This window comes from Spermophilus citellus, assembly GCF_964194105.1.
Source record: "Spermophilus citellus genome assembly, chromosome: 14".
Lineage (NCBI taxonomy): Eukaryota > Metazoa > Chordata > Mammalia > Rodentia > Sciuridae > Spermophilus > Spermophilus citellus.
The window spans coordinates 45,829,974-45,889,576 of NC_138194.1; the positions used below are offsets into that span (position 1 = coordinate 45,829,974).

Genomic DNA, 59,603 nt, shown 5'->3' on the forward strand with positions numbered 1-59,603 from the left:
TCTAGAACTTTTTCATTTTGCAAACCTGAAACCCTATGCCCATTGGACAACTTCCCGTGTCCCATCTCCCCTTCCTCCCAGAAGGTTTTCCTTTTTTATTTTATTTTATTTTATTTATTTATTTATTTATTTATTTATTTATTTATTTATGGTACTAGGGATTGAACCCAGGTATGCTCAATGCCTGAGCTACATCCCTGGCCCTTTTATTTATTAATTTATTTTTAAATTTTGGGGCAGGCCTTGAACTTGCAATCCTCCTGCCTCAGTCTCCTGAGTAGCTGGGATTACAGATGTGCAGCATCATATCCAGCTGGGTTTTTGCATTTTTATATATGGAAAAATATCACCGTTTTATAGCAAAAGTTTTTTTACCAACATATCATTATTTTCCTCTGATGTGTGCAGATCTCTAAGCCACAACTCTGTGTAGGGTTAGGCTACTAACCCTGAACTACTCCCTATAAAGGATTTCTTCAGCAAAGCATTTAAAAGGAATAGCCGGGTCTGGGACTGTAGCTCAATGGTAGAGCACCTGCCTGGCACGTGGGAGGCACTGGATTCAATCCTCAGCACCACATATAAATAAATAAATAAATAAATAAATAAATAAATAGTGACCATCTACAACTAAAAACAAATTAATTAATAAAAATAAATAAGAAGGAATAGCTGCTTTCCCCTCCACCCTTTTTTTTTTTTTTTTTTTTTTTTTTGGATACCAGGGATTGTATCCAAGGGCATTTAATCACTGAGCCACATCCCCAGCCCTTTTTATTTATTTATTTTTTTCATTTTGAGACAGGATATCCCTAAGTAGCTGAGGTTGGCTTTGAACCTGTGATCCTCCTGCCTCCTGAGTCACTGGGATTACAGGAGTACCCAGCAGGAATAGCTGCTTTCATAAAACAGAGTGAGTTTTGAAATAAAACATGACACACAAAAAATATTGACGTTTTATTACTGGAATTCAAAATATTCTCTTGCAGGCTGGGTGGAAGTCAGGGGTAAAACAATTTATCTAGCATGCTCAGAGTCCCGGCTTGGATTCCCAATACCGTACTATAGGGAACCTAACCGAATCGAACCGAACCAATTCCTGGTAGCTCTAATTTGTTGTAGGTGAGTGCGCATGCTCAAGACTGGTGAGGACACACGTAGAGCTCAGAACTACAGCTGGTGTCCCCTGTAGGGTGTCATCTAGCGGGTTCTGTACATGTGATTGAACCTGCTATTGAGCAGAAATAGTTTGCATGAAAAATTTCAGTTCGGATCTATATGTCCATGAGCCATCAAAAATTGTTGAACGAAAAAAAAAATTGTTGAACGAAGAGGTTGTGGGGGCAGAGCGCAGTGGCGCCCGCCTGTAATCTCAGGGGTTGGTGGGGACGGGACTGAGGTAGGAAGATTTCGAGTTCGAAGCCAGCCTCAGCAAAAGCGAGGCGCCAGGCAACTCAGTGAGACCCTGTCTCTAAATAAAATACAAAATAGGGTTGGGGATGTGGCTCAGAGATGAAGTGCCTCTGAGTTCAATGCCCAGGGTGAGGGTGGAGAGGTGGGGGAGGGTGGAGGTTGTGCCATAGAACAACAATGCAGATGGAAAAAGTGCATCTGTTGAAGTTTAAAAAGAGCTCAACAGGTGGTTTCTTTGCTATTGCCTGGCAAGTGTCTTAAGTGTGTTGTTTTTAAAGCTCTGGATGCTTTAAATTTGCATCAAGTGTTCAAAAAGAGTGCATTAAAGTCATTTCCCTCTCTCCCCTTGCAGGAAGTGCTTAAATCAATCTCTCTCTCTCTCTCTCTCTCTCTCTCTCTCTCTGTCTCACACACACACACACACACACACACAGTCACACACGCACATAGAAAGAGGAAACGGTTGGATAGGAACTCAGAAATCATGTGACTGATGACTAAGTTAAATTTTTCCTATTTACTGGAAGGAAGAGTCTGATGATTTGTTACCGATTTTTTTTTCATTTTTAAAGTTTTGGAGCTATCACATTATGTTATCATTTATGCTCTTTTCTACTATGTTTTCTTCCATACTTACTGAACCTGAGGAGCAACACTGGACCTGCAGCTCCTCTGATGCAACCATTGCTTACACCTACTGTGGTAAGTAAAACAGCAACAACTCGTATTTGTGGACTCAACTCTTTGAGGGAAGTTTTCACAAGAAACTTGCTGCTGTCGGGACACATGAACTGCTGCTGCTGCTACCCAGGGGGAAAGCAACTGCTGCTCACTTCTCTGTATGCATCTTCTTGACCCCTCACAGAGCTTGAGAAATCTCTGAATTCTTGTGCTTGTCCCCCAAGTGATTCTGTTGGTCTCTGTGGTCAGCTGTCTCTACCTTGAGCCCAGTTTCGGTTTCTTCCCAGTTTCCAGGAGGACTGTTTCCTTTTTTTTTTTTTTTTTTTTGCCTCAACCCCAAGAATAACTGGTTCTTCTTCCTGAAAGGTATAACATTCCTAGCTGCTTACTGGAGGTTATTTCTGCTCGAGGCTGTGATTTTAGAGGGCTCTTGGAAATCATCTTCCTGGTCTGTTGGTTTCTAGGTGTGTGATCTTGAGCAAAATAGTTAGCCTCTCTGTGCCGTAGCTTTTATAGTTATAAAAATGAAAGTGATTTTAGAGGCTACTTTCTAAGGATTGCTTTGAGGTAAAGATTTGAAAACAGGGTCACATTAGAAACAATAATATTGACTTTTTAAAGTTAGTTATATCCGTTGCTATTAGCTGGTGTCTCATCCTTTCCCTGCCCACATTTTCTCATTGGCAAGTGGCTAGAATCTGAAGGGCATGACAGCTGTTTTGGTTTGGTACTTTCCACTGAGCTGCTCACCGTGGGTTGACTGCCCTCTTCTACTCACTAGTGATGTCAGGATGGTTGAAAGTAATGTTTCCCAAAACACAAGTTCTTTGAAATTATTTGGGGAAAAAAGGATCTGTGGCTTAATCATCTTAGTGAGACTGACAAATGTATTTTGAGTTCAGAGAAGTTCTGTAATAAAGAAGCCTATTTAAACAAAATATTTTCTAGTTTATTTTTATTTGGGGGAATATGTTTTGGCTGTTCTGAAAAAACACTAATGCTAATGTATAGTCCCTTCTGGGGGATTAGGGTAATAATTGACCCATGTAAGAGTAAGACAGAGCCATGTGTGGTGGTGCACACCCGTTATCCCAGCAACTCGGAGGCTGAAGCAGGAGGATCACAAGTTGCAGGCCAGCCTCGGCAACTTTTCAAGACCCTGTGTCAAAAAAACAAACAAACAAACAAACAAAAAAACCAGACTGGGGATGTGGCTCAGTGGTATAGCACCCCAGTTTCAATCCCTGGTATGGGGTGGAGAAAAAGAAAAAAAGCAAAGAAATAAAATGAAAAATAAAATAAACAGAAGAGTATACTCTCTCTCCCTCTCTTGACCTTTTGCCATGAGATGATATAGCAAGAAGGCCCTTACCAAATGCCAGCACCTTGATGTTGGACTTCCCAGGCTCTAGAACAGTGAGAAATGTAATTTTGTTCTTTATAAATTACCCCGTCTTTGATATTCTGTTATAGTAGTACAATACAGACTAAGACATCTGTAGATGGCTGCTTTTGCTCTATGTCCTTATCTGGCCTTTGCTGTTTGTGAACACATCCTGGTGTCTCTTTGAGTGTCCAAATTTCCTCTTATAAAGACACCAGTCCGATTGGATTGGGGCCACCCTCATGTCCTTATTTTAACTCATTCATCTCTTTAAAGTCTTTATCTCTAGTCTCTATCTCTGTCTCTTTCTGTGACATTGGGAGTTAGGACTTCAACATATGAATGCAGGGGCTGTAACATATAATCCTCCCTGTGAAGCATGTGTGTGTCTTGGCATCTGGTGGGTCCTCCACTCCATGCATGTCAGACTCTTTACCAGCCTTTCAGTTGTACAGTCTATTATTTTAACCAGAACTTCCTCACCTTCCTTCTGTTTCATTAACATTTGAAGTCTGTTAAAGATCCTCTTTGTCTTAAACTGGGTGTGTTGCTGTATACCTGTCATCCCAGCAAGTTGGGAGACTGAGGCAGGAGGATCACAAGTTTGAGGCTAGGCTCCAATTTATTGAGACCCTGTTTCAGAATAAAAAGGGCTGGGGGTGTAGCTCAATGGTAGAGAGCCCCTGAGTTCAGTGCCCAGTACTCCCCACCCCCGTTTCTATTTGCTTTCTGCAGATTGGCTGAGTCAGTTGAATTAAATTCAGTTTAAAGGATCTTCTTCTTCCTCCTCCTCCTCTTTCTCTCTCCTTCTCCTCCTTCTTTTCCCATGTACATAACCATCCTGTTTTCTTTCCTTTTTTATTATTATTTTTATTTGTTCTACTTAGTTGTACATGACAGCAGAATGTATTTCAATTCATCATACACAAATGGAGAGCAACATTTCAATTCTCTGGTTGTACAAGGTGCAGAGATAGACCATTTGTGCAATCAAACATGTATCTAGGGTAAGGATGTCCATCTCATTCCACCATCTTTCCTACCCCCATAACCCCTTCCCACCCTCCCCTTTGCGCTGTCCAAAGTTCCTTCATTATCCGCATGTTCCCCCTGCCCCCCGCCCCCCGGACCCAATCATAGATCAGCAACCATCTTCTTTTCTCTTGGTGTTTTCAAAATTTTCTCTTTAATTTGTGACAATATGATTATTATGTGTCTTGGTGTGAAATATTTTTAGTTCATTTAGTTTGGGGTCTTTTAGACTCCCTGGATTTTTCTTTCCCAGATTTGAGAAGTTTTTAGTCAATAATTCCTCAGGGGAATGGCATCTATGAGCCCAAGCAACTATTGCCTTTTCTCCCAGATAGCTAGACTGCGCCAGACCTGTCGGATCTCAAGGACTAGTGAGACAGATACTAGTTTTAGGGGATCCCCAGAGAAATTGTGGTGCTGGATGTCGGGGTCAAACTCTTTCCCTCCCTAGGCAGAAGCTGAGAACTGGGATTTTCCATCAGCTCATAATGTGCTGAGCAGAGGGGAGGATCAATAGTATCTGCCATTCTAAGCCAGGGCCTTCATTTTCTCCTAAGCAGCTAGACTGTGGCAGACTGATCTATATGAGCTCCAACAATCTAGTCCTCTGGGGAACTTCCTGGAAGAATTGGAGTGCTGGACATGCAAATCAATTTCTTCTCTCCCCTCACTGGGACTAGGGGCTAGGAAGTCTTTTCCATATTGTATAGGGCTACACTGGGGTAAGAAACTCTGAGAGTCTATCCTAAATCTCCTGGATGTTTTTGGTGAGTCTAGTTTTGTGTTCTCCTGGGTGTAGGAGAATTTTAATTAGTTTGTGATTATTTTTATAATTTATTGAATACCAGTATGTAAATATGTTGGAAGTACAACATACTAAGAGTGTTGGTCATTTACCTTTTTTCTTTATTATTATTATTATTTTAGTTGTCAATGTACCTTTATCTTATTTATTTATATGTGATGCTGAGAATCGAACCCAGTGCCTCACACATGCTAGGCAAGTGCTCCATCACTGAGCCACAACCCCAACCCTAGTTTATGACTTTTAACAGATGGAGTTTGTCTATGAATTGTTGTGTTTGTGGTGGTAAATCAAGGGGCTTTCTACTCTATCATGTTGCTGATGTCCCTGTATAATTTTAATGCAAAAGGCATCTTTTGGGGGATGATAGAATATATGTATTTATTAGAAGTGATATATAATAACTTATTGACATTATCCTTTTTTTTCTGTTTAGATGACATTAAATTTCCTATTTTAGTTAGACCTGAACCCTGTATATCATTGAAAGGCACTGAAGGATTTTTGCATATTTTCTACATTCCAAGTAAGTACATTTTTTTTTTGTTTCTGTAGATCAGCTAGTTATTTAGGATATATCAATGATAGCTGGGCTCAGTGGCTCACGCATGTAATCGCAGCAACTCAGGAGGCTGAGACAGGAGGGACTACAAGTTTGGGGCCAGCCTCAGCAACTTAGTGAGACCCTGAGAAACTTATTGAAAACTTGTCTCAAAATAAAAAGGGCAGTCCTTTTCATTTTTTATTTTGGAACAGGGTCCCAAATAAACTTAATAAACACCCTCCCCTCCTCCTAATTTTAGTCCTCTAGCATCCAAGAAATGAATGATAGACAATTATGTTTTAATTTTCCTGAATCTAATTGTTCTATTTGTATATGATAGCCTTGTCTTTGCATTTATTTTTCATTAAATCAGCCCTGGGTTCCAAATATACTTGTATTAATTATATATTGTTATATAGCAAATTATCATAATCTTAGTAGTTTAAAACAGTACACATCTATTATCTCATAATCTCATAGTAGGTCAGTAGTCTGGATATGGCTTACCTGTGCTAGCTTCAGAGTCTCCAACAAGGCTACAGTCTTGGCATTGACCAGGGCTGTGGTCTCTTCTGTGGGCTACCCAGGGAAGGAACCACTTCTAAGCTCATGTGCTTGTTGACAGTATAGTTTCTGAATATTGGCTGTTGGCTATCCCTCAGTTCCTTACCACACAGGTTTTTTCAAATTAGGTTCTGGCTTCATCAAAGCCAGCCAGAGGGACAGTCAGATAACAAAGAGGAAGTGACAGTCTAAAGTAGTGTATTTGTAGAGTGATACTTGTCATCTTTGCTGTATTTTGTTGGTTAGAAGCAAGTCACTAGGCCAGTTCGCACTCATGGGTAGAGGATTACCTAAGGACACAGGGATAAAAATGGATATAGAACTCAGAATGATAGACAATTGTGGTTTTTTTGTTTGAGTACCAGGGATTGAACCCAGGGAGCTCAAACATTGAGCCATGTCCCAGCCCTTTTTAAAAAAATTTTTAAAAATTTTGAAATATTCTTCTTGGTTGGTCTTGCTAAGTTGCTTAGAGCCTCACTATATTGCTGAGACTGGCCTTGAACTTGTGATCCTCCTGCCTCAGCCTCCTGAATTGCTGGGATTACAGACCTGCACCACCACACCTAGCAATAATTGTGTTTTAATTTCTGAGTATTTCAGTTCTCAGTGTTTAATTTCCCTGTAACTAATTGTTTCATTTGTATTTGGATATTCTTGTCTTTGCATTCACTTTTTCACTAAAAAATACTTAGGGATGGGTGGTTTAGGTCAGTGGTAGAGCACTTGCCTGTCATACATGAGTCCATGGGTTTGATCCCTAGCATCAGACACACATACACAACAGGGTCAGGAAAGATACTTAGTAAATACTTGGTATATTTCAAGTATTATGTAGACTGTAAATTTATTGATAGGGCATTCTTTTGATCTTCAAGAATGTCAGAGCAATAGGACATATGGATACGCAGATAACATAACATGATAAGTGAAATGATAGTAGTAAGGCTCTCATTCTAGAGATTTATTGTGGGAAATGCCTGTGAACAATAAAGGGAGAGGAGGCCACAGAAGTCATGAAGAGGATTCAGATTGGAGTTCAGTTCTGATACCTTTGAGAAGTGAAAGGGGCTAGGCTTGCTGTGTGTGTCTGTAGTCCCAGCTACTCAAGAGGGTGAGGCAGGAGCATCTCTTGAGCCCCCAGTTTGAAACTAGCCTGGGCAATATAGTGGGACCCTGTCTCAAAAAAAAAAAAAAAAACCAACACACACACCCCAAAGTATAAACCACAAAAATGAAAAGTGAAAGGGAAGGAAAGAGAATTAGATAGGATGATCATCACAACAAAAATGCATCCTTGAGTTCCTCTCAGCCAGGTCAGTGAGGAGCCCTGGAGCAAAGGCTGCTTACCACCAGAGACCCATGATAGACAGGACTTGCCTGGTTTGAGGGACTTTGTGGTACTTCATTGTTCCAGGAGCATCCTGTAAGAGCTTGGTCTATGGGTGAGTGCTACACTAAGCTCTAGGCTACCTGCCAACTACCCTCCTTCTGATATTTGTTGTTATTTGTATTCTTGATGATTTCTGGTCTAATTGGAGTGAGATGAAATCTCAGTATAGTTTTGATTTGCATTTCCCTGAGAACTAGAGATATTGAACATCTTATACTTGTTGACCATTTGTACTTCTTTAGAAAAGTGTCCATCAATTGCCCATTTATTGAATTATTTGGGTTTTTTTTTTTGGTGTCATGTTGAGTTCTTTTTTTAAAAAAAAATATGTTTTTTAGTTGTAGATGGACACAATATCTTTATTTTATTTATTTATTTTTATGTGATTCTGAGGATCGAACCCAGTGCCTCATGCACGTGAGGCAAGCACTCTACCACTGAGCTACAACCACAGCCCTCTAGTTCTTTATATATTCTACAATGATTCATGACCTTATTAGAAAAACATTTTCAGTGAGGTAGTAGTTACAATAATTGTTTTCCTTAGATAAAAGATTGTACATCTTTTCCATTTGGACTGGTTGAATACTTTGTAAGAGTTCAAGCAAGTGTATCATTTACTGGAATTTTCCACATTAACTGGTAATAGAGAGAACATGAAGAAATTTTAAAGGCCATATATTTAATTTTTAATTAAAAAATTCAAATTTATTCTGCAAGAAATATTTCATCAAAAATACTAAAAAGTTGGCATGAGTTAATTGTCTTCACTTCCTTTCCTTTGAATTTTCTAGCAGAAGAGACTAGAATTGAAAATTTTTTGTCTTTGATAGTTTCTAATATCAAGTTATGAAGGTTTCTCTACTTTTAGACAAGACATACATAGCCCTTACCATGGAACATTCTACTTGACCACAAAGTTGCCCTCTTGGAACTTCTGTTTGCAGAACCTGAGGGCAATAATAACACCCACCTCATGGATAGTTGTGATGATGAAATGAAATAATGTAGGAAAAGCCCAGGGCACATGCTAAGTATGCAAAAAAATGCTGTTCTGTATAGGAGAATTTCTTATTTAAGGGGCTAATGGAATTTTTTCTTTTTAAGGGAGAGATTTAAAACAATTATATTTCAATCTCTATATATCTGTCAACTCCATGAATTTGCCAAAGCGCAAAGAAGTTATTTGCCGAGGAGCCAATGATGAATATTCTTTTTGCAGAGCTCTGAAGGGAGGTAAGCATTCAGCTCATCTTGCTTACGGAATGGAACATAATTCTTTATAAGAATTTTATTGGAGTTCAAATGTTCAAAATAATTTCTGATTATCTTCTGTAGTGTCTGTTGTGATATATATATTTTTTCATCACAGATGTTAGTAATTTGAGTTTTCTCTCTCCTTCTCTTTGTTAGCATGGCTGGGGTTTATTAATTTTACTTATTTTTTCAAATAACCAACTTTTTGTTCTGTCAGTTTTTTCAATTGTTTCTTTTGTTTCAATTTCATTGAATTTCAGCTCTAATTTTAATTATTTCCTGTCTTCTACTGCTTTTGGTGTTGATTTGTTCTTCTTTTTGTAGGCTTTGAGATGCAATGTTAAGTCATTTATTTGTTGACTTTTTCTTCTTTTAAGAAATGAACTCTATGCAATGAACTTTCCTTTTAGTACTGCCTTCATAGTGTTCCAGAGATTTTGATATATTGCATAGTGTTCTCATTTACCTCTAAGAATTTTTTAATCTCTTCTTTTATGTCTTTTGCAATCTATTGTTCATTCGATCACATATTATTTAATCTCCAGGTGTTGGAGTAGTTTTTATTTTTTATTTTATCATTGATTTCTAATTTCATTCCATTATGACTTGATAGAATGCAGGGTGGCATCTCTACTTTTTTGTATTTGCTAAGAGTTGCTTTGTGGCATAGTATATGGTCTATTTTAGAGAAGGATCCATGTGTTGCTGAGAAGAAAGTATATTTGCTTGTTGAAGGATGAAATATTCTATATATGTCAGTTAAGCCTAAGTTATTGATTATATTATTGAGTTCTATAGTTTCTTTGTTCAACTTTTATTTGGAAGAACTCTCCAGTGCTGAAAGAGGTGTGGTAAAGTCACCCAGAATTATTGTGCTGTGGTCTATTTGACTGTTAAACTTGAGAAGAGTTTGATGAATTTAGATGCTCCATTGTTTGGGACATATATATTTATAATTGTTATGCCTTTTTGATGAATGGTTCCCTTGAGCAGTATTAAATGTCCTTTATCTCTTTTGATTAACTTTAGTTTGAAGTCTACTTTATTTGATATGAGAATGGAGATCCCTGCTTGTTTCTGCAGTCCATGTGAGTGGTATGTTTTTTTCCCAACCTTTCACCTTCAGTCTGAGGATGTCTTTTCCTCTGAGATAAACCTCTCGGAGGCAGCATATTGATTGATTTTTTTCAATCCAATCTGAAAGTCTATGTCTTTTGATTGGTGAGTTTAGGCTATTAACATTCAGGGTTATTATTGAGTCATGATTTGTATTCCCAGACTTGACTTGGTTTCTCCTTTGATTAGTTTTTCCTTTAGTGTAATACCTCCCTCTGCTGATTTTCATTGTTGTTTTTCATTTCCTCCTCATGGAATATTTTGCTGAGGATGTTCTGTAGTGCAGGCTTTCTAGCTGTAAATTCTTTTAACTTTTGTTTATCATGGAAGGTTTTTATTTCATCATCAAATGTAAAGCTTAATTATGCTGGATATAAGATTATTGGTTGACATCCATTTTCTTTCAGAGTTTAGTATATATTGTTCCAGGATCTTCTCTTTCAGGGTCTGGGTTGAAAAATCTGCAGATATCCCAATTGGTTTCCCCCTATATGTAATCTGATTCCTTTCTCTCATGACTTTTAAGATTCTCTCCTTATTCTCTGTGTTAGGCATTTTCATTTTAATGTGCCTTGGTGTGGGTCTGTTGTGATTTTGTACATTTGGTATCCTGTAAGCCTCTTATATTTGGTTTTCCAATTCATTTTTTGTGCTTGGAAAATTTTCTGATAGTATTTCATTGAGTAAATTGTTCATTCCTTTGGTTTGGAACTCTATGCCTTCCTCTATCCCAATAACTCTTAAATTTGGTCTTTTTATGTTATCCCATATTTCTTAAATGTTCTGCTCATGGATTCTTACCATCTTCACTGTGTGATCTACATTCTTTTCAAGATTATATATTTTGTCTTCATTGTCTGTCTGAGGTCCTGTCTTCCAAGTGGTCTAATCTGTTGGTGATGCTTTCTGTTGAGCTTTTAATTGGTTTATTGTTTCTTTCATTTCAAGGATTTCTGTTTGTATGTTTTTTTCTGAACCTCTATCTCCCTATTGAAGTAATCTTTTGCTTCCTGTATTTGTTCATGTATCTTGTTATTGAAATTATCTTTTGCTGCCTATATTTGTTCTCTTATATCATCCTTTAATTCACAGAACATTTTAATTATGTACATCCTGAACTCCTTCTCTGTCACTTCTTCTGTTGTGCTGGATATGATTCTGATAATATAGTATCTTCATTTATTTGGGGCACTTTTTTCCCTTGTGTTTTCATGTTGTTCATGAATCTTCGCTTCTAGCACTGCGGCTCGGCATTACCATTTTTACCCTATAGGCCTATAATGCCGCTGCAGGGTTCCAATACTTCTCCTTTAAGGGGAAGAACAATGTTTACAGATCCCAATATGAACAATATACAACCTTAAACCATAGAGTTGCTATTAAGCTGTTTATAGTTTTGTCACAATATATAGAAATGGTGAGTTCAATTATTATCTACAATATAAATAGTAGGTTTGCAAAAGGGTGGACAAAAACAGGGGATGAGGTGTAGGATGAGATGTTGAGGGGGTAGGAGGTGAGAATATAGTTATTAGTTCTTAGGAAGTGTGAAAGAGGAATCTAAACAAGATGGTTAGTAGCAGGAGAAGAGAGAGAATGTGATTTTGGGGAGACAAGTAAGTGGGATGACAATAGAGCACATAAAACAAACATACATAAACATTAAGAAAAATAAAAAATAAAAAATATACAACACAACTGTAATATACTATGCAGACATCCCGTCCTCAGTATCCTAATTCATGCAAAGTAGTTGGTTTCACAAATGTTGGGGATATGAGGGTGGGAGAATAGAGAGGGAGAAAAGAGGGAAAAAAAATCTTGAAGAAACAAGGATTGTTTTGGTTGGAGATCAGTATCTTTCCTGCTTCCTTTCTCATCCAATAGGTGGGGTTGTCTGTTGTTTGCTGATATCTCCACCCTCAGGATGGTGAAGGTTACCCAGGAGGGAGGGTTGGTCTTGGGTGCAGGGCACCTGGAAGTGGGGTGTGGCATCAGCCAGTCCCCAGTGGGAGACTGCACCCCAAGGATATCCTCTGGGGTCCCCTTGTGTGATGTGGGTGCCTGCTCTTATCTCCTTATATTACCTGTAGCCCTCACAGTTTCTGGTTTCTAATTTATTCTCTAAACTGTATCTCACTCACCCTCTCCCTCTTTACTTCCTAATTGGGGACCTTTCTCTACAGAGGTCTTGTGGGTTGCACTCTGGGGGCTGCACATCTCTCTTGGAAAGCTGTTTTGTATTGGGCAGTCACTGTGCTGGTTTAGCAGCTGCCAGGGGGAGGGGGGAATCGAGGACTATTGGTACCTGCCCAGCTGGTGTTCCAAGCTGGAGTTGCCCCAACTAAAGATGGCAATGAAGGTGTCCCAAGATGGAGGCAGCTGCTTTCTGCGATGGAGTGTCTGGTCAGGTGGGGGAGGCTGGCCGGTGGCTTTGGGTGATGTGTTCAGAGATGCAGCTTGTGGCATGCTGCACTGTGGCTGTCGGCTGTCTCCAGACCCAGTGTGAGGCTCTGTGGATGCCAGCGGGACTGTCCTGGGCCTGCCTGGGTTCTGTGGGTGTCCTAAGTATCTTTTTATTATGAAAGACACATTAAAAAAAAAAAAACTATTGCCAGTCCATCTACCACACAGTAACCAATCCAGACATGGTTCAGTCAGCCCAAGGGTTCCAGGTTCCAGAGTGACCCCTTGAAAACCCCAACCACTGGACGCCCCACCCCAAGTCTCAGAGGTGACGTTTCTGCCTGTACTCTGTCATTGCATTGACACGCAGTGTTTTCTGCAAATCAAGAACCTCTGCAGGGTAATCCCGTTTTTAAGAATGAAATGTGCAGCAAAGCCTGTTCTTTACTATTTGACAACAGTCCAGGAGATATAGCACTGTTAGTGTCCTCCTCAGAGCCCTAATGTCACCGGAGAGTCAGTGCCCATCCCATCCTGTCTCTGCTCACCAACTGTTCTCAGGAACCTTACCCGTGCTCCGGCACAGGATATTCCAGGTCAACAGGGTAGGCACATATTTGGGTGTTTTCTTTTTTTCTGATAAAATCCATCCTGTGTTGTCCACCTGCCCCCCAGTCCTCACTTCCTCGGTTTCTACTGCTTATGTCTGCCTGAGGATAGATACCAGGAGGTGGCGGCAGTAACTGTGGCCTTATTAGCTGCTCACTTCCATGCTTTTGCCCAAGTTTCTGGTGCCCCTGTTTCAAAGATGTTGGCCCACTGGCCCCGGCCCTGACTTGACTTGTCACCCTCCCCCACAAGTTGACACATATTTCAGAAGCTGCTCTTCTGGCCAGCTGGGTTGTGATCCTTTGGGCCTATGCCTGCTCTTGGCAGAGCATGGTGGTGGCTCTTTCTCTGCAAGGAGTTGATGACAACCTCTACTCCATAGGTATGTGGGACTCTCGGGTTCTCTTGGAGGCAACAAGGTCTTCAATTGCCAGATACAAATATATACCCCAAAGCCATTCCCTCAGAGCCCCATCTCCTCTAGCCACACCCCACCTGCCTTCAGTTACCACTCAATTAATCCCTATAAGGGGATTAATTCACTGATTGGGTTAAGGCTCTCGTAACCCAATTATTTCTTTTCTAAACCTTCTTGCATTGTCTCACATGTGAGCTTTTGGGGGGCACCTCATATCTAAACCATGACATTTTGCCCCTGGACCCCAAAAGCTCACACTCATCTGACAATGCAAAATACATTTAATCCATTCCCAAGAGTCTCCAAAGTCTTTTAATGGTTCTGAGATTGCTCAAAGTTCAAGTCCAAAGTCTTCTCTGAGGTTCAAGGCAATCTTGCATTGCAAGCTCCTATAAAACTAAAAGCAATTTACAAGAATCCTATATATAAAGGTACAGAATAAACATTTCCATTCACAAAAAATAGGTGCATAGAAAGAATGGATGGGACCAAAGCAAGACCAAAATCCAGCTATAAGTAGTTCTGGGTTCAGCATCTGGAGCACATGGCATGATGTCCTCTCCAAAGGGCTTATGTAGCTCTACTCCTGTGGTCTTGTTGGTTGCATCTCAAGGGGCCTTTCTGTTGGCTTGTCTCTGCTCAATTCCTGCAGCTTTCCTAGGTCGATGTCCCACATTACTGGCATTTCTTAATCTTGGGGGTCTCTACTGCAGCTTTGACTTTCTCCTCAAATCTCTATACTTTGTCTTCTCAGGGAGTGCTCACAGGGAATACCATCCTGCTGCACTTTGCCTGGATTCCAAGGCCTTCCTTTGAAATCTTGGTGGAAACCTCCATGACCCGCTAACCATAGCATCCTGCATTCCTGCAGAACCAGCACCATGTGGTTGATGCCAAGGTCTGCCACCATTTGAGCAGTAGCCCAGCCTCCAGGGACCCTACCTGCAGCAGTCTCTGAGTGTGTGGGTGGCTGAGCACATTCAAAACACTCCCTAGGCCCCCTTGTGCAAGAAGGATCCCATACTTGTCTCTTCTCAAGAGAATTTTCACTTTTACTCCCTTGAGCCTGAGATGGGTGTGGTCTTTCCTGCACCTAAGATGCCCTCAAGCCTTCTTTCTTATTGTCTCTGGCAAAGTCTTCAGGATTTCTTTAGTGGCAATAATGTCTTTAACAACTACAAAGTCCTTAGGTTCAGTTTTACTACTGCCTTTCAAGTCCAAGTTTTCAAATCTTTCTGCTCTGCTTTCTGCTTCCAAGTATCACAATAAACTTGGCTTAAAGTTGCCAGAAATAACCATACCACTTCCTGAGTGCTAAGCTGCCTAGACATTTCTTCTTCCAGATTAAGAAGTCCATTGCTTTTACAATCAGCCTCACAGAAAGTCTCAGGACATGGGCAAATGCAGACAGCTTCTCATAACATGAATGGCCTCTGCTTCCAAATTCCAATAGAGACCTCCTTTTCTGAACAATCTTGAGCCCCATTTTCACTGTCCATGGTCCTATTGGCATTCTAGTCTTAGCTTCCACCAGAATCGGCCATTAAGCTCCTCTTAAAACAATCTACATTAAACAACCTAAACCAGCTCATGCTGCTAAGCATCTCAAAATCCCTCCCACAATTCCAAAATGCTCCAAAAGCTTCTGAACCACATGGTCTGGTTAATCACAGCAATGGCCCCATTCCTGGTAAAAATTTTGGTTTTAGTCAGCTATTTCACCACTATGACTAAAAGACCCAACCAATTATAGAGGAGGAACAGTTTATTTGAGAGCTCATGGTTTTAGAGGTCTTAGACTGGCTCTATTTCTCAGGACTTGAGGTGAGGCAGAACTCATGGCAGAAGAGTGTGGCAGAGGGAAGCAGCTCACATGATGATCAGGAAGCAGAGAGAGACTGTGATATTTAACTCTTGTGCAGACCTATACTCTTTCACTGAATCAGATTGTGCCCCAATTCAATGCCTTTCTCTTCTGATATTATGCAAAACACAATAAATCCAGCTTATTCTATTTTCCCTTCTTGCTTTCCTTAGCAAACCTTGTCTATATGGCAAAGTTTCAGTGGATATACCTGGCAGTATAATTTCTACCCTTTATTCTGTTCCTTGAACCAAAATACTATTTTCAAAACTTTGAAGGTTTTGGAAGTGAAGAACAATAAGGAACATATACTTTTTTTCTTGAGATTTCTAAAGGTACTTTTCAAATTCATTTCAATCTTGTGCAGTTCAACCAATATTTATCCAATGACTTCTGTGTCCGGGGCACCACTTGCTATGAGAACAGACATGGGTCTCTCTTAGGAAGGTCGACAGCTTGATTAGGCAGAAAACTAGGCAAGAGTCTATAAAAAATTTAAATGAACTTAATAGAAGCCAAATCCATAGTAATAACTCAAATAAGGATAGATAAGTGTAACTACAAGGAGCAGATGGAGCCTGATAGGCACTGAGAAGACTCCAGGGGTGGTCCTTTCAGCAAGCCTACACAGAGTGGTCATGTCAGGTCAAAATCCTGACCCTGAGCACTGTTCTTTGGATATGAGGTCTTAAAGTTCACTTCTGAAATCATTTCTAGAAATAGCTCTAGTGTTATTTTCTTCTTGGAAGCTGAGAAATGAAATCTATGCAATAATGACTCATTTCAGAAGACACATCTATGATTTCTCTGTCTTTTCACATGTGAATAAGTATTTATGGTACACCATCTACAAGGCACAATGGAGAAAGCGAAGATGAATCAGTCAGTCGTGTCCTCCTCATAGAGCAGGGTGGAGGAAAAGAGAGGCACAAACTTATGTATGTGACAATCACACAGACGTACATATCTGATCAATACTCAAGCTAATAAAGCAATTACATTTGGCATATCATGAGAATTCAGAAGAGGATTCTCAATGATATAGTTTTGAGTTGGACTATGAAGGGTGGGCAGAGATTTGATATGCAAAAATAGAGAAAGGGGAGCATGTACTTTTCAGGAATTAGAGATCATGGGATGTCTAGATAGATTAATGTTCTGGTGTAATAACCCCCCGACCCCATTTGGGTTTTTGTTTTTTATGGTCCTGGAGCTTGAACCCTGGGTCTACTGTATGATAGACAGGTGCTTCACTACTGAGCTACATCACTAGCCCCCTACTTTCAATTACTGTATAGTAGATTTCATTTTCTACAGTTCATATATACAAATTCATACAGCATGTGTTCTTCTTTGTCTGACTTTTTTCCCTGAGTATAATAACTCTGAGATTCATTGATGCTGTTGTATATGCTTCCTTCTATTGCATTGTATGGATGTACCTAAATTCATTTATCCACTTACCTATTGATGAGTGGATAAATGCATTGTTAATTATGATTTTGGCTATGACAAATAAAGTTACTATGTGCGAAAAAAGACAACCAAACCCAGACAGCCTGGCACCAGAACCATGTTTCTTTCCAAAAATGCTTTGCCACCGTTATCCTTACTGTTTCTTTTTCATTGCATATTGTACTTGGAAGAGTTTCTTTATTTGTCTATATCCCCAATAGTCGTTAGCTCTTTGAGGGAAAGGATGTTGTAATAGTAGCCATTATCTCCCTAGTTCCTGGCATATAGTAGACTTTCAATAAATATTTATTGACTATTAGATTTTTAAATTGAATTGTCCTTGAATTAAAGATATAAGATTAAGAAGATACAATCTCTTCACTGAGCTTAAGAAGCATCTCAGTGTGTTACCCCCAGAAGAAGAAATATTTATGAGAACAGATGTATGCATGCAGGCATAATCTATTTATCTGCCTTTAAGTATTATCTGTAGCCAATTCTGAGAACAGTAACTATTTTAATTGTACATTTGACTGTTACTTAAAGAAGATTTTTTGGCTGGGTGCAGTGGTACACATCTGTAATCTCAGTGACTTGGGCGGCTGAGACAGGAGGATCCCAAGTTAGCAACACAGGGAGACTCTGTCTTAAATAAAAAATGAAAAGAGCTGGGAATGTAGGTCAGTGATAAAGTGCCCCTGGATTCAGTCCCCTGCACCACCAAATCAAAACTGAAAACTATATCTTTTGTTTAACATCAAAAATATTTCTTTCTTTCCATTCGTACTCCCTGCCTCTACCCACTTCAACAGTTTCCTCTGTCTGACTAGATGGCAGAGTGTGGTTTTTCCTCCAGTTCTGGCTGTACTTCATGGCTTGTTCATGACCAGGATTATGGCTATGATTTAATCAGAAACTAAATTCTTAGCCTTCTATTTTAAAAATTGTATTTTATTTTTAAATTTGTACATCTTTATGGGTATGTTATGGTAAGTCAATACATGTAAACAATGTTTATTACTCAAATCAGGGTAATAAGCATTTCTGTCTCTTCAACCATGAATCATTTTTGTGCATTGGGAATTATGTACTTACCAGTCATTTTGAAATATATCATAGGTTGTTTGCCCAACAGTTACCTTACTGTGCTAGAGAAGAACCAGGAGTGATTCCTTCACTCTGTGTTTTTGGTGCCTCTTACTGAATTTCTTTCTGTTTACCCTCTCCCAAACCCCTCCTTGTGTCTATTGACCTTAGTCAGGCTTCTCAGTGCTGTGATAAGAGGAGCTTCAGTTGTCTGGCTGCCTTTGGAATATCTCTCCCACCCTTAGGAAAAGTTTTCTCTATTACATCCAGGTAAAGGTGCAACAATATTTTTGAAAAATACAATTAAATATGTACATATATAACCTGAGGTAATGCATATTTTCATTCATTCATTCATTCATTTTTGAGACCAGTTCATCTTAAATTTTGCATCCCCTGAGAGAGAGGCTCTGTGGGGCTGAAGAAGCCACAGGAGAGTACTAGTCAGGGTGTAAGATCTATTATTTCTCTAGTTTACTTGAGACTGCCTCTGCCAGTAACCAGTGTTGTCTATAAAGGGATGTTCCATACAATTAAAAAAAGAAAGAAAGAAAAGAAAGATCACCTAATAATGATGTATTTTGCATTATGTTTGCAGAGACTGTGAACACGACGATACCATTTTCCTTCAGGGGAATACTATTTCTTAAGGTATTCTTCAAAATTTATTTTGTATGTTCTTAACCTTTTTCAGTAACAGATGTGTTAAGATTTTGAAAGAAGTAATTTACAACCTCTAAAAATAGTGATCCAAGATTAAATTGTTTAAAAATTTTAGTTGTAGGTATTTCTTCCTTCTGTAGAATATGGAAAAATTGCACATATGATTTGCTCTTTTTTGTCATTTTTTCCTCTAACATACAAGGCTAGAAGTAATGAGAATGCTCATTTTATTAATCTGTTGAATGGTCTTCATATGAAAGCATGTTCAATAACTGTATATAAGTCAGAAATAGTGTATAACTACTCATGCAATATACTAATTATATAAATTGTTTAGGAGAATAGAAATCACATAACTTATAGGCTTATTTTTGTTTAAAAATTTTCTTTGGAACTTAGTTTGAATGTCCAGACATTTCTAAAAATAACTACTGCCTCAATGAATACCAATGTAATTTTAAATATTTGTATCATATAACTGGCAATGAAATTTTATATATTTCACTTCTGGAAACTATTTAAAAATACACTTTATTAAAGCATATTCTTTAGATGTTTTGTTACAAAAAGCATAATACCTGAGAAACTTATAGGCTATTTTCTAAGAATTGTAGAAGTCCTCAGTTTTTTCTTTTTTTCTTTTTTCTTTTTTGTACTAGGGATCAAACCCAGAGGTATTTTACCATTGAGCTACATCCAGGCTCATTTATTTTTTTTTTAAATTTTGATATAGGGTATCCGTAAGTTGTCAAGGCTAACCTTGAATTTGCAATCCTCCTGCCTCAGCCTCCTGAGTTGCTAGGATTATAGGCATGTGCCACCACCCCCACTCCTCATCTTTTAATTGGGAAATAAATGGAATCTATAATCATTGAATTCAAAGGCATGTAATATTCCATGTCATTTGAAAACTGAAAAAATGATAACTGGGTTGGGAGTGTAGCTCAGTGGTAGAAAACTTGCCTAGCATGCATGAGGCTTGGGTTCAGCTCCTACCACCAGAAGAATATATAAACAATTTAATTATGTGGCATTAAGGAAGTTCTTTTTAAAGCCAGGTGCTGTGGCACATGCCTGTAATTCCAGCTACTCAAGAGGCTGAGGTAGGAGAATCACAAGTTTGAGGCCAGTCTTAGTCCAGGTTCAATTGCAGTACTGACAATAAAAATTCTTTAAAAAGAGCAGCATTTGGGGCTGGGGTTGTGGCTCAGCGGTACAGCGCTCGCCTAGCACATGGGAGATGCTGGGTTCGATCCTCAGCAAATAATGTGTCCAACTGCAACTAAAAAGATATTTAAAAATAGCAACATTTAACATTTTAACTTGTATTTTTTCCCCTTTGTTTTAGGGCCGATACAGATGTGTTGCAGAAGCCATTGCTGGGCATACTGAAGAAAAACTCTTTTGTTTGAATTTTACCATCACACACCACCCTCGTCTCAATTAGAATAAATTGAGTATATTTTTATTTTTCAAAAGTGGTGTTCTTATTTTAAGAGGACCTGGAATCTGTTAATCGGGTGTGGGAAGAGGAGGATACAGGAGTGACTGTCTTGAAGGAAGACTTTTTATCCTTATGGAGCTCTAGAAACAGTTGAGAGCTGTTGGCATGATGCCCTGCCCAGAGCTCCCAGGTGTATGCAGGGACGCACTGGGGCTGTCTGGAGGTTGACAGAGAGGAGGAACGTGGGCAAGAGCTTTTATTTTGTTTTCTATGAAAAGGAACAGGCGAGGCAGGGTTGGTAGGTTTAGGATTGGCTGGTTTGAATCATTTCAGCAGGCTCTGGGGCATAGGGGCTGCTCCTGGCTGTCTTGGACCTGGTCTCTGGACAGGTGGTCCAGAGTGCCAGAGCCTCACAGAGGAGGTGGTTGCCAGTGCACGTGCTCTGGATCAGCTGGTTTCCATGGGAAAGGTGTTCTCACAGGTGGTTTATTACAGTCTCTAAGGATTAGCTAGCCCTGGGAGGAACAGTTCCTTCAGGGATAGCAAGACCCCTGATATCAAAGCATCAGAAATACAGAAAATAAAAAGGCATGGTTAATATTACTTGTCACTGAATTTTTTCCTCCCCCGACAGGCAGTGAAACCTCTTGAATCCATTGACTCCATCTCCCCATTTGTCTGCTGCTACTCTGGGGCAGATCTCCAGCCATGCTGCCCCGGATGACGCCACGGTCTCTTTGGTGACCTTCCTGCACCTGCATCTGTTGGAAGTGTTGGAGGGCTTTCCAGTCTTTCTGCTTTTTCCCTTTCAATCCCTTCTTCCGCTACCCTCCCTCACTCTCTGCTCTAGAATGTGCCATTCTTCTTCCCTCTTCAGGACCTTTGCCTGCACAGTTCCCTCTGCCTCAGCTCCACTCCACTCTACCCGGCCCCCATTTCTATAATTGATGTTAATGTTTCTCAGCTCAGATGCTACTTCCTTTTCACCTCTTAAGGGAAGGAGTGTGGGATTTAGGGATCATTGAACACTGCTTTCCCCCAAAAATATCCTCCACACATCGTGTCCTTTAAGATGATTCATCCTTTTGCAGTCCCACCAGCAATGTACAAGTGTACCCTTTTCCCCATATCCTCGCCAGCACTTGTTGTTGTTTGACTTCATAATGGCTGCCAATCTTACTGGGGTGAGGTGGTATCTTAGGGTGGTTTTGATTTGCATTTCTCTGACTGCTAGAGATGGTGAGCATTTTTTCATGTACTTGTTGATTGATTGTATGTCCTCCTCTGAGAAGTGTCTGTTCAGGTCCTTGGCCCATTTGTTGATTGGGTTATTTGTTATCTTATTGTCTAATTTTTTGAGTTCTTTGTATACTCTGGATATTAGGGCTCTATCTGAGGTGTGAGGAGTAAAAATTTGTTCCCATGATGTAGGCTCCCTATTTACCTCTCTTATTGTTTCTCTTGCTGAGAAAAAACTTTTCAGTTTTTAGAGGATAGGAAAGGTAGCAGAATACAACAGTTACTAATAGGGTATTATGTAAAAATGTGGATGTGTAACCGATGTGATTCTGCAATCTGTATTTGGGGTAAAAATGGGAGTTCATAACCCACTTGAATCTAATGTATGAAATATGATATGTCAAGAGCTTTGTAATGTTTTGAACAACCAATAAAAAAAAGAATTAGTCATCATACTATAGTTATACATGAATACCCATGTTTACAGCAGCACAATTCACAATAGCCAAATTATGGAACCAGGCTAGGTGTCCATCAGTGAATGAATGGATAAAGAAAATGTTATACATATACACAATAGAGTTTTATTCAGTCATAAAGAAAATTGAAATTATGTCATTCGTGGGAAAATGGATGGAATTTGAAATCATTATGTTAAGTGAAATAAGCCAAACTTGGAATTTCAAGGTTTATATGTTTTCTCTCATAAGTGGAAGCTAGAGAGGAAAAAGGAAAAGAAGGGTGGGCAGGCAGTGTCTCAGGAAAAGCAAAAGGAAATCAGGAGAATAAGGAAAAGGGATTAGGGAATGGGAGGGGAAGGGAAGGGGAAGTGCTAGAGATATGATATTGGCCAAATTATATTGTTATATTGTATGTATACACTCACTAATATGTAACAACAAATCCTTGCAATATATGCAACTATAATGAGCCAATAAAAACATTTGGGGGAAAAAAGAAAGTGCCAGAGAAGAAATAAATAAAAGTAAAATTATCATTAAAAAAAAAAAGATGATTCATCCTTGCATCAAAATTTCCTTTGATTTTTTTTTTTTGTGTGTGTGTGATACTGGGAATTGAACCCAGGGGTGTTCTGTCACTGAGTTATGTCCCCAGCCCTTTTGTATTTTTAATTTTGAGATAAAGTCTTTTTGAGGTTGGCTTTGGACTTATCCTCCTACCCTAGCCTCCCAAGATGCTGGGATTACAGGCATGTGCCATTACACCAGCCCTGTTACCTTTTTTTGTTTTTAAAATTTTTTAGTTGTAGATAAACATAATACCTTTATTTATTTTTATTTGATGCTTAGGTTCAAACCCAGTGCCTCACATGTGCTAGGCAAGCGCTCTACCACTGAGCCCAAGCCCCAGCCCCCTGTTACCTTTTTATACACATGATGTGGTGAGGGGGTTCAGGAATTATAGAATGAGTTATTAGACATTTCCTGTTCCCTATTTTGTTCTGGTGTGCATCACATTCTTACTCTAGGGTGGATTTTGGTTTTCTAGGACAGCCAGTGTGGGGTATTTCCAAGAGACCATCATTGTTCAGGTTAGACACATTACTAAAGCTGACTGATCAGAAGGAAAGGCCTAAAATTCCCAGGCTGTCTCACTGGATGTAAACCAGCAGGGAAGCTGTAATGTTTCTGTTGACACTTGTTTGATGACCACAAAGGGGGTTAGCCTTGGCATGAAGCAGATGCTCTGGACAGAGGAATGGTGAGTGCAGAAGAACAAGAACCTGAATTGCAGATACTGTCAAGTTGTTGAATTAACCTAGCCTGGATCCTGCCCTGCACTCTGGACTTTCCTGCTGTTGGTTTAATGAGTTGGGGTCAGAGCTTTATTTATTTATTTATTTTTGCAATACAGTTGTTTCATAGCTACATTGCTGCCCTATCCCAAAAGTCAGTCTAATTTCAGATTGTAGCCCCTTCCCCATTCTTGTGTTCCTCATTGCTTTGAACTCTCCTTGCCCCCCACCCTTCTTTTTTTGCAGTATTAGGATTTAATCCAGTTCCTGCTGAGCACTGTACCATTGAGCTTACCCCCAGCCCTAAATTTAACTCTTTTATTATTGATGCTTACAGGTCAATTTATCTATTAGGCACAGTAGGTTCAGTGCCTCATTTTCTCAAAAATGCTTTAATTTTAATTTCTCTTAATAATCACAACATAAAAAATATAATAAGTATAATAAGTCAGTTATAGTGGTACAGAACTGTAATCCCAACCCCTTTGGAGACTGAGGTGGGATTATCATTTGAGCCCAGGAGTTTAAGAGCAGCCTGGACAACACAGCAAGAGCAAAACACCATCCGAAAACAGGGTCCACCCCCCCAATATATAATAACATATTTGGTTGGGATTATATTCATCATTATACCAAGGTGGTAATAAAATGTAATTTAAAACATTTTTAGTGGAGGAAAATTGTCTACAAAAGCAAAATTGGGCCTGTAAACTTATAATGTGGCTCTGGGCTTGGTCACACTACCTTCTCTACCTTGGAGAATTTCACTAATATTAGTGAAATTAAGCACAATTCCTCCCTTCAGAGAGTTTTTAATCTAGAGGGAAAAACAAATACGTGACTATTGTACAAGATGGGGGTCATTATTGGAGGGGAAGTATTGAGTGGTGTGGAGGAGACAAGATGTCATCTCTGGGCATTAGAAAGGGCTGCTGGAGGAGTGATATTGGGGCTGAGAATTGGGAGATGTGCTTGGAATTAATTTAGCATAGTATTTTTCAGGCATAGGGAAGAGCTGGTATCAAGGATTAGAACTGAGACGATAGGATGTTGAAAATGCCGAGTTATGATACTACTAGGTAGCAGTTAATGATGCTGATCACGTAAGGTACTGGGTACTTTTCTAGGCATTTTGCATTTAATTCTCACAACAATCTAAGATACAGATATTAGTATACTGATTTTAAAGATGGGGGAAGATGAGCACAGAAAATTAAAGTGTTAAATTAAAATTCCAAGTTATATATCTAGTGTGTTAGCTTTATGGGACTTTGACAAATACCTGAGAAAATTAACTTGGAGGAGGAAAGATTTATTTTGGCTCAGGTTTCAGTCCAAGTTTGGCTGGTTCCATTGTTTTGGGTCTGAGGTGAGTCAGAACATAATGGCAGCAAGAGCAAAGGGTAGAGGAGATTGCTCATCTCGTGGCAGCCAGGAAGCAGAGAGAGGGAACCAGGGGGAGGAGGGTCCAGAGTTAAAGTATACCCTTCAAAGTCACACCCAGTAACCTTCTTTGTCCAGGTGGGCTCCACCTCCTAGTAGCCCATTCAGCTATGTTCCAGTCATTTCTCCAAAGTCTCACCTCTGAGCATATCTGAGCTGGGCCACCTACCTTCAACACATGAGCTATTGGAGGATTTTCAGATCCAAACCATTCCACCTAGTGAGTGTTGGAGCTGGTGTTGGGTCCAACAGTCTGACTCCATGCTAATTTCTCATCTAGCTTTCCATATAGCTGGAGGATAGAAGATGAGGTGGGGAGGCATTGGAGTAAAGCAGAGGACAGTGCTGCCTTGCTGGGCAGTTCCACTCTTGAGCCCTAGCCCTGGGCTTGAGTCTTGCTTCTCTTTATCTTTTCTATATATCTTATCCACCACAACCTCTAACCCATGCCATATCCTCATCACTGTGACCAAAATAACTGTCAACAAAAACCTAAACAAGAAAAGATTCATTTTGGCTCATGATTTTGGAGGTCTCAGTCCATGGTTGGCTGGCTTCCCTGCAGAAACATCATGGTGGAAGGGCATGGTGGAGGAAAGCTGTTCAACCCATGGCAGCCAGGAAGCAGAGAAGGGTGGTGGGGAAGGGACCAGGGTCATCTATAGTCTCTCAGGCCATTCCCCAGTAGTCTACTGACATGGCTCTCTGGCTGCCTAGCAGTGCAGCCAGCTCACTGGTTCCTGCTGGGAAGTATGTTTGTGAGGGAGCTGTGAAAAGGCAGAATGGCGGCTACAGCAAGCTGGAAACCCCACCATGCTGATGTGGGCCTGAGTCCTGAGGTGAGCTGGGGCAAGCCAATCTGTCACCTAACCTCAGCTTGGTCTGCACACAATGTGGGATGCCTCCTGCTGCAGAAGCACACACCACACAGACTGCAGCTCCAGATGCCCCCTCTGAGTATGTGTAATTCAACCTCCCACTTCCGAACTGGGAGAAAATGGAACTAAGGCAAAACTGAATGGGATTCAGGGCTAACCAATAGCGTTATTACTTTTCCAAACCCTAATTAGCATAAGTTTGGATCAATAGCAGTGACCCAAGTGCTTTGTGAACCTCTAGAGTAGTCCACTTGGTGGGCGAAAACCTTCTATTGGGTCCCCTCTTGCACTGCAAGAAGTCTTTCCCCTGTTTCCATTCCCCAATAAATTCTACTTTGACACTCACTCATCCTGGTCTGTGGGTTTCATTCTTCAAATGCAGGAGACAAGAACACAGAAGGAAGAAGAAATTGATGGTGAGCTGCTGGGTCTGCTGTAACTGGGGGGCATGACCTGCCAATATGAGCTGCAACACTTCTGGCTGCAGAGCCCTGCAACCTTATGCAGACCCAACTGGCCAGCAGAAGTGGAGAAACTCCCATCTCACCTGCTGGTAGAAGTGGATAATTGAGTTGCACCTCAAAACTTCGGTTTTATTATTTCCTACAGTCACATCTCACCTGCCCACAGTTACCACTATTCCATTAATCCATTCAAATTATTAATCCATCAAATAGAGTAATTCGTTGATGAGGTTAGAGCCCTCGATATCTAATCATTTGACCTGAGAACATTGCTGCATTGCTTTAAGGTGAGCTTTTTGGAGGACATTCTAGATCCAAACCACAAGACCTCTTTGTTGACATCTACTTTTTTACCCTTGCCTGTCATTTCCCAAACCTTCCAATGGTGTATCCCAGCATCCTTAGAATTAAATCTCTCAATCTGGCCCACAAAACCGGACATCATCTACTCACAAAAGTTTACCTTTATAATTCATAACCTATTGCTCTCAGCATCTTTCATTTGGTTTTAGCTATACAATCTTTTACCCCTTTCTCTAATATGTTTAGCTCTAATATGTTCAGGCCTTTGCAATCATCTTTCCCTAATCATGGAATATACTGCCCCCTCCCCAGATATCTGTACAATATATTCTTTTCTTTCATTTGATTTTGTGCTCAGATATAACTTCATCAAAGAGTCTATCCTTGACCAGTGTTATAAGGCCCCATACAAGAAACCCTTTGATCAGATAGAAGTTTATTTTTCTCATCTAGGACCAATGTGGTACTTTAAGGATACAGGCATTCTCTCTCTGGCCCTGGTCTGAATGATCCAAAATGGATCATTGAATCTGTGACTCAGATATCATCTTTTCATTAGTAACACCACTCCAAAGATATTTATAAAGTAACCAGACATCATTGTTTTATGTTTTGTTTATTTATGGTCTTTTATTGTTTATATGGAATTAAGGACTTATAAAAAATATTACTTAGGACATTATTATCCAATAATGTATAAAGTACATGTATAAAGACAAAGTACATGTACTTTATACATTATTGGATAATAATGTCCTAAGTATATTCACACCAGTTTGTGTCTGTATAAAGACACAAACTGGTGTGAATATACTTTGTATACAACCAGAGATATGAAAAATTGTGCTTATGTGTAATAAGAATTATAATGCATTCTGCTGTCATATATAAATAAAAAAATTAATACAAAAATAAAAAAATATTACTTAGATATTAGCTTTGTGTGTTTTCTTTCAGTGTTAGGTTTTACAGCATAATTGCTCTTTGGATAAATTCATGTATACTTTGTATACAACCATACGAATGGGATGACATCCAAGTTAAGCATTTCTGTGCACCAGAAATCATAAGCAGAGTGCAAAGGCAACCTGTGGAATAAGAGAAAATACTTGCAAATTATTTATCTGATAAAGAGTTAATATTCAGAGTACACATTGAATACCTATAGTTGAACCACAAATGACCAAATAACAAGGTTAAAAAATGGACAAAAGGTTTGAATAGACATTTCTATAAAGATGATATACAAGTAAACAGAAGCATAAGAAAAGATGCTTAACATCACTAATAATCGGAGAAACATGAATCAAAAACACAAGAGATAGCATTGCACACCCATTAGGATTAGTATAAAACCTAGGAAATAACAGGTGGTGACAATTATGTAGAGAAATTAGATTTCTTGTGCACTGTTAAGAGGATTGTAAAATGATAAAAACAACTTTGGAAAATAGTACAAGGTTTCCTCAAAAATCTTCATGACAATGAACTTGGCCTTAAAGGGCTGGGGAATAGCTCAGTGGTGAAATACTTGCCTGGCATGTGTGGTGCCCTGGGTTCAATCTTCTGCAACACAAAAAGAAAACTAAAATAAATAAATAAATAAAAATAATTATTATAAAACCCATCAATCCCATGTTCATAGCAGCACTTTTCACAATAGCCAAGAGGAGGAAGAAAATATCATTAATGGATGAGTGGATGAACAAAATGTGACATATACATTGTTTTCGTCAGCTTTTTTGCCACTGTGATGAGCAGACCTGATGAGAACAAATTTAAAGAAGTAAAATTTTATTTGGGGCTCATGGCTTCAGAGGTCTCAGTCCATAGATGGCCAATTATATTCCTTGGGGCTTGAGGTGAGGCAGAACATCATGGCAGAAATGTGTGGCAGATGAAAACAGCTGGGACCACGGCACATGACACCAGGAAGGATATATATATATATATATATATATATATATATATATATATAGAGAGAGAGAGAGAGAGAGAGAGAGAGAGAGAGACAGAGAGAGAGAGAGAGACAGAGAGAGAGGAGAGAGATCCCCTCATGGACAAAATATATACTCCAAAGGCATGTCCCCAATGACCCGCCTCCTCCAGCCACATCCTACCTGCCTATAATTACCATCCAGTTAAACCCTAGCAGGGGATTTAGGTTAAGGCTCTCATAACTCAATCATTTCACCTCTAAGCTTTCTTGCATTCTTTTGCACATGAACTTTAGGGGGACACCTAATATCTAAACCATAACATGAATATTATGTTTTTTTCTTCTCCTCCTGTTCTTCTTCCTCCTCCTCCTTCTTTCTCTTCCCCTGTCCCTGTCCTTCTTTCTCCCCCTCCCCCTCCCTCTCCCCCTCCCTTCCCCTTCTTCTCCTTCTCCTTCTCCTTCTCCTTCTTCTTCTCGGAATTAAACCCAGGGCCTTACATATTCAAGCACTCTACCACTGAGTTGCATCCCCAAGCTAATGCAATGGAATATTATTTAGCTCTGTAAAGGAAACACACCACATGCTACAATGTGGATGAAACTTGAGGACATTTGCTACATGAAATAAGTCAGTCATGGAAAGACAAGATGGATGAATTCACACTGTTTCCTGTAATGCATTAATGCTCCAGTTTCCTCACAGCTGGTTGACACAATGCATGTTCTAAACTTTCTTTAATAAAATGTAATAAAGATAATAGAAATGGTTTAATTTCTAATTTGGAAAGATATTTAGGCATATGAAATTAAAAACAAAAGCTACCATTCTAATGCTTAAAACAAAGACCAATTGCCTGAGTAAACATAAGGAGCAGGACAGTAAACAAGGTGTGTGTCTAGGGATGTAGCAGAGCAAACAGATCTTGGCTAAGGGCAGTGAAGGGATGGGTAGCTCACAGATGTACGATGTCTTATAATTCTCTCCTTCAAAAATTCAAAAATGAGCAATTTTTTTTCTCTGAGCAAATGATCCCACTTAAACATTAATGAATTAACCACATTAACTTACTTTTAATGCACAGAAGAAAAATAGTTTCTGTCTCATATGTTTCAGCTGAGTTGTCAGTGGCCTGTCAAGCTGACGGATTCCTTCTCTCTTCCTACTAATCCACTATTCTTTATGAACAGAAATTTACTTCGAAATGGAAAGTGAGGTCTTGGGTTCATTTCTAATTTTTGATTCACATTATACAGCTTGATTGATGTGAGATGCTTTTTTGCTGGGGTTTCCGTGTGAAGGGGCAGTGCCCAGGTGGGCAGAGCATTGTGTGATGATCTTTGTTCCTTGAAAACTGGAATCCATGATAGACATCATTCTCCATTCACTCAAAATGTTCTATTCTGTGCCTAACGCTGTGCTGGATGCAGAGGACACAAACAGAAAAACACCTGGGCCTTGTCTTTAGGGGCACTCACAAGCCTGTGAGTCCAGAACTTAGAGGGGAGGCAAAGTGAACCAAGCAATGATTAGACAGCAACGAGGAGTTGTTGCTGTACCATCACGTAAATATAAAAACATGCAGGGAAGGGGCTGAGGTTGTGGCTTAGCGGTAGAGCACTCATCTAGCATGTGTAAGGCCCTGGGTTCGATCCTCAGCACCACATTAAAAATAATTAAATAAAATAAAGGTATTGTGTCCAACTACAACTAAAAAATAAATATTAAAAAAGAAAACATGCAGGGAACAGATGGAAGTGAAAACACAAAGGCTACGTAAAGGCCCATGCCAAGCCAGGTGTGGGGTCCATGCCTGTAGTCCCTTATATACTGTCACTGGGTCGGTGGGGGTTTCAATAGAAAACAGGCGATATACTGAAATGATGATAATTTGAGGAGAATTAAATAAAGGAATGTTGACAGAAGTGTGGCCCAGGTGTAGGGAAACCATGCAGAGTAGTGCTGATCCCAGGGGAAGTAGCAGGAGGGCTCCCATAATGGCTCCAGGCCTGAAGGTCAAGGGTGAAGGACTATCTGCAAGGGACCAGGAGACAGAGAGGAACTGTGTTGCAGAAGCCGAGACCCTCTACCTCCTTTTGAAACTAGAGCACCTGGAGGTGACCCTCAGGGAGGGTGCCCACTCTGCATTCTCCCCCAGATGTCCCCCTGGACTCTCCACTGGCCGAGTCCAGTTGTCTTGAGGGAGCCCGTGCTGTTGTACTGGGGACGACGCTTCCAACTCACGAGCTTTGGGGGACACATTCAATCGGTAGCACCCATGGACCTGGAAGATGAGGAACCGGCTGACTTAATTCACACAGGCCAACCTCCCGGAGCACCGAGAGGCATGGAGAAGGGTGGAGAGCAGGTATAGGGAGGTGAACAGAAGATTCCAGAATACCAAGTGGTCAAGCACCTGAGTCAATGTTCATAAAGACATCAGCAACACATTCCCAGCCAATGTTTGGCAAACTCCTTCATAAGAGGACCCAGAACAGTCTAGAAAACATATGCACACAGTTTAAGGAATAATCACAGACTCCTCTTGCCCTCGACCTGCACAGATGAGAGGTACAGGGTTTAAAAGATCTGGCCGCAACATCAAGCTAAGAAAGCGAAAAATCACACAACACAGAGAGTAGTTTTTAAACCGAGGACAGGATGGCTCTGTGACCTTAAGGGTCAGCTTCCATGCTGGAAAGAGAGCAGTTAAAAGAGAGCATGAATCTGCCTTTCCTTATTTTATAGCGGGGACATCAGAGAGGGATAAGGTTTCAAGGGTGGAGTCTTGCTTCCTCTTGTTTTGTGGTCAGCAGATTGATTGACATCTGGGCGAGTCCCACCCATCTCAGGTGTTGTGTGGGATCTGAGGCAGAGCTAGAGGGGGAGGCCCACCTGCATCATGTGATCCATCCCTGGCAGGGAGTTCGCAGAGCCAGGCCTAGCCCCTCTTTTGGCTACTAGGTGCAATAGTAGAAATGGTTTAATTTCTAATTCGAGGAGGATATTTAGGCATATGAAATTATAAACTAAAGCTTTACGGTTCTAATATTTAAAACAAAGACCAATTGCCTGAGTAAACATAAGAAAAGGAGCAGGACAGTAAACAAGGTGGATGTGTGTGTCTGGGGTGCAGTAGTCCACACCCATAGCCCATGGACAGCTCGAGACAACAAACTACTCCTTAGATTAAGCAATCTAACACTGCTGCTCTCTAATCACTTCCCCTTCCTATGGGATCCCCTTTTATCCACAGTGGAGGATTGAACCCCGGGTATGGGGCATGCTAGGCAAGTGCTCTACCATGGAGTTACATCCCTAGTCCTTTTTTAAAAGTTTGAGACAGGATCTTGCTAAATTGCTGAGGCTGGCCTTGAACTTGTGATCCTCCTCAGCCTTCTGAGTAGCTGGAACTACAGGTGACCACCACCTCTCCTGGCTCTGTGTGTCCTTCTTGAGGTTTTCGCTTTTCCTATATATTTAGTTGTAACATCAAATGTATTAATCTTGGGCAATATGTCTCTTTTTTCTTTTAATCAAACCCAAGAAATTATCTTTTCTATATTTTAGCCTCCCCTGCCTCCAATATTGGGGATGGAACTCAGAACCCAGCACATGCAAGGCAAGTACTCTACTACTGAGCTACCCACTCAGCCTCTGTACTGCAGCATATTTGAAGTTGGATTGTGCTTTTGTGATTGAAAACTTGTCATGGTTTAATTGGTGACATTTTTTCCTTTCTTAGGAGAACATAAAATAACGGTGTATTTTACAATTAATGGCACTTTAGATTTGACATTGGCTGTGTTTGCGTTATACCTTATGTGTTCTTTCACTTTCTTTTTGGCCAACACAGTGTTTATGGGACTCACCCACTTTGTTGCTCTGTGCAGTTGTGGCTTGTTCAAGTTCATGTTGTCCACCACACACACAATGCTGTGGTCAACAGCCTGTGTATGGGTCTTGGTGCTCACAAGGACAGCAGCGCTAGACCAAGGTATTGTCATTTCTCTCTAGACTTCTGCAATGTGATCCAACGTAACCCTCTCCCCCAACTAGAGCAATTTATATGAAATACAGACCTGATCTTCTCATTACCCTGTTTAAAATATTTAAATGGCATGGATTGGGAGGCTGAGGCAGAAGGATCACGAGTTCAAAGCCAACCTCAGCAATTTAGTGAGGCCCTATGCAACTAAATAAGACCCTTTCTCAAAATAAAATATAAAAAGGGCTGGGGATTTGGCTCAGTGGTTAAGTGCCCTTGGGTTCAATCCCTGGTACCATAAAATAAAATAAAATAAATTAATAAAAATAAATAAATAAAATAAAAGGTTTCCCATTGGTCTTAGAAGAAAGACTCATTTCTCTGCTATGACTTTCAAGCCCTTGAAACCTGACTTAAGTGCCCACCATTATTTTTAGTTTTTATTTTTGGTACTAGGGATTGAACTCAGAAGTGCTTAATCATTGAGTCACATATCCAGCCCTCAAGCCCTCACTAAGCTGCTGAGGCTGGTCTTGAACTTACGATTCTCCTGCCTCAGCCTCCTGAGCTTTTGGGATTATAGGGGTGCACTACTGCTTCCGATCCACCATTATTCTTATGCATTCTTGTCCTGTGCTCTTGTTCACTGTCATCTTCAGTTTTCATACAAGGGTCCCTCAGGCTGTTGTTACTCATTCCAACTTCCAGCCGAGTCCAATGTCTATCTACCCAGTTCTTCAGAAAAACCCACCTCACCCCTCCCCAGTATAGGCCATGGTCCCTTACTGTGCCTTCTCATAGAGCTCTCTCTCTTTTTTTTTAGGGCATGTATTATTTAGGACATAGATCTGCTGCTGAAACAGAAACCTGTAGTGACTATAGTAAGATAGAAGTTGATTTTATGTTCATAATATAACGTTGGCCTAAGCAGCCCAGGACTTGTTTGGGGGCTCTACCTTGGGAAGCCAGAATCCTTCTACCATGTTGTGCCAACGTCCCTGAGTTGTTGCATCACCAGCATGCTCTGGGAAGACTACTGTCACATCCACATGTCAGCCAGTGGGGAGAGGGAGGAGAGGAAATGTAGGACACACTTATTCCTTCTAAGAGCACGACAGGGACTGCACTTATTACTTTTACTCGACACTAACTGATCAGACCCTAGTCACATGGCTATACTCAGCTGTAAGGGAGGCTGGGAAAAGGAGCCTTTATTTTGGCTGTCCTATGCCCAGCTATGAATTTAGAGGTCTGTTATTGTAGATGGAGCAAGTGGATATGGTGACCCCTAGTGGTCTCCATGGCAGAACACCCAACTCTGATTAATCTGATTATTATCTGTTTGCTCTACTAGACTGCAATCTCCACAAGAGCAGGGATAATGTCTGTTTTTGCTCACCATTGTATCTATATCATCTATCCCAGTGCCTGGTGCATAACAGGACCTTCATCAGTAATTGCTGAACACAAGAATGAGTGGATCTGATTTCTGAATACCTCTTGCTATTCCCTCCCTGTGACTAAACCACTCTGTGACTGCCTACTAATGCATTCATGATCAATGATGAGAACACACTTTGTTAATCTGAAGGCAAAAATAGTCAATTAGGGCTGGGGTGTAGCTCAGTAGTAGAGTACAAGCTTTGTGTGCTGGCACAATGGTGGGGGTTGAGGGAAGAAAAGAAGAAAGAAAGAAAGAGAGAAAGAAAGAAAGAAAGAAAGAAAGAAAGAAAGAAAGCCAGTCAGTCAGTCATCTTTCTGTTGCTTAGATTTCTTTGGTGACCTTTTCAAGTTGTATGTGTTATCATATATACCTGCATTTATATTTCTTATTTTGAGATTTGATATGATCAATTCTAACAGCATCCCTTGAGGTACACAAAGAGCTCAGTGGATTTCAGTCCAAAAATAAGGATCAAGCTGGGTGTGGTGGTGCACGCCTCTAATCCCAGTGATTCAGAAGGCTGAGGCAGGAGGATTACAAGTCTGAGGCCAACCTCAGCAACTTATCAAGACCCTGTCTCAAAATAAAAAGGGCTGGAGATGTAGCTCAGTGGTAGAGTGCTTGCCTAACATGTGAGAGGCTCTGGGCTCAATCACCAGTACTGCAAAAATAAAAGTAAAAATAAAAATAGGATCAATACTCAGGCACTTGTTTGATAAGAAGTAAAATATGAAGTAATATTTGCAATTCTTCAAGCCTAAGCTTTCTATAGGAGTTTGGAAGCAAAGAGTTAAAGGTTATATTCTTTGTTTAGAATCTAGAGGAACAGTATTTTAAGCTTTAAATTCATGCATTTTGCTAAAGGTTATATTCTATGTTTAGAATCTTGAGGAATGGTATTTTAAGCTTCTAATCCATGCATTTTATCAATCAACAAGACATTAACATTGCATTGATAAATGAATAAATCTAATTAAGACTTGATGTGAAAGTCTTAATTAGACTTGGGAATATGGCTCAGTGGTCGAGTGCTTGCCTACCATGCATGAGACCCTGGGCCCAATCACCAAAGCTACAAAAGACAAACTAGATGTGAATGATGGCAACCTTACCAAGAATTATGCACCCACAACTAGGTACTGATGTTTTGATTGTCCCATCATACTACAATAATAAGATCATAAGAGTATATAATAATATATTTAATATAGACACTCAATGAAGCTAAATGAAAAAATCGGAAATAGTATGGGAGGATGGGATGATTTTGATTTTATTGCTATTATTTTAACATTTTTCTTAATGTTGCTGTGCTGTTGCTAATTAAGCTAAATCCCAGTACCCTTACCAGTACTAAAACATAAGCACCACTGCCAATTCTGTTAGCATGTCTCTTTTTTTCAAAACCTAGGAACCATAGACATTACTGGTAATAGAGAAGAGGGGGATGTTCTAAATATAGGCATGAATGTGGCTAATGTGCGGAAGACACATTTTCCTGTATAAGATTCAATTATAATTCTGAAAGCTAAGAGAGGAAGCAATAATTCAAGGTAAAGGAAGTGAAGAGCTGCTGCTTCCTCAGTATTCATGAGCCTGATGTGAACAGGCTGTATGTAGAGAGAACAGCAAGCTTTCGGACAAGAAATATAGAAGTATAGAGAAACAAGGATCTGCAACCAGAGACTCAATGGTTTTGCTCTTGGGATAATTTGGGCTTCAGATTAGATTGAGAGAGGCTTCTTAATCAATTGTCCAGAGGCTTTTCTGAAATGTGTTTTACTGTATGTCTCCCACTGCACTAGACTTGGTATTAATCATCTAGTTTGGCAAACTCTTCTTTCATACAACTAAAACACATACCAGGTACAATTAACTGTTTGTGTCCTCTCAAATTTTTTATTTTGAACTCTGAATTCCCTGTGAGGGTGAGGCTCTAATGAATGGGATCCCTGCTCCCTTTCTTTTTGCCATGTTGGGACCTGCAAGAAGATGGATTTTTTTTAAGTTTTTAAAAAATATTTTTTGGTTGTCAATGGGTCTTTTACTTTATTTATTTATATGTGGTGCTGAGGATCAAATACAGGGCCTCACACATGTCAGGCAAGTGTCCTACCACTGATCCACAACTCCAGCCCCGGAAGATGGACTTATTTAGAGATGAGATCTGGCTATGTTGCCCAGGCTGGCCTCAAGATTCCTTGGCTCAAGTGATCCTCCCACTTCAGCCTCCCAAGTAGCTGGGACTACAGGTGTGACATCATCCCTGGCATGGCTGTCTAGTAGTAGCCCAAATGGACTAAGACAGCAGGGTTCAATTTTGCTGACTTCAGATTCTCAATTCAAATGACTGACATTTCAAGTTCAACTTCTGAATGCATGAAGTTTATTCCTACAGAAGTTTTAGCGTAGCTGAATCTACAAAAAAAGAAAAAAGGGAAAAGGAAAGAAAAAGAAAAATCCTTGGCAATATTGGTGGGGAGAGGAGGTGACTTTGGAGAAGGGGAGGAGGTTGGGTGGATGGGAAGTCTTGGCCAGTAGGAGGGTACTTGCTTGGCAAGCACGTGCTGTGGGTGTGTGCATGCGTGTGCATGTGTGTGCATGTGTGTGTGCGTGTGTAGGAGGCTGACAGGGAGTGGTGGAGGTGGCAGATAACAGAGGCTAAGAAAAGAAAGTAAGAGTGTGATATAACAGCCTTGGTTTAGTTGGAGTGGTGCAGGCAGCTCTGTGTGAGCTCGCATACCTTGCAGGCTGGAACTTTAACCTTCTCCCCATTTAGCCCAGCTGGCTCTGACTAGGCTGATCTTTTCTAACCTTTTCTCATGTGACACAGGCTTACCTGTCTCATATTAGAAGGAAGAAGAGGGGGGAAAAAGACAAAGGAGGAGAAACATACTGTATGAGAACTCAGAGGTTAAAAGAAGTGAGACCTGGAAACTGGCTACTCATTTTGAGGAAAGGTGTTAACAGCAAGCCCGACTCTAGAAGAAGAAATTGTGATCAGGTGGTGCAGCAAGGTGACCAGAGAGTTTGGAGTTGGTAGGTTGGTGGCAGGACTTCCACATGTCACTAGAAATGCACCTGGAAAGTGCAATACATGGCAGTAATGGGAGCTTGATTTAAGGGTGATACTCCCAGGATATCAGCCACATAAATAAGGAGGGGGTCAAATGCAGGCCTAACGGAATCAGATAGGGCAAGGCTGCATGTAAGATAATAGGGAGTTATGGTGAATGGAAGGGAACTTCCACACTTTAAATTTGCCACTTAGGAACACTGGCCTGATAAGGTCAGATATTGTGATTTTTCAAGAGAAGGGATAACTTTGATTTATTTTTTATTTTTTTGTATCAGGAATTGAATCCAGGGACGCTCAACCACTCAGCCATGTTTCTAGCTATATAAAATATATATATTATTTTGAGACAGAGTCTCGCTAAGTTGTTGAGGTTGATCTCAAACTTGTGATCCTCCTGCCTCAGCCTCCCTAGTTGTTGGGATTATAGGTATGCACCAATGCACCCTGTGATAAATTGGATTTTCATGTAAAAAATTTAATCATCACATTTTGGCAATAGATTTTTTAAATAGTTTTTATAGTAGATGGACACAATACCATTGTTTTATTTTTATGTGGTGCTGAGGATCAAACCCTGTGTCTCACATGGCTAGGCAAGTGCTCTGCCAACTGAGCTATAACCCCAGTCCTTGGCAACTGATTTTAAAAGTTTAAAAGCATCCCCTGCATCAGATACCTTTAATGACTATCCAGCAGCCCATAGGCTGTTACTCATCTCAAAGTCAATGGGTGTCCAGTGCAGGAGGCCTGCAGATGCTCATTCCACTGCCAAAGTTGAGAGACAGTTTGCCATTGTTTTATCTGCAGGGGTTAGAACACCAGAACTCATATTTCTGACAACACTGTCAAACTCAGCTTTACAAATGTGTCCTGCCAAGTGGCAGTAGAAATTCTATTAATTAATCCTCATTTAACTATTTCACTAGACTATGGTGACTCTGTCTATTCCTTTTATAAAAGAAACCGACAGATATGCAATGCATTCTGGATACTCACAGTACATCAGCTACTCTCTAGCACACCCATACACTTCTGCTTCCCCTGGCAAATTAGTTGGATGTTTACCAAAACCACATGGGTTCATTCCCAAACCTGCTTATGCTTTGTATTCCAAATGGTGATTGTGGTAGTAGGCATAAAATCGGCCCCAAAGATATTCACATCCTTAGCTCCAGAATTTGTGGATACATCAAACTTCCAGGATTTTTGCAAGTGTGATCAAAACTAAGGACCTTGAGGTGCATTATTCAGGTGGCCCAACCTAATCCCATGAATCTTTAAAAGGTGAGAGGAAACCTATCTGAGAATTGCAAGTTTTGAAGATGGAGGAGAGGGGCCAGGAGTCTAGGAATGCAGACAGACTCACTGGGTGTGGAGTAATCCCAGCTACTTGGGAACTGAGGCAAGAGGATTTGCAAGTTTGAGGTCAGCCTCAGTAACTTGAGACTTTTCTTGAAATAAAAAAATAAAAGAATGGGAGTGTAGCTTAATGGTGAAGTGATCCTGGGTTCAACCCCAGTACCAAACAACAACAACAACATATCAAACCCCCAAACACCTTGATGTTAGCCCAGGGAGCCCCCTGTCACACTTCTGACTTGCAGGCTATATGGTAATAAATCTGTACCCCCCTCATAGTCAAATAGTCCAAAAGCACCATGTGGGACATTATTACACCCACCAAACAACCCTTGCACATCCCACAGCCCCTGAAACTCAACATGTCCAAAAAAAAAAAAAAAAAAAAAAAAAAAAGGACTCCATCTGTATTCCCTGTGTCTGCAAATGGTGCCATTGATTCTGAGGAACCAAGCTAGAAAGGTAGGCAGAGCCCTGACTCCTCACCCTCCTTTGCTCCTCATGTTTTACAGCTGACTTACCCAAAAGGATTTAACCTCCTGAAATCTGACTCTAACTAATCAGTTATTTCTTTCCTGGCCACAAGCCAGTCTTCAGTCTCACCCATTTCCAGTCCTATAGTGACCTGTCTAAAATACAAATTGAAGGGGCTGGGGATGTGGCTCAAGCGGTGGCGTGCTCGCCTGGCATGCGTGCGGCCCGGGTTCGATCCTCAGCGCCACATACAAACAAAGATGTTGTGTCCGCCCAGAACTAAAAAATAAATATTAAAAAATTCTCTCTCTCACTCTCCTCTCTCTCTCTCTTTTTAAAAAAATATGATATATTAAGAACTATGTAATGTTTAAAAAAAAAATAAAATACAAATTGAAGCAAGTCATTGTCCTGCTCCCCAATTCCACGTTACCCCCCTACAGGCAGTGTGTTTTAGTCTGTCACAATGCAGCTCCCTATTCCGACCCTCACATACCTCTTCAGCCTCATTCCTCTTCTCTTGAGCTCCAGATGCTACACTACCTGCAGTTCCTCTGGGAGTCGGGCTGTTTTCCTACTGTCTACCTTTAGTCTCCCTGCTCCTCTTTTTTTTTTATTTTTTAGAAAAAGTTTTTAGTTTTCCACGGACACAACATCTTTGTTTGTATGTGGTGCTGAGGATCGAACCCGGGCCACACGCATGCCAGGCGAACGCGCTACCGCTTGAGCCACATCCCCAGCCCCTCCCTGCTCCTCTTACTAGACCAAATGCCCTTTCTTTCTGTTCCTTTCTTTCAATACAACCAAACTGATGTGTTCAATAGTGAATAACACAAACCCCAACCTTAATTGGTTTAATTAATAAAATAAATTATTGACATATGTTAATGGCATGGCAGACTTCAGAGTTGGTCCAATTCAGCCACTCTGTCACCAGGGGCCCAGATTCCTTCTTTTTTGTCTTATAGAATGGCATCCTCACACTGACTCCCCCTTCTGTTATGAGGTGGCTGCTGATAATACCTGGGCTACCTGCCATTTTTCCTCTTGGGGTGGGGGTGGAGGTGGTGATGTGATAGGGAGAGAAGATGGTTTCCAGAAAGTCGTCAAAAGATCAAGAAAACCTCTTTTCTAGAATTCCTCAGTCAGCATTGTCCTAATCTCATTGGCTGAAATTGGGTTGCAGTACAGTGGCCAGAAGATAGGATTGTGTGGTTGAATTAGGTAGGTAGCCAGAGCTGCCTCAGCATGGAGAGTGGAATTGGGCTTCCTGGCCATGCTAGGGTTTTGCTGTGCAGGTGGGATACTCAGTCTGAAATGCTAGTGGTTTCCAACAGAAGGGATTGGGTATTAGAGTCATAATTACGCTGTCCTCAGTATTTTCTTTTAAATCTTACCTTGATTTTTTCAGCAAATATTTACTGAACACCCACCATGTGCCACACACTCTTTCTAGGCACTGGGCATTTGATAGTGCCAAAGGACAAAAATTTACAACAATTTAGCTGGGTATGATGGCATACAACTGGAATCCCAGCTACTCAGAGGCTGAGGCAGGAGGATCACAATTTTGTTGCCACTCTCAGAAACTTAGCTGGACCTTGCCTCAAAATAAAAATAAAGAAGGGTGGCTGTCTGTCCTTCTGGAGATAGCCTGTGTTCTCACTTGAATATGTATTCCTTGCTTTACCCCAAAGATATCTCTCATGAGTTTGTCCCCATTTTTCCTTGAATTTGTATCTACTTTTCTAAATAAACCTCTGTCTATGCTTTTGAAAAAAAAATTTTAAAAGGACTGGAGTATAGCTTGGTGGTAGAGTACTCCTGGTTCAATCCCTAGTAACACAGACACCAAAAACAAAAATAAAAACAAAACCCAACAACAACAACAACTATTTACTGTGATCCTTCTTAGTATTATATTCCATGTGAGAATTTGACAACGTTTTATTCCATGAAAGAAAATAAGGACTGAGCAAAGGATGTTGATTTTTTTTTTTTTTTTAATAGAGAAGGGTTGAAGAAAGAAGAAACAAAAAAAGCAAAAAAGGAATTGGTCATTTCCAAAGTTCCTTTCCTTAGACTGGGAGTGGTGGCACAAACCTGTAGTCTCAGCTAATTGAGAGACTGGGGCAGGAGGATCACTTGAGCTGATGAGTTCAAAACCAGCTTGGGTGACATAGAAAGATCCCATATCAAGGAAAAGAACAGCTGGGGGTGGTAGTGTAGTTTAGTGGTAGAGCACTTGACTGGCATGCACACAGGCCCTATGGCCAATCCCAAGCAATACAGTCACTTTCTTTGTAAAGCAGGGACAGGGACACAGAACAACAGAAAAACATCTGGTTACTTCAGTTTACTTTAGGTTACTTTTTTTTGGTTTAAGAATTAAGGCAGAGGGAACTTCACTATCATGCTAATTGAAATCGGCCTGTTTGAGAAATTGGCTATTATCATCACTTTAATCCTGATTTCTAAGGTTGGATCAACAGCTTAGTTTTATTTTGTTGATGTGGAACTTTAGTGTGAGTGAGTCCATTTTGATTCTTAGCCTGGTCTGTTGGGGCCTAGTGTAGGAGCTTAGTCTAAAACAGTGGTGTTATGTAATTTTTATTTAATAACATAAGAGAAAAAAGAAAAAAAAAGAAATTGCTACTACTGAGAACAGGTAGAAATTAGTAAATCATGAGCAAATTAACTCATAATATGAGATAATCAGAGGTTGAAGGGAGGATTTTAAAGTTTAGCAGGGTTAACACTTGGTGTGAAGGAGAAGTATTGAACACCTCCACCCCGCCCCACCGGCTTAAGACTTAGTAGGTATAGACTAAGTTTTGTTTTGCTGAGCAAGATTGTAGAGTGGGAACCCAGAGACTTTTTAGTAAATGTGGGGGACAAGTTGAGAAGATTTTATATTTTATTTTATCTCCATGGGAATATAAAGAAGAGGGGAAAATGAAGCAACTCTTTGAAGAGAAAAGAACAATGCTATTTAAAGATGATGTGATGGGGGAGGGGTTTTTCTGTGCTGCATGAAGTAGCCCACACCTTTATATCTTTAGGAAAGTGTAGGTTAAATCAGCCTTCTGTGAACAGGCTCTTCGCAAAAGATGATGCTACCTAATGAAAACAAGCACAAGAAACACGGTTAGGAAAATGTAAATCAAAACCAGAATGAAGTGGGGTACAGTGGCAGCCATCTGTAGGTCCCAGCTTCGTGGAGCCCAGGAGTTCAAGGTCAGTCTGGGCAACACAGTGAGACCTGGTCTCAAAAAAACAATGATGACAACAGAAAACCAACCAGTCAACTGAACAGACAACCCCCCCCCCCCAAACAAAATGAAAATATCCCATATCAGAGTAAGATACCACTTCACCTCTTCCTGGATGGTTAAAATGAAAAAGACTGATAATAACAAGTACTGGGGAAGATGGGAAGTGTTATGGTTTGGATGTCAGGTGTTCCCCAAAGATCCTATGCAGGAAGGTTTAGAAGCTTAACCTAATGGATATATTAATTCACTGATAGGGATTAACTGGGTGGTAACGCTAGGTGAGTGGGGTGTGGCTGTAGGAGGTGGGTCATTGTGGGTGTGCCTTTCAGGTGTTTTGTCCTCAGTGAGCAGACCTTTCTCTGTACTTCCTGATTACCATGTCCCTAGCTGCTTTCCTCCTCTACATCCTTCTGCCACGCTGTGATATTCTGCTTCACCTTAGGCCCAGAGCAATAGAGCGGTTGTTGGGAGTGGTGATTTGAATCAGGGTCTCTGATTGTCTGGGGACAGGACCACAAATGTGCTAACACCTCATGCAAAGGCAGGAGTTGAGACTCCCCAGTTGCTATGGTGATGCCCTGTTCAAAGGAGGTTCTGTGTATGCCACAGGAATATCAGTCTTGACCCTGAGTTCAGACACCAGCTGCAAAGGGTAAAGAATTTTGAGTGCAAATTGATAATTATAATTGGACTGCCTTGAACTTCCTCCTTTATCCTGCATCTTTGAAGAAACTTTCTCACAAAAACCCCCTTTGAAGTTAAAACCTGTATAATAAACGTGCTGTGCTAGCTCTGGGTCATTCATCCTTCACCAGGAAATGGAGAACCACCTGTCTCAGCTTTCTTGTTATATATCTGTCTTTTCTAATGCCCCAGTGCCCCTTGCTGGTTTTCTGAATTAAGGGCCATGCAGGTTGTTGCAGTTGGCCATTTATGGACTGAGGCTTCTGAAACCATGAGCCCCAAATAAGCTTTTCCTCCTTTAAATTTTTTCTTGTCAGGTCTTCTGGTCACAGTGTTGAAAAAACTAACTAAAACAAAAAAATTAAAATTTTCATCTATTTCTGACAGGAGAAGTTGGTAGAACACAGCTAAAGCTACTTATGTATAATTTATAACCCGGAATCTCTATCTTAGGTAGAAATGATAGTTTAGCTCACCAAAACATATGTAAAAGAATGTTTATTGCAGCTTTATTTAAAAAGCCCCTGTCAGTGAAAATCAAAACAAGCAAAAAAAGAACTCTACTTTAGAGGAAAATAAGAAAATAGTGAATTCTAAGTCAGATATGAGTGATCGAGGGCAAAGAGCCCAGATTCACATTTCTTCAAATGAATGGTCCAAAGAAGAAAGCAGGTGTAACAACTTTTGTGGTGCAGGTGATGGAACCCAGGGTCTCAAGCATGTTCAGCAAGCTCTCTACCACCCAGCTCTCTCCTCAGGCTGAGGTGTAAAAACTTCTGTAGACAGTGAAAAAAGGTAATTGTAAATAAACACGGTGGGCCAATTACATTGATGGGGACATTCTGCAGGCCACTTAAGGTAAAGTGGGGAAATTATGAACACTGGACTAAGATGGTATCTTACTGCATTCTTGGAAGATTGGTGAAGTCAGGAGTCTGTTCTTTGTCAAGCTATCAGTAGTGAGATTCTTAGGTCGGATGCAGAAGTTGGGAGCAATGCCTTGTTTTTAAAAGACTGAAGAGTCCTTATAAGATAAGCCCCCGCTTTTCTTATTTTACAGGCCTGCCCAATTCTATACCTCCTGGTGGGAAGAAGTTGTCTATCCAGAGCTTTCTTGAAGAAATTCTATTGCAATTGTTTCTTTAGGAATGTTTCATTTCATAACCACCCAAACTGGAAACCACCCAATTGTTCATTAACAGCTTAAGGGAAGGCCAAATTATATATCTTCAAGGAATGAAGAACCACACAGAAACAGCAAATTCATTATTAATACTTGCAGCAACATAAATGAATCTTACTGACATAAAGTTATGTGGAAAAGGCACAAAACAGCACATTCTATTTATGTGAAGTTCAAGAACAAATAAACCCACTCTGGTGACACAAGTCAGGATAATGGGTTTATTTTTTTTGTAGGGGGACTATTAGCTTTTGGGGCTGCTGGAAATGTTCTGTATTTTGTTCTGGGTAGTGGCTGTGAGGGTACAAGCATTTAAAAATGTTTTGAGTTGTGCAACTGGATATGTGCTCTTTATAGTTGTCAAAAAAAATTAGAGGAGGCCATGTTTTGGGTTAAACTTCTACATGAGTCTGCAACAAATCAGACAATCAAAGTAGAGTCACCCGTGCCAAAGTTCTAAATTGAAACTAAGTTGTTTATCTGACTTTCCAAGAAACCGGGAGAAATGAGAGGCAACATCCAAATTCCCCAAATAGGCTGGTTTCAGTTGGCATGAAAATAAATTCCCTCTGTTTTAACTCCCTGTACAAAAGTTGTGACCTCGAGTAATCTGAAGTTAACTATTCAGTTATTTTTCTATAGTTTTGTCTCCCTGTCCCTCCCTTATAAAGAAATAATTTTGAAGTGACCACTTTGCTTTTTGTGTGTTGTTTCTTCTTTTCTCAGCCTTCTCTGTATATAAAACAAACTTCTTCTGCTCAGCCCGTCAGAATACTTATTCCACTTTTTTTTTTACAATATCTTTATTTTATTTATTTATTTTTTTGTATGTGGTGCCGAGGATCGAACCCAATGCCTCACACATGCGAGGCAAGTGCTCAACCACTGAACCACAGCCCCGGCCCCTTATTCCACTTTTATAGCATGAAATCCTGTTCAATTCTAGAAAAGAAAATAAAGCTAATCAAGATCATCAGACTAAATTATTGTAATTTTCCCTTTGACAACTATCTAAGTTGTAACAATAAGAATATATTTTTTAAAAAATCTATATTGTTTATTCTTGTTTTTTTTGGGGGGGAGGTGGAACCTAGGGTCTCAGGCATGTCAGGCAGGAACTCTACTTTTGAGCTATACCCCCAGGGTTCAGTGTCTGTGCTTTTCATTAGGTAATTCTGAGACTAAGCAGATGTGCTCTAATAAGATATAGTCATGTGTGTGTGTGTGTGTGTGTGTGTGTGCGCGCGCGCGCGCACGCTATAGAAAGGTAACTTTGCACATCGTGGAAAGGTAACTTTACCCTTGTAGAAAGGTATACACACACACACACACACACACACACACACACATATGTACATACATATATTCTTTCCACACTATCTTTCAGTACTTTCCTACGTATACCTTAGATTCCAACCAAATCAGATTACTCATGTTTCCTTCAACATCTTATCCTTCCTCACTTATTTGTCTTTGCTCTTGTTCTTTGTGTATTAATTTTTCACAAACTAAACCACATGTTAAATGGACCAAGGGAGTTTTATTTTGCAAGGAATCAAATCTTCTTAGACCTTTTGCAAAATGAAGAATCTCAAAACCTCGTTATATTGTTTATCTTTTGGAAAAACCTAGATTTTTAAGTATTGAACTTATGCAAACTGAAAATTAGGAGATCTAGAAATATTCACTGGATATGTGCTCTTTATAGTTGTCAAAAAAGATTAGAGGAGGCCATGTTTTGGGTTAAACTTCTACATGAGTCTGCAACAAATCAGACAAAGTAGAGTCTTATTAATGCTAATAATGGTTAATAGCAATAATAAAAACAGATAATAACAATACTTTTTAGCAGGGGACTGGGGATGTAGCTCAGTGGTAAAGCATGTTCAATGCCCAACACCATAGTAATGATAATAATTATAAGAGGCAGTGTAAATTAGAGGAATAAGTGTAGAGTTTGATGTCAAATGGACATGATTTTGATTGCTTTTTGCCATTTACCATAAATGAACTTATCTAAGTCAGTTTGTTACTGGGCCAAAGTCCTTCTGCTCCCTTCTTGGAAGTCAATACTCAGAGGATGGGAGCTGATGGGAAGGAAATTAAGTTTATTCAAGGGCCATACCCTGAGTAGATGGGGGCAATCATTCTCTCCCCGAATGAAGACCATCTTAAGTAACTCAGGTACACAAAAAAGCCTTAATAAGGAGGGAGAGGGGGAGCAGTGGGACAATGGGCTGTTCTCTGTGGGGCCTTTGTCACCCAGGATGTATGTCTCCTTTTGTTTCTCTGGCCAGTCACGTTTGACCTGTAGTTCTTTGGACTAGTTCCTATAATTCTTTAAACAAATGTTACTTTTTACTTCTTTGGACTAATTCCTATAATTCTTTAAACAAACATTACTTTTTTGAGGGGGGAGGAACTAGAGATTGAACCCAGGGGTGCTTAACCACTGAGGCACATCCTCACTCTCAGCCCTTTTTACCTTTTTATCTTGTTTTGAGACAGATTTTTGCTAAATTAGGGTCTCACCAAGGCTGGCTTTGAACTTGCCATCCTCCTGCCTCAGTCTCCTAAGTTGCTGGGATTACAGTTGTGTGCCATTGTGCCCAGCCAAACATTACTTTTCTGCACGTTAAACCTCATAGAAGTTTGTATGCTTTGTATTAGTTGATGCACAGGACAAAAGAACAAGGAGGTGGGTTACATATTCTGATGTTATGTGAAGGTCACCAGATGTTCTGGGTTCTGTAACCCAAAGAAAGACTATTTAGTTGTTAACATCTTAATCATTTAGGTGTGGTTTCTCTCTCTCTCTCTCTTTTTTTTTTTTTTTTTTGTGTGTGTGTCTGTGTGTTTTACAAGGGATTGAACCCAGGGGTGGTCTACCTTTGAGTTACATCTTCAGCTCTTTTAGAAAAATATTTTTGAGTCAGGGCTTTGCCATATTGCTAAGACTGGCCTCCAACTTGCTATCTTTCTTCTTCAGCCTCCCAAATTGCTAAGATTACAGGAATGCACCACCATGCTTGGCTTAGGTGTGGCTTTTCTTCAGAATTTAGGATGCCAGGCACAACTTCCAAAGGATAGCCACTGTTACAAATTAGGTTCTTTTTGATGAATAGCCACAACCTTCAAAAATCAGTGTTAGTGATGGCTCTGCATCTCCTCCCTTCAACTCTTCTGTCGGTTTATAATGATAGCAAATCTTGGACCAAGTTCAATCACACACAGAAGTTTACTAATAAGTGAGCACAGAGTCATCCCATTGGGTCTGTGCTCTGTGATCTTTATTCATTTAGATATTTCTACAGCAGCTATAAATGGAACAATGGAGTAGGAGCAGGAGCAGGATCTAGTTCATTAGCTAGTTGGAGTCAGGTGTCCACAAATCTGAATTCAGAGTAGATAAATTTGAGATTATTTAGATATCATGCACCATTCCTAAGGTCCTGGGATTTCCTGAATTTTCATGCCCTGTTTATGCATAGATGGGAAAGGTTTTATACTCATTCCTGAACCACTTGTTCTGCTAATTAAAAAAAAAAACATTTATAACCTTGTTTTGCCAGTAAGTTAGACCTCTGTAACTGATTAGAGATAACTATAACAGAAGTTATTGTAGTGTCTACCTTTGGAGTGTATCCTTTTGTTTCAGTGTTAGCTTACCACCTGGACAGTATACAGTCAGCCTCTGTCTCTATGAATTCTGCATGCATGGATTCAACCACCTGCAGATGAGAAATATTTGAAAAAATTCTACTGAACATGTACAATCTTTTTATTATTTTTTCCCTAAATGATACAGCATAGCAATTATTTACATAGGATTTACATTTTATTAGATATTTATAAGTAATCCAGAGATGATTTAAAGTATGCAAGCGGATGTATATAGTTTAAATGAAGATACAACTTTTTTTTTTTTTTTTTGGTGCTGGGAATTGAACCCAGGGCCTTACACCTGCTAGGCAAGCACCTACTACTGAGCTATATCCTTAGCCCACTTTTTTTTAATATAGTTTTTACGTGTTATGGCTTATATGTGAGATGTCCCCCAAAAGCTTGTGTGAGACAATGCAGGAAGGTTTAGAGGAGAAATGATTGGGTTATGAGAGCCTTAACCTAATCAGCGAATCAATATCCTGATGGGATTAACTGAGTGGTAATTGAAGACAGATGGGATGTGGCTGGAGGAAGTGGGTCCCTGGGGGCATGCCTTTGGGGTATATATTTATATTTGGCAACTGGATATCTCTCTCTCTCTCTCTCTCTCTCTCTCTCTCTCTCATTACTTTCTGATCATCAAGTTAACTGCTTCCCTCTGTCACACTCTTTCTATGTGATATTTTACCTCCCTGGAGCCTATGGACTCAGACCTTCAAAACTGTGAACCCCCAAATAAACTTTTCCTTAAAAATTGTTCTTTTTAAGTCTTTTAGTCACAGCAGTGAAAAAGCTGACTAAAACATTACCGGGTGGCTTTTCCCATTGAATCCCCTGTTCAAAGGTGGCTGTTACTAGATCACTTGGGGCCTCCAGTGCTGACATGGCAAATATTCAGTTAGGAGAAGACAGTATGGAGACTAGCAGATTCCAAATTATTTCTCTCTCTCTTTTAAGTTTTCTTTAAATGATTTTGGATAGTTTATAGGATAACTTTGTGAGGGAGATTTTACTTTCATCCTTCAAAAGAATTGTATGTGGGGAGTGGTTGAAGAAAGAGGCAATGTCAATCAAAGGGTACAAAGCTTCCAGAAACAGGAGAGATAAGTTCTTATTACATGGTGTGATGACAATAGTTAACAATACTACATTGCATTTCAAAACTTCTCAGAGTAGATTTTCTTTAAAAAAAAATCTTTTGTGTGTGTGTGTAGCTAGGGATCAAACCTTGGGCTTTGTACATCCTAGGCTTGTGTTCCACCATTGAGCTACATCCTCAGCCCATGTATTTTACTTTTAATTGACATGCAATAATTATACCTATTTATGACATACAGTGTGACATTTCAGTATATGTGAACAATGTGAACTGATCAGATCAGGATGATATCTATCACCTTAGGTATTTATCATTTCTCTGTATTGGGAGCTTAGCATGTGTGAGGTTCTGAGTCCAATCCCCAGAACAAAACAAAACAAAATGAAACAAAACAACAGACAATAAGATACCATTAATACCTATTAGAATGGCTATAATTTTTAAAAAAAGGTGTTGGTGAGGATGTGGGGGAATTAGAACCCTTGTACATTGTTGAAAGGAATATACAAATAATGCAGAAAGTGTATAAAACATAGTGTAGCTTCCTTACAGAGCCAAACATGGAATTACCACATCACTCAGTGATTTCACTCTTGGGCACATACCCTATATAATTGAAAACAGAAGCTGGGTGAGGTGGCCACTTGGGAGGGTGAGATGGGAGTATTACTTGAGTCCACAAGTTCAAGACCAGCCTGGTAACATAGCAAGACCCCATCTCAAAAAGGGAAACAAAAACAAACAAAACAAACAGACAAAAATAGGAAGAAAGAAAGGAAAAACAAATAAGAAAACAGGAACTCAAGCAGATACTTGTATTTCAGTGTTCATTGCAGTATTATCAATAATAGTCAGAAGAAACAACCAAAATGTACTCTATAGATGAGTGGATAAACAAAATATGGACTATACCTGTAATGAAATATTCAATAATTAAAGGGATGAAGTTCTGATACACGCTACAACATAGATGAGCCTTGAAAATATTATCCGAAGTAAAATAGGCCAAATGCATAAAAACAAATATTGCAACATTCCATTTATGTGAAGTATCTAGAATAGACAAATTCATAGAGACATAGGTAGATTAAAGATTACCAGGGCAGGTGGCACATGCCTGTAATCCCAGTGGCTTGGGAGGCTGAGGCAGGGGGATCTCAAGTTCAAATCCAGCCTTGACAATTTAGCGAGGTCCTAAGCAACCTAATGAGACTCTGTCTCGGGGCTGGGGATGTGGCTCAAGCGGTAGCGTGCTCGCCTGGCATGTGTGCAGCCCGGGTTCAATCCTCAGCACCACATACCAACAAAGATGTTGTGTCCGCCGAGAACTAAAAAATAAATATTAAAAAAAATTCTCTCTCTCTCTCTCTCCTCTCTCACTCTCTCTTTAAAAAAAAAAAGAAAATATTAAAAAGGGCTGGGAATGTGTCTCAGTGGTTAAGTACCCCTGGGTTCAATCCCTGGTACCAAAAAAAAAAAAAAAAAAAAAAAATTACGAGAGATGCGGGTGGGGTGGGGAGAGGAGAATGAGGAGTTATTGTTTGTTACAGTGTTTCTGATTGAGGTGAAAAAAAAGTTTTGGAGGTAGTAATGGTTGCACATCATTGTAAGTGTAAAAAATGCTGCCGATTGTATACACTTAAAATTGGTCAAAATGGCAAATTTTATGTTACATATACACCACAGTAAAAAAAATTCTTTTAAAAAAAGTACTGGATTAACTGTAAGACAATCCCCTCTTCTACTGTATTTGCTGCCCCAAATATAACTCGCTCTCCATTCCTTTTCAGGTTTTGAGCCCTTTTAAAATTAAAGCCCAGATTACCATTTTGTCTAGGAATTCTTCTTCTCAGGCACATAGCAGAGGGCTCAGCATGCCAGGCATGTTTTACATGCTATCCCTGAGGCTGTAAGCAGGATGATCATTTCTCTTTATTATGTTAGGCTTTTTAAGAATATGAATGTCCAGGATCACAGGATTTTAGTTGCTGAATGTTCCCCCCTCCCTATCTCAACATCTTAACAGCAGTGGATAGTTGTTAGAGCTGGGGGAGCAGGGAATAGGCAGATGACGGTCAAAGGGCACGAAGTTTCAATTAGACAGCAAGAATATGCCTGTGAGATCTATGGCATAGCAGGGTGACTGTACATAATAATAATCTTTTGTTTATTTCAAAATCGCTGAGTTAATTTCCAATGCCTCGCCATAAGAAAATGACTGATGACACAAAGGATATTTAAAGAACACATGCAGTCTATTATTTAATTATTCTGGTAGAACCTTAGATGTTTTCAACTTTGCTAATATCATCAGATTATTCCCCCCAAAGTTTGTACTGTTACAAACTGTTACATGCACCCTCAAGATGTGAGCTCTGACGTTCCATGCCTTTGCTAACATTTGATGTGGATGGAAAATTTTCTGGAGTAAGGTAGAGGGAGGGAAAGGATTGACTTTTTGTGTATCTTGTATTATTGCTTTTAATTTTTGAATTAACATGTAACATATAAAATGCTTCAGTCAGACCTGTACATCTTGGTAAACTATCAGACAATGAGCCAATAACCTCCACCACCAAAGAAGTTACTCTTTTTACCAATTCGATGGGGAACAAATTGTATCTCATTGTGGTTTTGTTTCCCTGATTTCTAGTGAGGTCGAGCATTCAATTTTACATTCAGATTTACTCTTTCCTGAATTAATAACAGCAGCTAACACTTCTTGAGTGCTTCTTGTATGCTAGGTTCTCTTTCAGGTGCTCGTATGGACACAATCCGCAGTGGTCCTATCTGGTATGTTACTATGAGCCCCACTTTACAGATGAGTAAACCAAGGCAGTCGCAGGCATACTCACTGCCCATACTCACATTGTTAGTCAATGGTGAAGCCAGAATTTGAATCTGGCTAGTCTGGTTCAGAATTTGTGCTTTTAATCACTATGCTATTAATGTACAACTTCCTGTAACGTTTACTTATTATCATATATAACAAGTTGTACCTAAACTTAGCAGCTTAATATAGCAAAACTTTGTTATCTCATAACTTCCCAGTGTCAGAAATCAGAGAGTGTCTTAGCTATGCCATTCTGTGTCTTCCTGAAGTTGCAGTCAAGCTGTTGGCCAGGTCATCTAAAGGCTTCACGGGGACAAAAAACCTGAGTTCTATTACCATTGTAAAGTAATAATTAACATACTCGACCTTAGGAGAAGCTTCTCTCAATTATTTACAAAAGAGAAATCATTGCACATGTGCATGAAGAACCATTAGAAGAATTTTATAGTTTCCTTTGTTGATAGCCAAGAAAACAATGAATAAACAAAACAAAACAATAAAACAAAAACCAAAACAAGAAACAAAAAGCAAATAACAGTGACAATGTCCATCAATAAGAGAGAGCATTGTTGTCATCCAGTGGAAACTTATACAGAGTAAACAACAAAGAACTTTTTTTTTTTTTATTGGTTGTTCAAAACATTACAAAGCTCGAAAGAAGAAAGGAAGGAAGAAGAAAGAAAGAGAGAAAGAAAGAAGGAAGATGACAGAATGAATAGATTAATCTGCTTGTGTTTCACAACCCTTTTTGTCTATGTGCTAAATTCAAACTTGTGAGAGAGAATTCTGACATCTCTACACATAAGAAAAGCTTATGAACATTTCAAGAAACTTTTGTGGAATTCATGACATTCAGTATAATTGCCTCAAAATTACCCTCTGTGAGTTCCTCGCTGGAATTTCTTATAATCACGATGTATGTATAACATTTTAACCTAAAATTTTAACACATCAGGTATAGGAGTCTGATCCACGAGGGACACTAAGAAAATGTCATGTTTACTGGGTTCAGTCTGCCAACACTGACATCACCAAAGCATCACAAAGCTAGCAAGACTATCATTACTATCAAAATGAAATTGTAAATCAGATGGATATATTAACCACAGTTTTCAAGAAAAAGTACAATAAAGAAGAATGATCAAGAGAGAGATGCTTATAATTCCAAGGACACACTTCATCAGACACTGCAAATATTACAGCAGAATGAATTGACATCATGGTAGGGTTGCCTCAAACCTGTTATCTTTAAGTTAATAGTTATCTACCATGATAGAATATTGGAGCCCTGATGTAACATTTAAGCTCTTCACTTGATTTGTAATTGGAATTCTTTCTTCTGAATCTGGAGTGGTATTTATTATCTTATTTCTAGAATTGATGAGACTTCCAAAGTAGCTAAGTAATTCTGAAAGATGCACATATCCAGGATAATAATAATAATGTGATAGGATGTCAACCAGACCTTCTTTGGAACTACTAAATCCTTAAAGTAAAAAATTTACTTAATCGTTTCACTTCTAGTCTGACTGAAACACATTTATATTTAAATTATTATGAGTTGTAAACTGCTTTGGTAATTTATATAAGGAGGGACACAGTGACAAGAATATGTAAGAAGAAACGCTCATCTGCCAGTTCAATTCATGCCATATCAGAAATATGGAAAATTGACATTGCACAAGTGTTTTATTGACAACACAGAAGAGTACCTTCTAAATTAGTCAAATACTTAAAGCATATGTACTTGTAATTAGATGTCAGTAATAATCAAGGGATTGAAACTTTTTTTTACCCCTTAGTTTCTAGGATAAAAGATACATCCAAATCTAGCTGTATAATCAATATATACACAGAAGATGTTCTGTGTTCATATCCAGAGAAAACATTTTATGAAAAATAATGAACTGCACTTGCTATAATGCTGCAACTTCCCTTTGAACATAATAGCCTTTTCCTTAATATTGCCTTCATTCTCAAGTATTTTAAAATTACCCTCACAAACTCTCAATGATCTCATTCAGCCTGACCTTGTGGTCATGCTGGGCACATAGGTGAGACAGTATGGGTAGGATGAGAGGTAGAAGTGTGCATTGTTCAAGAATATTTCCCACTTGATGAAAAAAATACTTGCTTATAAGTACATAGAAAAACCTGAACCTCTCTACGGAGCCTCAAAATACATTATTCAATTCCAACTGATCCGTTTGAATGATGAGATCAAGGACACAAAACTTAGAGAAGTCTGAGTCCTATTCGTAATCATTTTGAGGCTTAGATTTGCTAATTATAATGAAATATTGAAATGATGTTAGTTGATTCCTATTCACAGATTTTAGTATCCACATTTATATCTAATGGTAAACATAAAACTGAAAAGTTTAATCAAACTGCCACCAATTTTTATAATGGAAAAAATGGCCCTAAATATTCAAAAATTCATTTACTGAATCATGTAAACAATAAATTTCCAAATTATTCATACAAACTAAATAAATGTTATTTCCTTGAAAAACTAAAAAAAAAAAAAACAAAGAACTTTTTGTCATTCAGTGGAAACTTATACAGCAGTAAAAATTTATGTATAATATTATGGGAGAAAAAATGCAAATTACAGAGCCATATATACAGTAGAAGAATAAAAGTATGCTAAAAATGTGAAATAATACATTTTGCATGCTATATATACAAGTGTGGGAATGATAAGAACCCATTAGGGTTGGAGATTGAGGGAAGGAAATGTTATTGGGGCTTCAAGTGTTTTTGTATTATATTTAATTATCCACAGCCACGGTGGCTGTAACTTTGGGGTTTATATTTTGTTCTGGGTGAATGGAACTCTCTCTCTGCTTCCTGGTGGCTATGTTCTGAGCTGCTTTCCTCTACCACATCACATTGTGTATGTGAGTTTTGGTTGTACAATTCTTATACCTTTTTTTTTTTAAGACATCACATGAGAAAGAGAAAAAAATTGTTTTATAAATTGTAAGGAACTTTGCAAACAGAATAGTTGTCAGAGTGCAAAAGTTAGTTAAATGGGCTCTGAGGTGAGTGCTTGAGTTCAAATTTGTTGCCTCCCCACTTATTATATAACCTTGACCAATCTTTGTAACTTCTCCATGTCTTGGTTTCCTCCTCTATAAAATGAAAATTAATAAACTACTATCTGATAGGACCACGGAGATGCTAAACAAGGAATAATTAATCATTAAACCCAGTTTTAGCTATGAAGAGCAATAGCTGAACAACTTGCACATCTGAGACAAAAATGCATTTCTGTGACTTTTGAAGCAAGAGGCAATGTTCTGGTGTGGGAGGAGTAACTTGAAGTGGATTGCAAGCTCCTGGATTTTATTGGTAAGTACAGAAGTGGGATGATTAACATATTGTATGTGTTTTACTTCAGACATGCAGGACAATTCAAATCTCTCTGGACATTCTGTGTTTTTATTTGCTATATCTTGCAGCTGTATCTGTGAGGGAAGTTTAGGTACTATCTTGGTCAATTCATGATGCTTTGACAAAATATCTGAGAGTGAGTAATTAAAAAAATATTATAAATTTATTTTTTTCACAATCTGGAGCGTGGGAAGTCAGAGGTTAAGGTGCCAACAAATTTAATGTCAGGTGAAAACTAGCTCTCTGCCCCACAGATGATTCCTTCTTCTGCATCCTTAAACGCTGCAAGAGGGCTGAAAGGCAGAAGGGACCAATAGTTCTCATTTAAGTCATTTAAAAAAAAATATATATATGTATATATATATATATGTATATGTATATATATATAATTTTTTAGTTGTAGTTGGACACAATACCTTTATTTTATTTACTTATTTTTATGTGGTGCTGAGGATCGAACCCAGGGCCTTACACGTGCTGGGTGAGCACTCTATCCCTGAGCCACAACCCCAGCCCAGTCTTTTTTTTAAATTATTTTATTTTTTTAGTAGTACATGACAGCAGAATGTATTTTGACATATAATACATACATGGAATGTACATACATCAATCATATTGTCAATTCTATTCTGCTGCCCTTCCTATCCTCCCTACTCCTCCCCTCCTCCAGTCCTTTTTTAAAAAAAAAAAAATTTTTTTTAGTTGTTGATAGGCCTTTATTTATTTATTTTTATGTGGTGGTGAGAATCGAACCCAGTTTCTTCACACATGCCAGGCAGGTGCGCTACTGCTGAGCCACAACCCCAGCCCCTCTTAAGTCCTTTTATAAGGACACTCGTCTCACTCATGAGGCTGGTGCTTTCATGACCCAATCCCCTCCTGGTTTAGATATGAGGTGTCTCCCAAAAGCTCATGTGTGAAACAATGCAAGAAAGTTTAGAGGTGAACTGATTGGGGTTTTAGAGCTTTAACCTAATCAGTGCATTAATCCCCTAATAGGGATTAACTGGGTGATAACTACAGGTAGGTAGGGTATGGCTAAAGTAGGTGGCTCATTGCGGCTATAACTTTGGGGTTTACATTTTGTCCTGGGTGAGTGGAACTCTCTCTCCACTTCCTGGTAGCTATGTTCTGAGATGCTTTCCTCTACCACATCCTTTTGCCATGATGTTCTGCCACATCCTGGGCCCAGAGCAATGGGATCTGGCCATCTATGGACTGGGTCCTCTGAACCATGAGCCCCAAATAGACTTTTCCTCCTCTAAAATTGTTCTTGTTGGGTCTTTTGGTCACAGCAGTGAAAAAGCTGATTAAACCATCTCCTAAAGGCCCCACCTCTCAATACTTTTGCATGAGGGATTCAGTTTGAACATGAACTTTGGAGGAACACAAACACTCACACCATAGCAGGCACATGCATGAAGGTTAAAGGCAGGAAAAGAAAGGTGTCTTCTAGGAGGATCCAGTTCAGTATGGCTGTCATAGAGCATGGGGTAGGGTAAGTAGGCTGGGCGTGGAGAAAACAGGCATGAACTAAAGCTGAAAATACAGGTAGAGTTCATGTTTTCGAACTCTCACATCTTATATTAAGGTTCTGTGCTTTAACCTGTTGCCAGTGGAGGAATGTTGATGGATTCAAGCAGGAAAGTAATAGGGGCAGATTTGTGCTTTAAAAGATACCCCCTGGTGGCAGGATGAACTGAAGGCAAGAGACTGGAGGCAGGTGGACCAGTGGAATAGGCAGTCCAGGAAAGAAGATGAAGGCTGGAACAGCAGCATGGGATGGGAGTAGAGTAGCAAAATTATCAGAATTTGACACCATTTGGATAAGGTGGTGGTAAGGGAGATGCAGTCATTAAGGTGGATTCTGAGGTTGATGCCTTGGCATTTGGGTGACTTATTATTGTTAATAAAGAGGTCCCGAAAAGGAATAGGTTTGGTGAGAGAGACAGCACATTCAGTTTTGAGCATGCTGAGGTAGCATCTTTCAGGACCAGAAGCAGGAGCCTGGAGCTCAGGAGAAAGTGGGGTTTGGATGTGAGAGCCATTGTTGTCTGATGGTGGTTGCAGCCTGGTGTGCCTGAGATTCCTCTGGGAGAGAGGACACTGAGGGAGAGCATTCAGAGGCAGGAAGAGACTTAGAGAAGATAAATATCACAACAGTTGAGAGAAGGCTAACAAAGGAGTGCTAATCATAAAATAGCCTAGAGGTAGGGCTGCAAAGAGTTCACTGGCCAATTAGGGTGTCACTGTGACTTTACACTAGGAGCAGTTTCTTCTGAGTGCTGGAGATCAGGAGTCAGAAGGACAGATAAGTCCAAGATGACTGGAGCCCAGGAATTAAGTTATTCTCATAGAGAAAGAGATTCGAAGGACAGAGATGCTAAAGCAATTGACAAGATTATTTTCAAAATATGCAAACTGGCAATTTCCTGTGGTTTTTAGTTGTGCTCTGATTTGAGGTTGACTTATATTTAGCCCATTTGCTTTTCCCTTTCCCATTGTTCAAAATAATTTTACAGGTCTTTATTAATAATTTACTTGATACCCTAAATCAGAAATAAGGCATTTCTTTCTTTTTCTGTGAAAATTCACAGTCCTTAATAAAATGTTGAATTTTTCATGAGTCTGTGCTTTGAGGAAAACTTATTCAAGAATATAATTTTTGAATGATAGAAATGTAGAAAATAAAACATAACTAAGGAGACAATTTTACCTTTCCTCTATGACAAATTAAATCCTTGAAACATCTGGTTCATTGTTGCATCTCAGAACCAATAATAGTGTTTGCACAACAAATGTTTGTGAATTAATTGAAGACATCAACCATTTGGTGTTAATCACATATGACTTTGTATTTAAATGAATGTGTTTAAATTTCACTTCAAATATATATGTTTATTTGATGCTTGTGTTTAAAACTTCATAACTGTATTTTTGTTATCCCTGAGGTCAGGATCTATAAATTATCTTTTTGCAGCCAAGACCTATACTATAGTGAGTTCAAACATATCTTGAATTGTACAGCAAGCTATATTAGGTATGCAATGACAGCATCCCCATGTGTGTATAGCTAATACCAACTCAAAACTTCCTGCAATTTGATTTTGCAAATCTAATCCCCTTTAAGGATGTCCTAAATTACTAATTCTTTTAGAAAAAGTATGAATCATTGCTGAATTTCATCAAATGATCTTTTATCCTTTTTTTCAAATGATCTAAGGATAATAGAAGAGAATATTTTAATTTCTGTTTAATTACATGTTCACCTAATGCTCTTTATTCACAGAATTAAACTAACTGGCTTTGGAAGTTTTTTGTTTTGTTTTCATTTATATGATATATTTTTTAGTACTACGTTCCATTTGCTAATATTTTTAACCTATGGTGAGTATGCAGTGGTCATCTCATTGTAACTTTAATTTCCAATGAATGATATTACGCATTTTTCATGTGCTTATTGGTCATTCATATATCTTCTTTTTTGAAGGGTATGTTCAAATCTTTTCCTTGCTTAAAAAATTGGGTGTTTATTTTCTTGTTACAGAGTTTTAAGAATTCCTTAGATATTGTGGATATAAATCCTTTTTAGATAAGCATATTCTAATATTTTCTTCCTATTATTTTTTTAAGCAATGTTCTCTAAAGAGCATAAAATTTCATGAAATCCAATTTATTATATTTATTATTGTTGTTGTTGGAATAGAGCCTTGCTATGTTGCCCAGGCTGGCTCCAGTGATCTTCTTGCCTCACCTTCGTTCTGGGTTCAGGGACGATAGGCATACACCACCCATGTGGCCTATTTACTATTTGCTCTGGTTTGGATGTGAGATTGTTATGGGCCAGTCTATATGGGCAATGACCACAGACTCCATTTCACCCTGAGACTCCATGTCATATAAGAAATGCTTCTCCCATGGGAACACTCTGCCTCCATACCTAGCTATAGTTGCTTAGTATTGCGTGTTTGGCAACACAAAATGGCAATTCTTATACAATGTAAAGTTGTTTTCTCTTTGATTTTCATTTTTCTTGGGCAATGTACCTTGTCTGAGATTGATTGTCTAGATGTTAGTAACCATTCTCTAACTTGTACTCAACTAGGGTCATTTTGATCCACTTCCTTTCTGCTTGCTTGCTGCTATGCCAACCTGGAAAGTCCCCTGGGAAATACCAATGTACCCATTGCATTGTTTCACAATCTGCCCAATTCAGTTTCTGTACCTCTGCTTGCTTGTAGCTACTTCAAGCCGGGTGTGGTTTTTGTGGTTTTGTCTTTAAAGACCCTGAATTGCTCAGGCTCCAGGCTGTTCCTTGTAGAGACAGTTATGGGTCCTGCAGGGAGTAGTCGCCCGAAGACTGGCTAAATACTCTCCAATTCAGACAAAATGGACTTGGTACGTTTTCTGAGCTGTCTGCCCCACCCATAACTAGTTGTCCCCCCAAAGTTCACATGTGAGACAATGCAAGAAGGTTTGGAGAGAAATGATTGGGTTATCCCCTAACCCAATTAGTGAATTAATCCCTGATGGGATTAACTGAGTAGTTACTGGAAGTAGGTGGGGTGTGGCTGCAGGAGGCCTGGAGGGGCGTGGCTATAGGGTATTTATTTTGTATCGTCTCTCTGTCTGCTTTCTCATCATTGTGTGAACCGCTTCCCTCTGTCACACTCTTGTACCATGAGGTTCTGCCTCACCTCCAGCCCTGACAAATGGAGCCTGCTATCTGTGATTGAGACCTCTGAAACTGTGAGCCCCTAAATAAAATTTTCCTCCTCTAAAGTTGTTCTGTTTGGGTCTTTCAGTCACAGCAGAGAAAAAGCTGATTAAAACACTCTTCCTTTAAATAGTTTGTGCCTTTTCCCTTTCTCAAGGTCATGAAAATGAAGTCTAATGTTTTCTTCTAGAAGCTTTATCCTTTTAAAATTATGTCTAGGATTTGCTTTGAAATGGTAGTATAAAGACA

General features: G+C 39.5%; 1 protein-coding gene across 1 annotated transcript; it reads left to right on the forward strand.

The window, feature by feature from the left end:
• Positions 1 to 780: 780 nt before the first annotated feature.
• On the forward strand, positions 781 to 22,122 carry LY96 (lymphocyte antigen 96). Its single transcript, XM_081266108.1, has 6 exons — positions 781 to 2,115; positions 5,752 to 5,841; positions 8,924 to 9,052; positions 18,626 to 18,678; positions 20,039 to 20,147; positions 20,773 to 22,122. Exons 1-5 carry the CDS (start codon positions 2,004 to 2,006, stop codon positions 20,135 to 20,137), a joined length of 483 nt encoding a protein of 160 aa, XP_081122234.1. The 5' UTR covers positions 781 to 2,003; the 3' UTR covers positions 20,138 to 20,147; positions 20,773 to 22,122.
• Positions 22,123 to 59,603: the final 37,481 nt, after the last annotated feature.

What these genes read in the sequence shown, in the direction of transcription:
- LY96 (XM_081266108.1), top strand. Translation starts at nt 2,004, where the DNA reads ATGTTATCATTTATGCTCTTTTCTACTATGTTTTCTTCCATACTTACT. An exon ending in CATTGCTTACACCTACTGTG is followed by an intron (nt 2,116 to 5,751) that starts GTAAGTAAAACA and finishes TTTTCTGTTTAG; the next exon opens with ATGACATTAAATTTCCTATT. An exon ending in GGGGAATACTATTTCTTAAG is followed by an intron (nt 18,679 to 20,038) that starts GTATTCTTCAAA and finishes CCTTTGTTTTAG; the next exon opens with GGCCGATACAGATGTGTTGC.